The sequence below is a fragment of the Sebastes fasciatus genome, chromosome 14 (genome assembly GCF_043250625.1).
Source record: "Sebastes fasciatus isolate fSebFas1 chromosome 14, fSebFas1.pri, whole genome shotgun sequence".
Taxonomy (NCBI): domain Eukaryota; kingdom Metazoa; phylum Chordata; class Actinopteri; order Perciformes; family Sebastidae; genus Sebastes; species Sebastes fasciatus.
In genome coordinates, this window is record NC_133808.1 from 873803 (window position 1) to 945891 (window position 72089).

General features: G+C 42.6%; 2 protein-coding genes across 4 annotated transcripts; both read right to left on the reverse strand.

The window, feature by feature from the left end:
* Positions 1-4019: 4019 nt before the first annotated feature.
* On the reverse strand, positions 4020-12587 carry LOC141782067 (uncharacterized). Of its 2 annotated transcripts, none has more exons than XM_074658109.1 (6): positions 11830-12587; positions 9435-9471; positions 8334-8450; positions 8106-8243; positions 7980-8011; positions 4020-6621 (listed from the first exon to the last, which is right to left on the reverse strand). In XM_074658109.1, the coding sequence occupies exons 2-6, from the start codon at positions 9466-9468 to the stop codon at positions 6334-6336; spliced, it is 609 nt and encodes a 202-aa protein (XP_074514210.1). In that variant the 5' UTR covers positions 9469-9471; positions 11830-12587; the 3' UTR covers positions 4020-6333. The 2 variants fall into 2 exon arrangements, with proteins under 2 accessions (XP_074514210.1, XP_074514209.1); XM_074658108.1 differs by having other exon boundaries at positions 9420-9471.
* A 526-nt stretch (positions 12588-13113) lies between these two features.
* Positions 13114-32737, reverse strand: LOC141782082 (protein FAM171B-like). 2 transcript variants are annotated; one of them, XM_074658123.1, is made up of 8 exons: positions 32352-32735; positions 23139-23372; positions 22004-22096; positions 21667-21825; positions 20639-20809; positions 18932-19048; positions 17612-17735; positions 13114-16163 (listed from the first exon to the last, which is right to left on the reverse strand). In XM_074658123.1, the coding sequence occupies exons 1-8, from the start codon at positions 32536-32538 to the stop codon at positions 15218-15220; spliced, it is 2031 nt and encodes a 676-aa protein (XP_074514224.1). In that variant the 5' UTR covers positions 32539-32735; the 3' UTR covers positions 13114-15217. The 2 variants fall into 2 exon arrangements, with proteins under 2 accessions (XP_074514224.1, XP_074514225.1); XM_074658124.1 differs by lacking the exon at positions 21667-21825 and having other exon boundaries at positions 32352-32737.
* Between the last annotated feature and the right edge of the window lie 39352 nt (positions 32738-72089).

Genomic DNA, 72089 nt, shown 5'->3' on the forward strand with positions numbered 1-72089 from the left:
GTGTGGTCCTAATGATCTCTCCCTCAACCAGCCACACAACATTTAGCATGGTGCATTTACTGTATACTTGTGGATATTACAATTTTCATCAGTATATTTCTTGTTGTAATGGTCTTTAAGCAGATCACAAATGGGAGTTTGTACATTTACATGAAAACACCTTTAGTGCAACTAAAGCAGTGTGATATCCAGCCTTAGTCTTGATACTGTAAGCTATGTAAAACCCAACCCTTTATCTTTACTGCTGAGGAGGATTTTTGACATGATTGGAAACCCTTTTAAATACAGAAGACAAGCATGCCTGCTAATAGTCTGCTGTTAAAACAAATACTGTTGAGCTGGCCTCTTGCCTGTGTAACAGATACCCCTTTTTCACCGCCGGGTTGCATTCACTGTCTGGCCTGGCGGGGGTTCACGTTTCGAAAAGCTTGGCAGTGCAGTGGCATGTGAAAAATGTTCCCCGGCAGGAGAAAAGTAGAACAATAGGGCATGCTAATGTATTCCGTTTGGTGCCTCCAGCCTTGGTCAACAACAAATTGCAGTGTGTGACAGAATGCTTTATTAATGGGTAGAATAATGGGTTACTATAACTTTTATTTTAACTGATGTTATTTGACAGGGATTTGCTTATCAAGGAAAACCACATGCAGTAACTATCATCTGAAATCTATAATTCAGAATTCCAGCTAATCAAGAGTGATATCTTGAAAAACATGTGGTAATGTTCACCGTACGGGGCCTGGGAAATCTCTTTCTACAACGGCAAACTTCTACGGCTAAATATAACTCGGAAAAAGAAAGATTACAACTTTATCAGAAGCAATTAGTCTCCAAGACAACAGTGGGAAATATAAGCTTTGCACTGATATGCAATGCCCATAAATGGAATGTTGAGTTGCACAAGCCTTGGATTGGTTCTCCCCTTTACAGACATGCCCACTTTATGATAATCACATGCAGTTTGGGGCAAGTCATAGTCAAGTCAGCACACTGACACACTGACAGCTGTTGTTGCCTGTTGGGCTGCAGTTTGCCATGTTATGATTTGAGCATATGTTTTATGCTAAATGCAGTACCTGTGAGGGTTTCTGGACAATATCTGTCATTGTTTTGTGTTGTTAATTGATTTACAATAATAAATATATACATACATTTGGATAAAGCAGCATATTTGCCCACTCCCATGTTGATAAGAGATTACATACTTGACAAATCTCCCTTTAAGGTATATCTTGAACAGATAAAAAATGTGTAATTAATTTGCAATTAATCACGATTAACTATTGACAGTTGTGTGATTAATCGCAATTATATATTTGAATGGATTGACAGCCCTAGTTGTGGGTTATGTTTGTAAAGATGAATGAATGAAAAAAAACCCTGATATCTCTGGTTCTATGGCATCTCTGGTTCTGTTAGTCTGGTGCAAACTTACACTTTCTTTTAATCTGTCCAGCATGAGTCTGCCGATGTCATAGGAGTGCAATGCTAAATACATTGAATACATTGGTGGTGTACTCTTTTATCACTGTACGTAAGTTCACAGTAAATCATTTGGGTGCGGACAACATACCAACAAACTCAAAAAGTTTTTTGTCATGTGGGTGGGTTGGATGAATATATGGCAGTGAGGCAAGTTCACAGTTCACATGAGGTGTAAGAGTGTTTGTCATTCACTGTCCCCAATAGGCTAGCGCTAATCCTGCTGCCGTTTTATGATCTACCAAGTGCGTCAAACTGTTTCCATTCCAAACGGATCCTCCAGCTACTTTTCCTCTGCAACTCTTATTCCACACATCCAGAGCTCCTTGGTCCAAAGCCAGATACCCAAGGCCTCTGTCCAAGACGGAGAGGCAGGGATTTTACTGTAAGTCAGAATATTAATATTCCCCTGTCAGTATGTGTAGAGCAGAGGCAGCGAACGTCCTTTCATTGTGAATAAAATGAACTCTGCTGGGTCTCTATGCTCTGATTGGGTAAACCCTATACATGCCGATCTGGGTTCACTTGGTTAAGCCAACATCCTAATGAAATCAAATATACCCGTTCTGCTGACAGTTGATGCTTTACACTGGAGAAAGACACAAATAGGTGCAATGCTGCGTAGCTTTAAGAGCTGATGGCAGGATCATATCAAACTAATCGGCTCATTTGTGTACATAAACTCTCTGATGAATGTGTATGGTTGGGGTGAAACGGTTTCTCAGATGCTTAGTTAAAACCTATTAGTATTGTGTTATTCACATGTTTCTGTCCCCATAGCTAGACTTCAAAAGCCTGTTATGTATACTGTATTAAATACATTTCAAAATTCATAAACATGACAAACCCAATAATTTAAAAACAAAACCTTTACAATTGTGACCTCTAGTGGCTCAATAGATGACATGCAGCAGCCTGCTTTACATCACATACACCCAATCCCAACGTCCACACTCACCCTCACAGACTTTGAGTCCGTGAGGGTTTAGGACTGTCCCACTGTCAAATCTGATGATTTGACAGTGGGACGGAAAGTGTTCATAAAGGGCTTGATGCCCTTTATGAACACTTTCCGTAAGTCCGCCTTTCTGTAGACTTTGCCTGAGGGAATTACCCACAATTCATATCGTGTGACGTTAAACACAGGGTTACCAGGTTGCAAAGGGAAGCCCCGTAGCGTAAAAAAAAGGTAAACAAAAGAGGACTGATTCAAATGTGCACAGAAATGTTAACACTAAAGATTTAAGATGGTACATAAAAAACAATGAAATTTGTCCAAAAAAAGTAAATAGATTTTTTGACAGTTACCTCTCAACTCATAAGGCAAGAGCCTGGAAGAGTAAAAATGTCAAATAAAAACCCACCGTTGGCATCGTCAAGGTCCATCCATCCATCTTCAACCGCTTATCCGGGATCGGGTCGCGGGGGCAACAGCTCCAGCAGGGGACCCCAAACTTCCCTTTCCCGGGCCACATTAACCAGCTCTGACTGGGGGATCCCGAGGCGTTCCCAGGCCAGAGTAAAGATATAATCTCTCCACCTAGTCCTGGGTCTTCCCCGTGGTCTCCTCCCAGCTGGTCGTGCCTGGAACACCTCCCAAGGGAGGCGCCCAGGAGGCATCCGTGCTAGATGCCCGAACCACCTCAACTGGCTCCTTTCGACGCAAAGGAGCAAGGACTCTACTCCGAGTCCCTCACGGATGACTGAGCTTCTTACCCTATCTCTAAGGGAGACGCCAGCCACCCTCCTGAGGAAACCCATTTCGGCCGCTTGCACCCGCGACCTCGTTCTTTCGGTCATGACCCAACCCTCATGACCATAGGTGAGAGTAGGAACGAAGATTGAACGGTAGATCGAGAGCTTTGCCTTCCGGCTCAGCTCTCTTTTCGTCACAACGGTGCGGTAAAGCGAATGCAATACCGCCCCTGCTGCTCCGATTCTCCGACCAATCTCACGTTCCATCGTCCCCTCACTCGCGAACAAGACCCCGAGATACTTAAACTCCTTCACTTGGGGTAAGGACTCATTCCCTACCCGGAGTAGGCAAACCACCGGTTTCCTGCTGAGAACCATGGCCTCAGATTTAGAGGTGCTGATTCTCATCCCGACTGCGTCACACTCGGCTGCGAACCGATCCAGTGAGTGCTGGAGGTCGCAGACCGATGATGCCAACAGGACCACATCATCTGCAAAAAGCAGCGATGAGATCCTCAGCACACCGATCTGCAAACCCTCCTCCACCCGACTACGCCTCGATATCCTGTCCATGAATATCACGAACAGGATTGGTGACAAAGCGCAGCCCTGGCGGAGGCCAACCCCCACCGGAAACGAGTCCAACTTATTGCCGAGGATCCGAACACAGCTCTCGCTTTGGGCGTACAGGGATTGGATGGCCCTGAGAAGTGCCCCCCTCACCCCATACTCCCGCAGCACCCCCCACAGTATCTCCCGGGGGACCCGGTCATATGCCTTCTCCAAGTCCACAAAACACATGTAGACTGGATGGGCATACTCCCAGGCCCCCTCCAGGATCCTTGCGAGAGTGAAAAGCTGGTCCGTTGTTCCACGGCCAGGACGGAATCCGCATTGTTCCTCTTCGATCTGAGGTTCGACTATCGGCCGAACCCTCCTTTCCAGCACCTTGGAGTAGACTTTACCAGACTTTACCATCGTCAAGGTACGACGGAGTATTAGGGCCACATTGAGGAAAACAAAATAAATCTGATATTTCGAGAATAAAGTCATAATATTACGAGAATAAAATCATAAGTTTATGAGAAAAAAAAGTCATAATATTATGAGAATAAAGTCATAAGTTTACGAGAAAAAAAATTATGATATTATGAGAATAAAATCATAAGTTTACGAGAAAAAAAGTCATAATATTATGAGAATAAAGTCATAAGTTTACGAGAAAAAAAAGTCATAATATTATGAGAATAAAGTCAGAAATTTAAGTAAAAAATAAGTCCTAATATTATGAGAAAAAAGTCATGAGTTTACAAAAACAAAGTCGTAATATGAGAATAAAGTCAGAATATTATAAAGTATTAATTTTACGTGTTATTTTTTAGGGGAAATAGAGCAGCATGCTCTGTGTGAAAATGAGGAACATGGAGCATCTGGTGAAGTTATACTTTAGTATAAGTTTCACAAATAGCGAAATACTTAAAGGGACTGTTTGTAACTTCTTACATGTATAAATCACCCGGGTCGGTGTCCCATGCACGCTCGCATATGCACGCTCGCGCGTGGCTACGCTGTTCAGACTCGGACTCCCGTCTGTTAAACAGTGTTGGCCGCGGTTGTAGTACTGCTTAACTTCACTCAGTTCGCTCCACCTCACGTGCATGCGCGCACACTCCACACTGTAGAAGACTTTGTAGCTCTGAAAATATCTAGTGAATGTACAGTGGATGTTTGTGCAGAAATAACTGCTGCAGCTCCTCCAGACCAACAGAGGTCTCCCGTGTCTTGTGAAGTGACGGGGCTCCGCAGAGAGAAACGTTATCGTCTCCGACCAAAACTCCGGTGTCTCCCCTGTTCACTCCGGCCGCGGTCGGGAGGCTGAGGCAGGAAAAGCCAACACTAGGATCGGCATTGATTCATGGAGAGACCTTCGTCTGGTCAGCTAACATTACTGCCAAGCAGCTGAAATATAGAGTGATATTGTGCTTTTAGCTGACGTGTGTCGCCTCACTGTTTGGAGCGATGCTCGTTCATGTCTATGTAGAGCGAGCACAAGCGCGAGCAACAGGACGCTGACTTTCGTTGACTTAACGGTCACAGGTGTCGCTGTTAACAAGACATTTCTGATTCTTACAAACAGTCCCTTTAAAAAATAAATTAAATACTAATCTTTTGGCACATCAGCACCACATTATCATCAGTATCATGACCTTGAAAAGATTGAGCAAGAAACTGCGTTTATTACGAAGAAAGAACCACACGGACTTGAAGAGGAAATAACTTTTTTCTCGTAAAGTTATGACTTTATTCTCGGAATATTGCGACTTTTTTTCTCGTAAAGGTATGACTTTATTCTCGGAATATTGCGACTTTTTTTCTCGTAAAGGTATGACTTTATTCTCGGAATATTACGACTTTTTTTCTTGTAAAGGTATGACTTTATTCTCGTAATATTATGAGTTTTTTTTCTTGAAATAGTATGACTTTATTCTCATTAAATTACAACATTTAAATGGTATTATTATGACTTTAATCTCGAAATCTCCAATTTTCTGTCCCTCAGGTCGGCCCTAATACTCCATCGTATGAAGGTAACGTGATATGTCACCACAAAGTGCCGTCCCATTCATATTTATACCATTTCAAGCCCTTGCAGCCTCTCACACTCAACCATTTACCAGGTGACGTCAGTCAAATCCCTGAGGGTTCAGGGCTTAAGGCTTTACTCAGCTGATCAATCAGATTTATTTTCATATAGGATAAGATAAGATAAGATAAGATAAGATAAAATAAGATATTCCTTTATAAGTCCCACAGTGGGGAAATTTGCAGTGTACAGCAGCAAAGGGGATAGTGCAAAAAACAAGAAGCATCAGCTAACACAGTAAAAAAAGAGCTAAACAAAGTGAAACAAAATATGAACAATTAACTATAAGGAAATATAAAAATAGGAGCAGTACATACAGTATTGGCAATAAACAGACTAATAAGATAAGATAACATCACCAATGTAGCCTACAAAATAAAGTACACAGACAAAATAAAACCATCACCATTATTCACTATATCTTCACAACCAATTTTTCCAAATTTAGCCTACAATTTTTTTTTTTTCCAATAACATACCATTTATAGCTTATACATTGCTTCCACTACTGCTTAGCACCACTTTTTAGTGATGTCTTTGAGCTGCGGATAGGTCCTGAGAACATCAGGGTCTTTGAGAACGTCAAGAAAACGCAAGCAGGATTCTTGACCGTTACGAATCACCTGATCGATCAGGTTAGTAACAGTTTCTTCTGGCTGTGAGAGATGCTTCAGATTCTGATATTGTCTGTCTGTGACGATATTTCTGGCATGCACATGCTGCATAATGAAGGAGAGATCCGCCCTCAGGCAGGCAATGAGTTCCACCTTGTGCTCAATGATCATTTTCACAGCAGAACCCTGTAGAAGACGGCAGGTTTTGTTTATCAATCATAAAAGAATGAGGTTTTTATGAAATGGGTCATTTGCTTTGGGGAATTGCGTTAATGCAAAAAAAAAATTAACGCTGCTAATTTCTTTAATTCATTAATGCAATCGATCTTTCGGAGGTTGTAGTGTAGTGTAGTTTTAAAGGTACAAAACGAAAAAACATCCATTGGTACCAATCATGTCCTACTAGGTTGTCGGGAAGGAGGCTAAATATGCAGCTTTATCCAAATATATGTATATATTTATTATTGGAAATCAGTTAACAACACAAAACAATGACAAATATTGTCCAGAAACCCTCACAGGTACTGCATTTAGCATAAAACAATATACTCCAATCATAACATGGCAAACTGCAGCCCAACAGGCAACAACAGCTGTCAGTGTGTCAGTGTGCTGACTTGACTATGACTTGACCCAAACTGCATGTGGTTATCATAAAGTGGGCATGTCTGTAAAGGGGAGGTCAGAGGTCAAGGAACTCCATTTTTCCTTGCCAAAATTTGGAGCGTTATTTAGCCTCCTTGATGTCAAGTATGACATGGTTGGTACCAATGGAGTCATCGGGTTTTCTAGATTCATATGATACCAGTATCTTCACTGTAGCTTTAAAACTGAGCCGCTACAACCTAAAAATCACAAGTTTCGTTAATGCGTTAACGAAATTAGTGGCCTTAAGACAAATCTGTTTTACGTAACGTTGTTGTACGTAACGTTGTTGTACGTAACGTTGTTGTACGTAACGTTGTTGTACGTAACGTTGTTGTACGTAACGTTGTAACGTAACGTTGTTGTACGTAACGTTGTTGTACGTAACGTTGTTGTACGTAACGTTGTTGTACGTAACGTTGTTGTACGTAACGTTGTTGTACGTAACGTTGTTTTACGAAACATTGTTTTACGAAACATTGTTTTACGAAACGTTGTTTTACGAAACGTTGTTTTACGTTGTTACGCTTGTTACATAAAGTTACGTGAGAAAGTTATTACGGTTGTTACATACATTGGTTATGTTATTACTTTAACACAAACCATGATGTTTTCTCTATTCTTAACCAAGTAGTTTAGTTGCCTAAACCGTTTGGTTAACACAACGTTAACCATGTGGCATTGTGCGTTTCTGCGAAACATATTTATGAAACTTTTTTGGGGTTCAGATACGTTGACATTCCACATATCCCCTGGTTTACAGAAAGGTACAATGCCCACAAATTTTTTCCAGTGACTGGATTGGTTTATAATTAGAAAAACTCTCCACCTACCTAACCTCTCATGTGTATTTGACTGTGTAAGGGTTTCTGCCTCTACTTTGTATGTATCCACTGTACCTGAGAGGATGGCAGCTTCTCATCGACTGTTCCTGAGAGGAAAGCAGTGTTAGGATTTGCTGAAATGTCCAGACAGAATATATTTAAACAGAATAAATATGTAACAGAATTTGGTAAAGGGTTCACCTGCACACACTTGTGATGTTTTCACAGACACTGATAGATCTATATCACCGAGAGTGCCACCGGATATTTTATCAGCGCAGATCACACTGCCTCTATGTGCAATGTAATCTGCTTGGAGAACTGGTCCAACAGCATTCCCTGAAAGAGGAAAAAGTGAGTATCTATTTGGCAGCTTAAATTTTTTTTAATTCATACTGCACAAATTACTTGAGAAATATGATTACTTACCAGTCAGACTACTTCCTGTTTCAATCTTGGTGGAGAGGGAATTTGCAGTTACATTTGTGATTTCTCTGGCGATAACAACACTGTTACTATCAGCGAGCAGTGTGGGTGTGGGTGACCCTGGAAATATTAATAACAATCACCCTTCAGAAACTTAATAACAATGTATAGAAAAGAGAAACCAGAACCTCTGACTTGATTTAAGCCGGATGCATGTCGAGGCTCACTTACAGTACAGAATACAGGTATTTTACAGGCTGATCTTTACCTTCAGTGCTAGGGTTGAAAAGCTGTTGCAGTTGCAATGCGCTTGATGCTGCCTAAGAATGTCCAAGAAGCACCGAGGGGTATCGCCTCCTTTGTGAATTATTATTTTTAAAAGCATTCTCATCTTGTTTTATGCACTGCTTTGCTGTAGCACCTCGAGAAACTCATTCATAGATAAAGTATCCCCACACTGCTTAAAGTGGCAGTAGGCAGAATATTTTTGGCATCATTGGGCAAACATCCCATAATAACCTTTCAGCATATTGTAGTTGAAGTGTTCTGAGAGAAAACTAGACTTCTGCTCCTCCTCATGGCTCTGTTTTCAGGCTTTAGAACATCTAAATTCCTATTGGCTGTGCTCCGGTCATGTGACTGGAACTTGGCGTTCCTTCACCAGATTTTACAATGGCGGGGCACAAACGTTCTCATGTTACAGCTAATCAGTACACTACAAGATGTTTCTGAGAACATCTGAGGAGAGAAATAGGCATTACAGTAACAGAATATTGATTCATATTTGATCAGCGCTGCCGAGTTTGACCGTTAAGTTGGAGTTTGTGAGTGATTGACAGCCGGCTCTCATAGATGGCAGCTGGACAGCAGACCTCAGATCAGCTCTGATTGCTTGTTTTCCCCCGGTCTGTGAAATCTTGCAGATGGCGTTAGGAGCACCGGAGGACACCGAGGAACATGATTTTTTTCAGGTTACCTGTTTCATGTACTATTGTCACGATATAACGACCGTTTTATGAAAATAACTTTTTTTAATAATATTTGCTACGATCTCGCCTACTTCAGCTTTAATGATGTAATCAGGGTCACCTGAAAACCACGTACCGAGTCGGTCCTGCTCTGATTTCAGCTGGTCCATGATCTGCAATCAGACAGAACATATAGAACAAAGCACTCCACAGAAGGTTTGACAGAGATGTGGCGTGCATAATGTGGATTTGTTGGTTCCGTCCAGTAAAATAATAAACTTCAAAATAATTCACACAGAATCAAAAGTGAATATGTTTTATAGAATTACACAGTACAATGCAAAAGTCTTGGCCACTTGGGGAAATTCTGTAAAGTTTTTACAGTAAACGACCACAATCAGCTAAACCCATCTTTTTACTTGTTAGAAATATTCTGTAAATCATCTGCACCCAAAGCTAAGAACTGACCAAATCAAATCAAATCAAATCAAATCAATTTATTTTTGTATAGCGTCAAATCACAACAGAAGTTATCTCAAGACGCTTTATATGTAGAGCAGGTCTATGACCGTACACCACAGAGCAGTCTGAAAATATTTCATAATAACTAACATCATATATGAAAGTACTGCTTGTACAAAAACTTGTTCTTATGTTTTTACCTTTTAACCCTCTGAGACCCGCGATCCCGACCGACTTTACTGTCGTTCAGAGGTTGTAGAAGGTTCAGTTTTAGAGCTGTTGTAGCTACAAATATCATGTGAAACTATAAATCTTAAGGAATCCATCGGTACCAACCATGTCATGCTAGCTTGTCGGGAAAGAGGCTAAATAATATAATATAATATAATATAATACATTTAGGCCAAATTTTGGTGAGGACAAACTGGCATGGGGATTTTCAGAGAGGTCCCTTGACCTCTGATCTCCAGATATGTGAATGAAAATAGTTTCTATGTGTACCCAAGAGTCTCCTCTTTACAGACATGGATGGCCACTTTATGAGAATCACATGCAGTTATTTGAATGCGGTATAAATGTCTTATTTTCACTTATTCTAAAATGGTGTATCTGAATATTTTTGCATACTGGGGTCCCTAAACAGTCTTGAAATTCTATAAATCCACTGTAATTGGGTATCACTGTAAAGCTGAGACTCTTATGGATCCAATGAGCCCAACTGTGTTCATGTGTGATGATGTTAGTCCCCATAGGAGACATTTCACTGTAGTGAGACCTATTTTTTTAAACTTGACCTCACTGTATAAAATGACCTGTGGTGACCTCTAGGATAATCACAGCCTCATGAAACTTTACAGCCACACACTAGAGACCTAGAGCATTCAGAGGATGGATGGATCAAACTAGAGACCTAGAGCATTCAGAGGATGGATGGATCAAACTAGAGACCTAGAGCATTCAGAGGATGGATGGATCAGACTAGAGACCTAGAGAATTCAGAGGATGGATGGATCAAACTAGAGACCTAGACCATTCAGAGGATGGATGGATCAAACTAGAGACCTAGACCATTCAGAGGATGGATGGATCAAACTAGAGACCTAGAGCATTCAGAGGATGGATGGATCAGACTAGAGATCTAGAGTATTCAGAGGATGGATGGATCAGACTAGAGACCTAGAGCATTCAGAGGATGGATGGCTTTCCTAGCTAGATTGACAATAAGGGGGTTTCTGAGCAGTTTCTAGAACAGAAGTGCTCGCTATCAAATCACCGAAAAATGCAATTTTTGCAAAAAAATCTCCAAATGTAAAAATATTTTGATCCAAAATCACAGTAAGGCTTTTGCTATGGTGTTCCTCAAGGTCTTGGTGTCTTAATGTGGTATTTTGGAGGGATTATTGATCATTTTTTATCATTTCTCCAGTGATAAAAAATGGTTAAATTTAGCAGCAAATCTGTGTAACAAATGGTATCAACCCAAAAATTGCTGCAACAACTTATGAGACATAATAGAGCATGGAGATGACCATCATATACTTAAATCATAATGTTATAAACCCTTATAACATTCACAATTTATTTTAATAAATTAATTCATGTTTATTTCTGATTCATGACTAGAAGAACTTGACACACAGTGCTGAGCTGCATCTCAAATTAATCTTCAGGTTCTCAGCTTTCAGATGATGTACACCACTTCTATGAGATATCTACTGTTGACTGTTTATCTCCCCCTAAGGAACCCCAGAACCCCTCTAAAGAAGACAAAAACGGCGCAATTGTGAGTCTAGGAGGGTTCATTTGATCGTGTTGCGTCCTTTCTCCACATAGCCTAATGGTGTAAATAAGAAAATAATCACGTTTACGTGATTGTCTGCTTAATAACTTAACTTGAAATGATCTGTAGGTGGCTAAAACGTTGACACAGTGCTGTAGATAGAGTCGAATAAGAAATGTCTTCATGGATATGCAAGTAGAAATGTTAAATCAAAGGCCGACACAACAACTCCGTACTAGAACCACATCTGGAGAATGTTTATGATACAACAAATAGTGCCAAAGCCTACCTTTTTTTGGTTCGACTTGTCGTTCTGTAGTCAAACAAAAACTGCGATAATAAAAATGATTCTACAAGGTAAATATGAAACAGTTTCTTATAAGCGACAGAAACCAAAGCTCACTGCTGCATCTCTTCACTGTGCCAATACAGAATGTACTTCCTTATTCTCTTACGCAATCCGTGTGCCATGTGCAGTACAGGAAGAGAATACACAGGCAGCACGGGTTGCAGCATGCAGTCTCACTACTTGCGTGCCACGTGACGTCAGCTACAGTGACGCTACAGTAGCCTCTCAATAATGGTCCTCACTGTATCTGTATGATCTTTGTTTTTAGTTCATAACGCTGTTAAATTCCTCATCTTTTAATCTGAACACTGAGTGAGCTCCGTGATTCCCCACGACTGCTTCAAGATGATGATGATACGAAAGAATAATAATAATAAAAAAGTTCTGCTGTACAAATATGTTTTAATATTTTCTTTTGTCTTTGCTTTTTGAGAATTATTGGATAAAACAATAACAACTTTCCCTCTTTACAGAAGGTAAGAGGGGAGATGTCTCTTTGATCTGTTAACTAACTAGTAACTACATCTGTCAAATAAATATAGTCCAGTACAAAGTACAATATTTCCCTCTGAAATGTAGTAGAGCATGAGTACTTCCAAACAAATATATCCTTTCATTTCTAAATAATTTCCCTCCTTTTCAGGCCTTCATGTTAACTAAATCATGTGTAGACATTATCTACTGTATTGTTATTCATATTATTTTTATTTTTATTATTATTATTATTATTATTATTATTATTATTATTATTATTATTATCATTAATAATAATAAGAATTATTATTATTATAATAATATTATAGTGATGATCACTATTAGTGATAATGTATTATATAGTGAATATAATAATAAACATAATTCGATTTCAATTATTTTACTGTATTTAGAAAAAGAAAGTAAAATAAAAATAATAATAATAACAATAATTAATATAATAATAATAATAAACATAATTTTATTTAAATTATTTACTGTATTTATAAAAATTATGTACAAAATAATAATAATTGCAATAATCACAATGAATATTTTAATACATATAATTATGATTAAATTTCTTTTTCACTGTAAGAAAAACGCAGTAAAATAATGTGGGTTTAAAATATGATATAACCCATAACTGTGGTTACACACATTGTGACTGTAATAAGTAGGAATACTATTTATACAAGATAGTTTCATACTGTATATTGTATGTAGTTAGCTACTACAAATGCTCATCACCAAGGTCAGTTGTTTTTATTTATTAAAATATAATGAAATGATTCACTTCATGACAATATACACAAAACATGCACAAACAATTATGCACAAAGGGAAATCAAATGACGGTGTTAAAATAACAAACATTCAGTCATGTTCAGTGAGCTATGGTAGTCTAAGTAATTAATCTGGAGGTGTTCATCATGGCAGGGTTTGACCTCATTAATCTCAATCACATGCTGTCTTTGTCACGTTGGAGGCAGACAAATAGGGCAACTAGACAACTTTTATTTTAAAAAAAAAAAAGAAAGCAACTGCTAAATCCACATGCTCTGCTTCGGACTGTTTACACTTTGTACATGCAACAGTTACAACACAGACTGTGTGGGATCTGATGGGAGAAACTGGCCCCTACCCCCAACTTGGATTGGTGCATTAAAGGTATAACATGCAAGAATTTCCTAAATAACAATGTATAGACTGATACAAAAATAATCCCTCTCAATCATCACTTTTGCCCCACCAGAAGTGTGTGGTGGTGTCTGTTTCTGCAGACACCCTGCAGCCCTCTGCCTGGATTTTCTCTTTTTCTGATTTTGCTGTACTCGGGATGCTTCTGGGCGTCTGCAAACAGCCTTTGGGCCCCACATGTGGGTGTAACCCCCAGCCAATAACATCACCACAGGGTGTGCAGCCCGTTCAGGTGGTCAAATATCACTGCTTTGTCACGCCTCTTGGCTTCTGATATCAAGGCACAAGTCCATTTGCATTGTCAGATACAAAACGTCCGTTTTTCCTGGATGATAATGGGTTGTGTTAGGTGCATGTGTTCCAGTGATCCCCGGCTCCTCTGCCTCTCATCTGCTGTGTGTAAGTGCTGCTATGATCTGTGTGTGTCAGTAGTTTGTGTTTGCTGCTATGATCTGTGTGTGTCAGTAGTTTGTGTTTGCTGCTATGATCTGTGTGTGTCAGTAGTTTGTGTGTGCTGCTATGATCTGTGTGTCAGTAGTTTGTGTTTGCGCTGCTATGATCTGTGTGTCAGTAGTTTGTGTGTGCTGCTATGATCTGTGTGTGTCAGCAGTTTGTGTGTGCTGCTATGATCTGTGTGTTTCAGTAGTTTGTGTTTGCTGCTATGATCTGTGTGTTTCAGTAGTTTGTGTTTGCTGCTATGATCTGTGTGTCAGTAGTTTGTGTTTGCTGCTATGATCTGTGTGTTTCAGTAGTTTGTGTTTGCTGCTATGATCTGTGTGTCAGTAGTTTGTGTTTGCTGCTATGATCTGTGTGTGTCAGTAGTTTGTGTGTGCTGCTATGATCTGTGTGTTTCAGTAGTTTGTGTTTGCTGCTATGATCTGTGTGTTTCAGTAGTTTGTGTTTGCTGCTATGATCTGTGTGTCAGTAGTTTGTGTTTGCTGCTATGATCTGTGTGTTTCAGTAGTTTGTGTTTGCTGCTATGATCTGTGTGTGTCAGTAGTTTGTGTTTGCTGCTATGATCTGTGTGTGTCAGTAGTTTGTGTGTGCTGCTATGATCTGTGTGTTTCAGTAGTTTGTGTTTGCTGCTATGATCTGTGTGTTTCAGTAGTTTGTGTGTGCTGCTATGATCTGTGTGTCAGTAGTTTGTGTTTGCTGCTATGATCTGTGTGTCAGTAGTTTGTGTTTGCTGCTATGATCTGTGTGTCAGTAGTTTGTGTTTGCTGCTATGATCTGTGTGTGTCAGTAGTTTGACCGGGAGCAGCGCTGAGCCACACACTTGGTTCTTTCCCGCAGTATTGTGCGGAGTTAGTAGTGTGTTTATTTGTGTTTTAGAACGTAAGCGCCGGTAAACAATCAGAAAATAACATTTTATTTCTCTGATTCACTGCTTTGTTCTCACTAACGCCGCTCTCTCTCTTCAGTCACTCTATAGCTCGCTCTCTCTCTTGGCTAGTTGAGCTGTGGAGGTGTGGCCAACTTTGAATTCTGTGTGTTTACAAACAGAAACCGACAACTTTTACATATCATACCTTTAACATTAATGTAAAAAATGTAAAAAATTAAGCTATATGGTAAATAAGTTACGTGTCATAGATGGAACCGATGCTGTTTAAACAAACTTAGAGGGCTGTAGGCATGGAGGCATTAAGAGTTTTTACTGTGGAGGGGCATGTTTATTGCTGGATGGGCTTTTGACAAAAGTAGCATTGCGCTCCAGCGTTACAGCCCTCCTTCCAGGCGTCTGGTTCAGTTCGCTCATATCCACTCCTGAGTCTAAGCTGGTTTCTCGACTCTCGACCGGCCTTCTTCGCCTCTGCTGCTCTGACACTGCGTAATGGATCTCAGCTGCAGGTTTGCCCTCCAGTGATACAAACCAGGCCCGGGGAGGCTGATTCGAGGGGATTTTAGAAAGTTCTGCCAAGGCATGCACCGAGTGTCTGCCGCCGCCCCTGATTTTATTCAGGGTTCCTGGGACCGACGCTGACTCTGGGAGGCTGAAGTGACCCCTGGATGTGTTGGTGGACGCTGCTGCCTGAGAGCCCTCTAGAACCCCAAGCTGGTCCTCACCTTCCACTGCCTGGTTCTGGGTGGCAGAGGGACCTTTTGGCAGAGTCTGTGTGAAGCCGTCTTTACTCAGCGGATCAGCGGCAGCCCCCGCACGGGGAAGAGTGGCCGATTTGCTCCACTGGGGCAGCTCTTGCTGCTCCTCCAAGTGGAAGAATGCTGGAGCGTGAAAAATGGCAACAGGCTGGTTGTAGAAAAACAAATTCTCTGTCAGAGAGGCCGGAACTCCGATCCGATCTGTAGTTTCATGCAAACACATCAGATCATTAAGGTCACTGTTAAGTTCCAGTTCATTACACTCCACCCTAATGGCCACAGCATTGGGGTTGGCTATTAAATTGCCATTGTGCATAGAAATAACAGAGGCATTGTGCCGATCAGCCCCTCTTTCTGTGATTGATTGGTTCAGTCCATCCTGAAGATGAGAGGAGTCCACTGAAGATAGTTCCAAAACTTCATCGTCACATGTGGAGGTGGTTTGGTCTTTTCTCATCGCTGGTCGGATCTTCTTTGTTTTAGTTTCACTGAGTGGACATCTGTAGACAAGACAGAATATTTGCCTCAATCAGTGCCAGGCTAATGAAAGTCATGCTGCATACACGACATGATCACACAGTCCAAATACACACATTACAAACATCCACTTTGACAAATAATGTATTTTACTGATATCAAAGTGCTTTTAAAGGAATACGCCATTGAATACGCCGTGGCTCTCAACCCTCACAGGTACTGCATTTAGCATCAAACAATATAAGTTTGGAACGTTATTTAACCTTGTAGCTGAGCCCGCTACAAAATAAAAATTGCAAGATGCTTTAAAGGGACTGTTTGTAACTTTCAGAAATGTCTTGTTAACAGCGACACCTGTGGCCGTTAAGTCAACGAAAGTCAGCGTCAGGTTCGCGCTTGTGCTCGCTCTACATAGACATGAAGGAGCATCGCTCAAAACAGTGAGGAGACACACGTCAGCTAAAAGCACAATATCACTCTATATTTCAGCTGCTTGGCAGTAATGTTAGCTGACCAGACGAAGGTCTCTCCATGAATCAATGCTGATCCTAGTGTTGGCTTTTCCTGCCTCAGCGCAGGCTGAGGCAGCGGGGCTCTGAGGCAGAGGGGCTCTGAGGCAGTAGGGCTCCGCAGCGAGTAACGTTGTGGTCTCCGCCCGCAGCCGGAGTGAACAGGGAGATACCGGCATGCGGTCGGTAATGAGACGATAACGTTTCTCGCTGCGGAGCCCCGTCACGTTTACGTCACGGGAAACCTCTGTTGGTCTGGAGGAGCTGCAGCAGTTATTTTTGCACAAACGTCCACTCATTCACTAGATATTCTCAGAGCTACTAACTCATCTGCAGTGTGGAGTGAGCGCGCGTTCACGAATAGAGGTGGAGCGAGTACGCGAGAATGCGCACGGCTTCTGTGAGTGAAGGCAGGCAGGCAGCGGAGCAGAGACAGCGGCCACACGCGAGCGCGCATGTGTCCCGACCCGGTACATTTATACGCTTAAAAAGTTACAAACAGTCCCTTTAATGCGTTAAAGAAATTAGTGGCCTCAAAACAAATTTGCGTTAACGCGTTATTATCGCCTTAACTTTTGACTCGTGGGTACCCATAGAACGCATTTACGTTCACATAGCTGGAGGTCAGAGGTCAAGGGACCCCTTTGAAAATGGATATGACAGTTTTTCCTTGCCAAATTAAACGCACGTTCGTTATTTAGCCTCCTTCTCAACAAGCTATGACATGGTTGGCACCGATGGATTCTTTAGGTTTCTTAGTTTCATGATACCAGTATCTTCACTCCAGCTTTAAAACTGAGCCACTACAACCTAAAAAAACGCAGGTTGCGTTAATGCGTTATAGACATTAGTAGCTTTAAATTAATTTGACAGCCCTACTTTAAATGTTATTCTGAGTTATCAAACTAACTTCATCACAACATATAGTGTTTGAACAAGTATGAGATGAAAGCCTCTATTACCTGCAATAAAACAATAACCCAACCAGGAGACAGATGACAATAACAAGCATTCCTCCGAGGATAACCATCAGGAGAGGTGAATGGTGTAAGATGAAGTCAATGGGGATGGCAAGTCCAAAGAAACCTAAAACATATTGATGGTCAGAAGAAGAAGTTTGGATGAAATATAAAACAGACATGCAATAAAAATTAAAATGAACATTTTGTATCCAAAAACTTTACAAACGCCATTTAATATATCTTTTGCCTTTTTTCCACTGGCCTAGGCCAGTTCCAGGCCAATTTCAATGGATCATAACAAATATTTAAAAATACAATGCAATATATTCATTGTTTTCTTTTTTTCCCCATCAGCTTCCAAGGTTATAAAAAATAAATGGCCACAATCAGAGCAATCCCATTATACAGTAGGCTTACGACAACCATCAGAAAACCAATGCTTGACATTCATTAATTTCCATCTGATGCACTTTTATTGATTACCTTGACACTGCCATGTTAGTGCTGAACACTGTATTACATTACATTTAGGGCTGTCTATTGATTCAAATATTGAATCATGATTAATCGCATGATAGTCCGTGATTGATTGCGATTAATTGCAAATGGATTAACTAATTCATTAACACATTTTTTATCTGTTCAAAATAAAGGGAGATTTGTCAAGTATTTAATATTTTATCAACATGGGAGTGGACAAATATGTTGCTTTATGCAAATGTATGTTTATATGTATAATTGGAAATCAATTAACAACACAAAACAATGACAGATATTGATCCAGAAACCCTCACAGGTACTGCATTTAGCATAACAAATATGCTCCAATCATAACATGTCAAACTGCAGCCCAACAGGCAACAACAGCTGTCAGTGTGTCAGTGTGCTGACTTGACTAGGACTTGCCCCAAACTGCATGTGATTATCATAAAGTGGGCATGTCTGTAAAGGGGAGACTCGTGGGTACCCATAGAACCCATTTACATTCACACATCTGGAGGTCAGAGGTCAAGGGACCCCTTTGAAAATGGACATGACAGTTTTTCCTCGCCAAAATTTAGCATAAGTTTGGAACGTTATTTAACCTTCTTTGCGAGAAGTTAGGTTATGGTGCCAATGGATTCCTTATGTTTTCTAGATTCATATGATACCAGTATTCCATTTAGCTCTAGCTGAGCCCGCTACAAAATAAAAATTGCAAGATGCGTTAAAGAAATTAGTGGCCTTAAAACAAATTTGCGTGAACGCATTGTTATGGCCTTAACTTTGACAGCCCTGATTACATTACATTAGTTTAACATGTTTAGGGGGAGCACTCGCCTCTGGTGGATGACAAAGGTGCTGCAATCCAGTAGCCAAGGTGAGGAGCTGTGAATGTCCACATGAGTTTCCCTCCTACTGACACCACCGTCCCTAGCCCCTTTCTCATCCATCCACCTAGGTCAAAGAAACAACAATAACAACAGAAATACATCAACACTGTTTAGATCAAATTGTCTGGAATTTCCCACAACTAATACAATCCTGTCAGATCTAAAAATAAATGTGCATCCCCCGCAACCCTGAATAGGATAAACGGTTACAGACAATGGATGGATGCACCAGGTCCTACACATAAGGCCCCAATCTTACGTTTATGAAGCTTATCATTGTTGGGAGTGTGTTACACAACAGTTAATTTGCCTCATGCCACTACATGGACAAATCATTAGAAAAACAACATGGCATGAGATTAACTCATGTCAAAGACCCCCCCAAAAGATTGCATATATATATATATATATATATATATATATATATAATTCACATGGCATTCATATTTTTAAGCAAAAGAACTGAATGAGTTAATTCAACATTTATAGCCCAAGTGGAGCAACCTGCTGAGTGAGTGAGTGATGGCAGCCCAATCGCAGTTCATGAAATAGTCACCATATTTAATGTATTGATTTGTGTACATAGACACAAATTAAATTTGTTTGTGTTGGTCAGCACAGAATCAATGTCTGTAATCCACCTAATTGTGAATCAGGAACTACAAAGAGCAGCGAACGCCGTGTAAGATGAGGTCAGGTTGATGGGTAAGTCAAAAAGCACAGGAGGAGACCAGTGTTCGTGTGAAACCGCAAGTCAGAGTTGAATTATTTGTCACGTAACTTCCGTACTTAACTTACGGAACTTTCAGAGTTATTTTGACCCAAACCACGATCTTTACCTGAAGCTAACTAAATAGTTTTTGTCAGGTAACTTCTGTACTTAAGTTACGGCATTTCCGGTGTTACTTAAACCCAAACCGTGATCTTTTCCTAAACCTAACTGAGTAGTTTTGTTGCCTAAGCCTAACCAAGTCGATCTTTTCCTAAGCCTAACTAAGGTGTCTGTTGCCTAAGCCTAACCAAGTCAATCTATTCCTAGTCCTAACTAAGTAGTTTTATTTTGAAAAGACTGGAGTGGAAATAAAAATAAGTTGTTTGAAGTCGAGTGTCACAAAAAAAATATGTGTCCAATCTTATACGTGACTATTTCACGAACTGCCGTGAGACTTGCCTGCTGCTTTAATGCTGCCAATAATGTGTCTGCTTCAGCATTTCTGTAAGAATACTGTCTCTGTCTAGTCTAGAAAGTGGGACACAGGAACCAAAGTTAGGGGCCTACTCAGTGGGTGTCCAAGTCCTGACTTATGAGGGGGCTTGGCATCGCCATTGTGCTGTAGGGGTATATATGTCAGGCTTTTCCCACCTTATGTAAGAATTGTAGAAACCATTCAAATGACTGCAAACCACCTTCAACCACTGACTAAGCAGGCCAAAAAGTGAGTTTTCCATGACATGTTTCCGCGACTTCACTTTTCATAGCTGGTCATCTGGGCGATTAATAAATTAAGAAAACAATTCTAAGTAGATCTTTAGTCTTAAGTCCCCCTTTATTAAGCCACAATTCCAAGTAGATGCCATTAAATCATCCTCACTTTCTCTCCTGATTCTTCAAAGATCAACATGGGGTAGATTTTAGTGTGTGACTTCTACTCACCAGTGGTCCGGTTGAAGAACCATGCCGGGACAACATTGGAGGCCTGAAGTCCACAGCTGTCAGGGATGCTGAGGCTGATCTGTATGGGCCCACTCACATGTAACTGTGTGTGTCCTGAGAAGAGCTGCACACTGACAGCCGCCAACGGACTCAACGCCACACTGACGTATCCTTGAAGAACAGAGGAGATAATGTGGACTAGACATGGATAAACACCTTAGCCAAACGGTTCCAGACTGGAACAATGTCACACTGAAACATTCTGTATTTCACTTTCTGTGTATGTACAATGAGAGCAAAATAACCAGAGACTAGTTCCTGGTATGTTTAGTGTCTCATACCTGGCCAATAAAACTGATTGTGATCTGTATCAGCCTGCATTTCTGTTTTCCACAGTCTATTTTTTTTATACTACCACCAGGTGGCACCATGGACAAAATTGAAATCTTGCACATAATAGGTTTTCACTTTCATCTGCACATTTATTTTTGTCATCTAGAATCTGCAATGTATGGGCGGGATTTTTTTTCTTTTTTTTCGGTGATCCATTTTCTAAGTCTGATCTAAATAATTTTCTCTCCTGTATTTATGACTTAATAACAGGCATGTCAGACTTATTTGTCATGTACTTCCATACTTAAGTAATGCCATTTCCATAGTTATTTTAACTCAAACATTGACTTATTTGTCACATAACTTCCATACTTAAGTAAGTCCACTTCCGTAGTTATTTCAACCCAGACATTGATTTATTTGTCACGTGACTGTTTCACAGAAAAAAAGGAACTAAGATGTTCTTAAGGCAATGGATCACCAGAAAAAAAAGAAAAACTTGCTTGCCCTTCAGGGCTTCCGTATAAATGCAATGTAACTTTCACATTTCAGATAGACTGTGCAAATACTATCTAAAGTGCTTTTGACTTTTTTTCCCAAGAAAATTGACATAATCACTTACAAATAAAAAAAAAATCATATAAACTATGACCTAAAATGAATTGTTACCAGAATACCGCAGCACACGCATCTACCTGATTTGCTGCTCATGATGCCCAAAGTGTTAAGAAAGCTGTCCTCCCCTGACGGCAGTTTGGGCATGGTCAGGTAGGCTCTAACAGAGGTGGCATTACTGCTGTCTGTCAGATTCAGCAGGCTCTTGGGAAACTGGACACTAGGAAGTGACGCAGCATCTGCAAATAAAGGAAAACGAAAAATAATAGCTGGTAATATGTGTTTATAAAATATATGTTTTTTCCCTTTAGTGCAGTTATTTTTGGCTAATGTGTTTCTTAGATTAGTACTTGTACTGACAATCAAAGAGAGCCAGAGCATTAAGGAAAGAAAAATTAAGAGTGTGACAATATATACCAGATGTTTTGCCAGTGATCAGGACGGAGTCATCAAAGAGCCAGATGTTCCCCTGATTCAAACCAAGTAGGGACACGGTCACAGACGAAAATACTACAGCAATGACATAAGAGGAAGAGGGAAGGTGCTAATTTAGTATTGAGTATTTTGTCTTTCCACTAGATGGCAGTGTGACAGTGTGTTATATGAAACCTCACACAGAGGCAAGACATTGGCGACATTCTGGCTGACATACTACAACAACACTAGCTCAAGATTCAAGAATCCGTTCTTTTTAGAAATGCAAAGCACTGGAGATGGCAGATGAGACAGAAGAAGACACACACTCCAGATATGGGTTATTAATTGTTCCCAAAGAGTTTTGCTTGGGCGCTGCGCCTAATTGGGTGTCAAATGCAGTGGGGTGAAGCAAAACTTCACCCTGCAATGACAACCAGAAAGTTTAGAAAGTCGCTGAAGTATTTCAAGTTCTTATTTCCTGTGACTGCATTTTTTTAAACTTTTTTATTTTTTGACACTTTTATATGACACTTTAAACAGTGTCATATAAAAGTATCAAAAAATAAAAAAGTTAAAAAAAACCTGCTATCTATCCTTTATGAATGTGCAGATCCAATTTTGTACTTTAGTAACGCCCCTTCCATAGTTATTTTAACCTAAACGTTGACTTATTTTGTCACATAACTTCCGTATAAGTAAGTCCACTTCCATAGTAATTTTAACCTAAACGTTACTTATTTATCACTTATTTTCCATACTTACGTAACGCCACTTCCGTAATTATTTTAACCCAAACGTTGACTTATTTGTCATTGAACTGCCGTGTAAGTAAGTCCACTTCCATAGTAATTTTAACCTAAATGTTGACTTATTTGTCGCTCACAAACTTAAGTATGTCCACTTCCGTAGTTATTTTTGACTTATTTGTCACGTAACTTCCGTAGTTAAGTAACTGCACTTCTGTAGTTATTTTAACTCAAATGTAGACTTGTTTGTCATGTAACTTCCGTACTTAAGTAACGCCACTTCCACAAATACATGATGTGACTTTGTGTGTCAAACAAACACACACAACTGATAGATATTGTACATGTATATTGACACATTAAGCACATACACACATTAAATATCTCACTTGGCATTCGGTTGGTTTTACAAGGCAGCAGTGTGCAAATGTAGCCATCCTTGCTGGCCACAATTGCGATTGGCTTCCCAGTTTGGTAAGGTACATGAAGCAAAACACCGCCATCCTTTCCAGTAAGAGCTGTGTTGGTCCTGGTGTAGTTGATGTAGACCTCCACCACCGCCTGGCTCAGGTACTGACGACTCAGCACATCGTTTACCTGGACCTTTAGGTTAAAAGCAGAATCTGGGGAAAAAAAAGATTGGGTTGAGAGAAAGATAGGTGGTCGGGGCAATAGTAGTGCGTTCAGGTTCACACATAATCTACAAGGTATGTTCAAAATAACAAGAATACCTTACAACGGACTCTGAAATTAGCAACCGCCCAATGTGGGTAAATTGTTGGCAGTGGCGGGTAATTTCATCAGGCCATCTATCACTTTTGGAGGAGAGGGAAAAGGCACAACAGAAAGCCATGTTTAGTAAGGTTAGCTTATGAGTGGATAGAGCTATACATTTGAAAGTTGCTTGCAACTGCTATACAGCAAAGCTATTGGCCGTAGAACCTTATTCATTTTGATTGACAGTTGAAGTTCACATAATTCTAACCAATAACCGTGTAGGTTTCAGCTGGTCCAAAAATAAATGCTCAAGACCCCGGTAAAGTTCCTGTGGCTTGCTTCAAAACATAACAAGTACAACGGTGAATATTTGTTCTGTTCTTTGTTGACCCAGGCTAAATATTCTCTGTATGAATTGAAATGTATTGATAGTATATTTTTGCACATAGGTGGGCACATTCGTGTATGCGTGTGCAAGTGTAAAGTACTCTCCCACCACCCACCCCCGAGCAAACCTATAATGACATCATTCATGTATAAATGATCAAAATTGTATTCCCTCATTCAGCGAATAGATGTCGCAGACAAAAAAGTTAATTTCAGACCATGCCTTACAATATGATGCAATCCACTAAAACATCACAAATTATAGCCTCAGAAATGACACCTCTGACAAACTTTAGAAGCTCCACGAAGGTAGTACTTGCAGACTGGACCTGTTATTTTGTCCACCCCCTTTATGCAGTCCAACCGTAGCCTATGCTTTAACAGAATGGAGTTGGCTGCATTTCCAATTAACTTAGACGGGACCATATTGACAAAACAACAGGGAAGGTAATTTGCAGAATCCCTTGAGGATATCAATCAATTAATCCCAGTAGATTTTACAGAGGTGGACGCAAATACAAATGGCAAAGTTGGCCAATTAGCTCAGCAAGGCATGCATTCAAGACAACATTATGCTACATCAGCATGCAGACAGCTAAGTAGCCTACAGTGCATATTTCCAATAACGTGATTCTCATGACAGAACTCTAGTCATTCTATGTTTTCTGTTAGCTCCTGGAGAATCCCATTTAGGGCCTAATGATAATGTGTCACCTTATCCACAAACCCAATTGGCCACTTTCACACTGAGTCAACTGGACAACAAGACTTTATATTTTCAGATGTATAGTGTTGTGTTGCATAACAAGGCCGGAAGGCTCAGTAGTACATCACTAGTTGCCCATATGAATAAATGGTGGCCATGCAAATACGATACATGACAATACAAATATCCAACCAAGGATCAATGCATTCAGACTGATTGCATCCACTGTTGGTAGCTATACCTACAAAAAACAAATGCACTATAATTTGCATACAATCAAGTTAATCAATACTGATATAGTCCATGTAATCATGTGCCAGGACAGGTGACGTAGTATAAAAAGCGATAAAGTCTGTGTCGGGAGGAGGTTGACTGGTCGGTCAAAAAACACCAGAGTATCACCCAGGAAGCCGCTCTTCATGTCCCGTTTGAAAATCAGAAGTCAATATTGATTTATTTGTTACGTAAATTCTCTACTTAAGTAAGTCCACACATTTTAAAAGGGACTGTTTGTAGCTTCTTACACTTACACTCTTATAAATCATTGCGGGTCGGTGTGTCCCATGCACTCGCGTGTGGCTACGCTGTTCCAACACAAACTACACAGAAGCACATAAAACCGCTAAGCTTTATCTCCTCTGCCTGCCTTCACTGACACACCATGCTCGTTCTCACTCACTCCACCTCTCACGTGAATGCGCGCACACTACACTGCAGAAGAGTTACGTTATCATCTCTGACCGAAACTCCGGTGTCTCCCCTGTTCCCTCCGGCCGCGGTCGGGAGGCTGAGGCAGGAAAAGCCAGCACTAGGATCAGCATTGATTCATGGAGAGACCTTCGTCTGGTCAGCTAACATTACTGCCAAGCAGCTGAAATATAGAGTGATATTGTGCTTTTAGCTGACGTGTGTCTCCTCACTGTTTTGATCAATGGTCGTTCATGTTAATGTAGAGCGAGCGCAAGCGCGAGCGCGAGCAACGGGACGCTGACTTTCATTGAGTTCTATTCTTACAAATAGTCCCTTTAACCCAAACATTGACTAATTTGTCACATAACTTCCGTACATAAGTAACGCCCATTCCGTAGTTATTTTATTCAAAACGTTAACTTATTAGTATGTTGTTGTTTTTTTGCCTAAACTTAACCATTCTATGGAGCGTTTTAGCCTCTTTAGTTCATTGTTTTTGTTATATGGCACGCAATTTTACTGTTTGGTCCAGTCTAACACTCTGCTCTCATCAAGCCTGATTTTAGCCACACCAGGTGGCTGATTTTAACAAAAAAAAGCTATGATAAACAAACTGTATGTTACCTGCCGAGCACCAAACAGCAGAAAAAGTTAGCTACTAGCTGGTGACCAGAGGGGAGCCTTTTGTGGCTAAAAAGGCAAATATTTCCCCCAGGAGTTGGTAAGCTTAAAGGAGAGTCAATATTGGATTTACATTTGTTAGATTGACACAACTCCAAATTAATGCTAATGTTGAACTGTAAATAGGCAACTGAGTCAAACTTGTGTTTATATCGTATTCTGCTTTCAACTGGCCCAAAAAAAACAAAATAAAACAGAAAAACAAATGCAGCTTTTATCGTGAATTGTTCAAAGTCAAGTTAAGCATTCAAAACACCCTGTAGAATAAATGTGTGAACGTCTTGCTGTGGACAACTATGAGTGTGGCATAGCATTAGGTTAAAAAAGCATATTTATGACCAAAAAACGAAACAAAATTAAAGCTGCAAGCAGCGATGAACGGGCCCTCGCACCCTCCCACATGTCGGGGGTACTGGGGGACGCCAGTCGACACACCTGTACATATCAGTGACCATCGGACACTGCACGCACAAGTTAGACGTTATTTCCTGCGTTGATTGAGTGGCACAGGAAATGACGTATTGCAGTTTTTTTTAACACTTCCTTTGTCCACTATGTGGCGCTAAAGAACACACACTAAACATGCATTATGTTGCTCATTATCAAGTGTAGACCACACAATGTAAATTGCATGTGAATCGGATGATTTTTGTCACATGATGCTGACTTCCTGTTGCCAGTAGGTGGAGCTATGAGTACTGGACTACTATGAAGTAGGTCAAGTTTAGGGGCAGATTCGACCAAGTACAGTCGAGTTACAACAGTTTGTCTTTTAAGGGTGAATCATGTAAATTCTCCGCCACGCCACTTCAACGCTGTTTCATAAAACCTAAAGATTACAACAACTTTTCATCACAATCTGTAAACTTTTCACAAAGCCTGTAGGAGGAGTTCGTTAGAGTACAGAGCCTGGAAATAGCCAAAAATACACCAAAAAAATCACACAAAATTAAAAATTGCCAACTTCCAGTTGGGTTTAGAGCATGGCCCCAAGAGACTTCATTTTAAGTGTACATGTGATACATATGCCTACCAAATTTGGTACATCTAAGTGTAACATACTTAGGGGGCTTCGTTGAAATTTGTAGGGGGAGCTATCAAGCTCCCTTGCCACACCCAAGCACAACAACTATATCCATTAACACATTTTAGTACTTTCAATGAGTGTGCCAAGTTTCGTTCGTTTGCAAGCATATCTAGCCCTTTCAAAAACAACTTCCTGTTTCATGGCGAAAGACACGTTGCCAAAGAAAGTACGTTCATCAAAAGCTAAAAAGCTTCACGGTTTGCCATCAGGAACTTCTTTACACCACGCTGACAAAATTTGAGGTGGATCTGGTTAACCTGCTAAAAGTAATACGCCGAAATATTGCGACTCTAACTTCCTGTTGCCACTAGGTGGCGCTATGAGTATGATTCAAAATGGGCCTGTAGATGTCTTCAGGCCTGGACGCTAATCAAAATTTAATTTGGAAAAGACCTGACCATCTGGAGTTGAGTTACAATGGTTTGTTTGTTCATGGCGAGTAATTGAAATTCGCCATGCACCACGGCACCACCATTCAACAAAAATTGACAATCAAAAAGGAAGCATTATTCAGGTCTTCAGGCTTTTCTGACACATTTTGAGATGGATCTGAATAATCTGTGAGGAGTATGTTGTAAAAGTACACAACCTGTAACTTCCTGTTACCAGTAGGTGGCGCAATGACTGGGAGCCCAAATTTGCATGTGGATGGGCAGGCCAGAACACTTATCTCACATGCGAAATTTAAAGCAGATTGGAAAATATATGCCATAATTACAAAAATCTCTTGGAGGAGTTCATTAAAGTACAACACCTGGAAATGGTAAAAAAAATGACTTAAAATTCAATATGGCCGACTTCCTGTTGGGTTTACGGTATACCTCCAAGTGACTTTTTTTTACTTCTCAACATGTTATATATATTATATGCCTACCAAATTTCATACATCTAAGCGAAACCCCACATCGGGGCTACTCAAAAGGGGGCGCTATCGAGCCATTTTGCCACACCCATACACGAAACTCATAAAATATATACATTTAACCAGTTCTGCTACATGTGCAAAGTGTTGTTCGTTTTTGAGCATGTTTAGTCCCTCAAAAATTAAATTCATTTTGGAGAAAAAGAATAATAAACGGACCAATTTCAATAGGGCCTCGCCGACCTTCGGTCAGAGCTCGGGCCCTAAAAATGTATGATTGAACAGACAAGATGGTGCAGCATCTGAGCACAAGTGCCTGACAACAACTAATACTGAAGCCACTGCACCGTGCTCCAAAGAAACTACTCAGTACCAAGACCTATGGTGTAGATCTGCAAAACTCTGCTGGCACTGGCAAGCGCCAAGGTATCTTCCTTCACCTACTGCCCTGCTATAAATATTCTCTACTGTTCCTATGCAGGCTGGGCCGGAAAGTGAGTTTTGGGAGCCATATATCTCAGCACCCGGCTCATCATCAACCCTCCACAGCCACAGTATATCATTGTTATTTTGTTCGAGGAAGCCATAAAAAAGGTTCTTCTAGCTTTTTTTTATTAGTACCTAAATGCTGCAACATCGCTATAGCAGCAGTCTCACAGGTCATAACGTCGTAAGCATCTCTCTCTAATGGTTACAATTGGACACTGACGGTAGCAGCGATTAAATTCACTGCTGGTCTGATTGCTCATAATCCTGCTGCTAAAAGATCTGCCAGAGCTTTACTGAAAACTCACAAAGCCATGCCTTATGCTACCAGCTTTCACAATATGTCAGCAAGTGCCAAAACCAGATAACCAGATCGCCCCATATCATTGCTCCTAACAATTCCCTTTGATCGGGAGCAGACAAATGCCTGGAGCTGCCAGGACTGCCTGTATTTTCAGCCACAATATGAAACACTTCATTTGGCAGTGTTAGTGCCAACCCACTGGGATACATACACCAGTGCAGATGGACAAGAGGATGCTGGTTTTGGGAGAGGCAGCCTCCAATTTATGTGTGTTCTGCCGCCGTGGCCAAACATAACAGAAGGGGGTCACAAAATCTGAAGTGGAGGTGTTTCGTGCCAGATTACTATAATCTTCCCATTTGGCGAACTGAACGACGCCACAAAGAGGTTTATGAAGTGGATTGAAATGGGCCGTCTGAGGCCGCTGAGGCAGATGAGAAATAGACCCCATGTTGTGTGTGTGATATGGCTTGAATACTGTTATTATCAGGCATGGTGTCTAATAAAAATAATGTATTGTTTGTACATTAGTGTTTTCAAACCCTTTCTTTATCCATTTCTTTATCAACGTGTGAGCCTTTTAAAAGACATTTTAATTTTCGGAGCTACCCGTCCCAGAAATGAAGGCGGTGAATATTAGACTGGCAAGCTATAACTAGTGGAAACACCACGTTCGCTTTGGCTGACACATCAAGCAATTTCAGCGTTACATTATTATGTTTTCACCGCCGACTAGGATCAAAATCAAGAGGCGCACAAACATGTTGACTGTGAGACCACCAGGCAGCACAAACAGATGGTCCAACAGGGACTTATCGCTGCTGACCCCCCCACACACATGCTTGTTTGTGTGCGTGTGTTGGATTTAGGCCATACATTCCACTGATGGAGGAAAATACAAGTGCACCCTTTGATATGAGGGCCAAATCGCCCTCAAGGACGAGTCAGCAATATCCAATTGAACAGAGACAAATTGAAGTGAAAAGATGCTTAGGGTGGAGCCGGGCGAGGGGGCGGCACCAACACTAAACGTCCCAACAACCACCACAATCTTCTCCTGGGGGAAATGATTCAATCTTTAAGTATGTTGCTTTGCCCTTTATGAACAATGAAGATGTTAATCTCAGCAGGGGAGAATTGACCATATGGTGCCAGAAAGGAGGTGTTTTTTGTATTTCCACATTTTCTCTTTTTATTTAGTAGAAGTGGACGGTGGGCAGCCATTCCCCTGAGAGCTGTACAGAAGGGAGGCTAAGAGGGGAAGGTTTGGCAGGACACAAAGCATGCCGGCAGGGGGGGGGGTGGAGAGGGTGCGAGTGACAACAGCATGCTTGGGTGCATTTCCAAGTGTTTCAGTCGACAACACAGACCGAAGGATCATGTGATGACGGATGGCAATGTACTCCTACAGCAGCATGAATTAGTCATGAATCAGTTGATGAAAAGGGTCACAAATCCCTCTTTCAGCTCCTCTCCACTGCTCGGCTGTGTACAAGAACATTGTCATGACAAGTGCACGCATCTGAGAGTGAGAAAGAGAGGCGCACTTTAAGGGGGGGGGAGGGAGGGCACACTGAGTTGAAAAGAAGAATGAGTCTGCTGTTGTGTAAAACATGATTTGAATGAAATGATAATGTAGAGTGAGTGAGCTGGAGGAGGCAGATTGGAGCTAATATGATTGAAAAAAAGTTGTTTCTTTATAAAACGGTCATTATATGAGACAGGTAATCTGAAAAAAAGCATGTTCCTCTGGTGTCCTCCGGTAGAACACTTGAACTACAATATGCTGAAAGGTTATTATGGCATTTTTGCCCATTGATACCAACAATATTCTGCCTACTGCCACTTTAAGGGCCCCTGAGTTGCTTTTTGAGCATCCACACACCCGTTTAAAACATCTTTTCTTAATAGACAAGTAATGCTGACATCTTTTTTTTTTACTTTCATGAACATGTTGGCCATCTCCCAAGTCACTTAAAAATGTTAATATTGTTAAAACATATAAATAATGCTCATCTGAACTGATTAATTGCTGCCTTGTTGGTGGTGATGATGCAGTAAAAAGGGACAGATGGAGAAACCGTTACTCACGAGGTGACAGCAGCCAGCTCCCACATCACATGGGCTCATGAGCAAATCCTGATACAGATGGTCTGGGCCGACTAAATAAGGACTCTGTTAGAACAAGACCTGTAATATGATGGTTGATTGAGCAGGGGTGTAAGAAAATATTGAGTATTGCGATATTATGTTTTGTGATACTGTATTGATTCTCAAAAACACTGTATTGATTTTTAATTAATAGTTTACATGCCAAGATAAAGTCACTCAAAAGTTTATTTTATTAGCATTTATTTGTGTCCTATCAGTGTATGTGTCCTCTCAGTGTATGCGTCCTCTCAGTGTATGTGTCCTATCAGTGAATGCGTCCTCTCAGTGTGTGTGTTTCCTCTCAGTGTATGGTAAATGGACTTGGACTTATATAGCGCTTTTCTAGTCTTCCAACCACTCAAAGCGCTTTACACTACATGTCAGTATTCACCCATTCACACACACATTCACACACTGATGGTAGAGGCTGCTAAATTGCCAACTTTGCCCATCAGGATCTAATCTAAATACTCATTCACACACCGATGGCTATGCCTTCGGGAGCAATTTTGGGGTTAAGTGTCTTGCTCAAGGACAAAGCGACATGTGACCCGGAGCAGCCGGGGATGGAACCACCGCCCCAATGCGTATGTGTATGCGTCCTCTCAGTATGTGTGTGTCCTCTAAAAGTATTGCTAAGATGTTGGATGTTACAGGGACTGTGATGAATGCAAACATAGAGTCCACTGTTCCGATGCATTAAAACGTAAACCTTTTTACTCAGATAATATGCATATGGGGATGTGTTCTTTGTACTATGACCGTTTCCCTAAAATGATATTTCACGATATATCGCTTTGCTTACAGTATTGCAATATATTGAATCGTAACCCCTGTATCCTGGTACATATTGCATCGCCAGATCCTTGCCAATACACAGCCCTATTATCGATTAGAAGTTAAATTTTTTTTTTAAAAAAATACAAATGTTAATTAGGGATGCACAGATGCCGGATAGGATATTGGGCAGTGACAATGGGGCCGATCTATTCAATTCTATTCTATGTTTATATTCTATACTAGAAGTTTAATTCCTGTTCAACTTTTGACCAATTTGTTGCTGCATCTAAAAGGTTTACACTTGAATTGTAATTCCTGTTAATTTTGAAGATATTTTACCAAGTTTCTGGTGTACAATTTATTATTTTAATAATAAATAAAAGTATATTTGTTTCTATGTATGTATTTGTCACATTTAGTATTTTAAAGTTAGGAAAGCAATGTTTAAATTAAGCCTGATGATCCCGTCTCTTCCATACAGTGAGGCATACAGCTGATTAATAAAACCCTGGTATGGGATCGGTACTCCGTATCGGCCGAGTCCCAAAGCCCAGGTATCGGTGCATCCCTAAAAGAATCCTTATTCTCCATTATTCCTTAGTCTCCATTAATCCTTATTCTCCATTAATCCTTATTCTCTATTAATCCTTATTCTCCAGCTACAATGTCGTTATTTTCTCGTCGAGCACAGTACTGACAACTGTGATGAGTTGTATTAAAGTAGCGGTGATCCAGTGAAAGTCTCACTAACCTGCGGAGGAACCGGGCTGATGCTGTCGGAGCTGGACAGGCTCTCCTGGTCTCATGTGGTCCCGGTCTGAGTCTGAGAGGAGTCCCTGGTTGCTATGCAGAGGCTGTCCTCTCGGAGTGGACTCTCCGCTCGCTTTGCCATCGTCGCATGAAATGAAAGCAGATAACACCCAGATCAACAGGAGCATGACTCTGGAATAAAACGTTGTTGATGTGAGTCACTTTTCACTGGTCACAGGTCCACTTCTCGTCTAGTTTACAACTTGTACACGAACAGAGCTGCCCGGTCCCGGTCCCGATACACCAACATCCTGCATCCGAACCACCACTCTCTGCTGTCAGACACTCTGCACACACTGAGCAGCACAACTCCGCCTCCTCTTTAAGCTGCTTTCATCAGGCCCTCCCTATCTATCTATTTATCCATATATCCATCCATCTATCTATCTATCTATCTATCTATCTATCTATCTATCTATGTATCTATGTATCTATCTATCTAATACAGCTAAACAGTACAATAGACATTAACGTAACAGAATATTGATTCATATTTGATCAGCGCTGTCTAGTTTGACCGTTTGGTCGGAGTTCAGAGTGATTGACAGCCGGCTCTCATAGACGGCAGCTGGACGGCAGACCTCAGATCAGCTCTGACTGTAGTGAAATCTTTCAGATGCTGTTAGGAGCACCGGAGGACACCGGAGGACACCAGAGGACACATGATTTTTTTCAGGTTACCTGTTTCATGTATTAGTGTAGTGTACCAAACATAAAAGTACACATTATGCAGGATAATGTTTATTATTGGATTATACTTATTGATGCATTAATGTGTTCATCACTTTAATGTTGCAGCTGGTAAACGTGGAGCTCATTTTAATGACTTTATATACTGCTGGGTAGTTTAATCTATAATAATACATCATTTATTATTATATACTGCTGGTAGTTTAATCTATAATAATACATAATTTATTATTATATACTGCTGGTAGTTTAATCTATAATAATACATAATTTATTATTATATACTGATGGTAGTTTAATCTATAATAATACATTATTTATTATTATATACTGATGGTAGTTTAATCTATAATAATACATCATTTATTATTACATACTGATGGTAGTTTAATCTATAATAATACATCATTTATTATTATATACTGCTGGTAGTTTAATCTATAATAATACATCATTTATTATTATATACTGTTGGTAGTTTAATCTATAATAATACATCATTTATTATTATATACTGCTGGTAGTTTAATATATAATAATACATAATTTATTATTATATACTGCTGGTAGTTTAATCTATAATAATACATCATTTATTATTATATACTGATGGTAGTTTAATCTATAATAATACATCATTTATTATTATATACTGATGGTAGTTTAATCTATAATAATACATCATTTATTATTATATACTGATGGTAATTTAATCTATAATAATACATCATTTATTATTATATACTGTTGGTAGTTTAATCCATAATAATACATCATTTATTATTATATACTGATGGTAGTTTAATATATAATAATACATAATTTATTATTATATACTGATGGTAGTTTAATCTATAATAATACATCATTTATTATTATATACTGCTGGTAGTTTAATCTATAATAATACATCATTTATTATCATATACTGCTGGTAGTTTAATCTATAATAAAACATAATTTATTTGTTGATTATATTTTGTATTAATAATCTGAATCTGTAAAGTAACTGAAGTTATTAAATCAATGTAGTGGAGTAAAAACTACTATTTCCCTCTGAGATGTAGTGGAGAAGAAGAACATGGAAATACTCAAGTAAAGTACAAGTACCTCAAAATTGTACTTAAGTACAGTACTTGAGTAAATGTACTTAGTTACTTTCCACCACTGAGTACGTGTTATACTGTTGTGTCATTCATTACTGCTCCTGTTGGAATAAAATAATTGTTGATTATTTAACTGAAAAGTAGTAATGTGTTTTTGACACCTTCACTTTTTTGCATTAAATCATACTGGGATGTTTGCTGAAATTGATTGGATGTGGCACAGCCCTACCTAGAAAGATTTCCACCAGACGCCACTGCTATCTATCTATCTATCTATCTATCTATCTATCTATCTATCTATCCATCCATCTATCCATCCATCTATCTATCCATCCATCTATCTATCCATCTATCTATCTATTTATCTATCTATCTATCCATCTACAGCGGGTAAAATAAGTATTGAACACGTCACCATTTTTCTCAGTAAATATATTTCCAAAGGTGCTATTGACATGAAATTGTCACCAGATGTTGGTAACAACCCAAGTAATCCATACATACAAAGAAACCACAACAAATAAGTTCAGAAATTAAGTTATGTGTAATAATGTGAAATGACACAGGGAAAAAGTATTGAACACGCTTACTGATATTTATTTAATACTTTGTACAAAAGCCTTTGTTGGTAATGACAGCTTCAAGACGCCTCCTGTATGGAGAAACTAGTCGTATGCATTGCTCAGGTGTAATTTTGGCCTATTCTTCCACACAAACAGTCTTCAAATCTTGAAGGTTCCGTGGGCCTCTTCTATGAACTCTGATCTTCAGTTCTTTCCATAGATTTTCAATTGGATTCAAGTAAGGTGATTGGCTGGGCCATTCTAGCAGCTTTATTTTCCTTCTCTGAAACCAATTGAGAGTTTCCTTGGCTGTGTGTTTGGGATCATTGTCTTGCTGAAATGTCCACCCTCGTTTCATCTTCATCATCCTGGTAGATGGCAGCAGATTTTTATCAAGAATGTCTCGGTACATTTTTCCATTCATCCTTCCTTCAATTATGTGAAGTTTGCCAGTACCGTATGCTGAAAAGCAGCCCCACACCATGATGTTCCCACCTCCAAACTTCACTGTTGGTATGGTGTATTTAGGGTGATGTGCAGTGCCATTTGTCCTCCAAACATGGTGTGTATTATGGCATCCAAAGAGTTAAACTTTGCTCTCATCTGACCAGACTATATTCTCCTAGTATTTCACAGGCTTGTCCAAATGTTGTGCAGCAAACTTTAAACGAGCTTCAACATGCTTTTTCTTCAGCAATGGAGTCTTGCGTGGTGAGCGTGCATACAGGCCATGGCGGTTGAGTGCATTACTTATTGATTTCTTTGAAACAATTGTACCTGCTAATTCCAGGTAGCAGTTCTGAAGCTCTCCACAAGTGGTCCTTGGCTCTTGGACAACTCTTCTGATAATTCTTTTCACTCCTCTGTCAGAAATCTTGCGAGGAGCACCTGGTCGTGGCCAGTTTTGGTGAAATGATGTTCTTTCCACTTCCAGATATGGCCCCAACAGTGCTCACTGGAACATTCAGAAGTTTAGAAATGTATCTGTAACCAATGTCATCAGGATGTTTTACAACAATAAGGTTGCGAAGGTCTTGAGAGAGCTCTTTGCTTTTACCCATCATGAGATGTTTCTTGTGTGACACCTTGGTAATAAGACACCTTTTTATAGGCCATCAGTTGGGACTGAACCAGCTGATATTAATTTGCACAGACAAGGGGCTGGATTGCTTTCTAATTACTGATAGATTTAAGCTGTTGTCTTGGCTTTCCATACCTTTTTGCACCTCCCTTTCTTCATGTGTTCAATACTTTTTCCCTGTGTCTTTTCACATTATTACACATAACTTAATTTCTGAACTTATTTGTTTTGGTTTCTTTGTATGTATGGATTACTTGGGTTGTTACCAACATCTGGTAAAAATGTCATGTCAATAGCACCTTTGGAAATATATTTACTGAGAAAAATGGTGACGTGTTCAATACTTATTTTACCCGCTGTATCTATCTATTTATCTATCTATCTATCCATCTATCTATCTATCTATCTATCTATCTATCTATCTATCTATCCATCTATCTATCTATCTATCTATCTACAGTATCTCTATATATCTATATCTATCTATCTATCTATCTATCTATCTATCTATCTATCTATCTATCTATCTATCTATCTATCTATCCATCTATCTATCCATCTATCTATCCATCTATCTATCTATCTATACTGGAAAAACAAAGTTCTGAAACTTGTGTTTGGTGGATTATTTCTCTGTTGTTACAATGCTAATGGTCATTGTATTTTACATCGTTGGAAAGCCTGTTTATTTACCTTCGCAATGATGTCCCACTTGTAAGGATCATGCATTTGTGGGATGAGCAGCATAGCTGATTATGTGGGTAGCGCCCAAGAAAAATTTGCCAAAATGCTCCGTCAATGGTAAACAGTGTATTCTCCTGTTGGTATTGACTCTTGTTTTGAGTTGTTTGGTGGATTGGATGATTGAACTCTCTATCAGTAACAAGGAACAAACATGACATATTGGCTATTTTACACTTTATTCATTTAATACACCGTCAGGAGCCTCAGTAGAGGTGGAAGATCCATACGCAGCCACAACAGCCTGGCACCTCCTCCTGGTGTGGACTCTTGGCAGGCCGTTCCATTCTCTCTACTCCCACATTGTGGAGGTAGACTGTGATAACCCTGGCTCTGTGGGGGCGAGCATTGTCACCTTGGAGGATGAAGTTAGGTGCCAGATTGTGGAGATATGGGATCGCCACTGGCTGCAGAATCTCATCCCGATATCTCACTGCATTGAGATGGCCTTCAATGATGACAAGCCTTGTTTTGCCAGTGAGGGAGATGCCGCCCCACACCATGACACAGCCTCCACCAAAAGCTGTTACTCCATCGGTGCAACAATCAGCACAGCATTCGCCACATCGTCTCCATACTTTGACCGTGCCATCCAACTTTGGCAGACAGAACCTGGACTCATCACTGAACATGACATTCCCCCACATGTTCAGGTTCCATTGTCTGTGTTGTCGACACCAGCGCAAACGGGCCTGACGGTGAAGGGCAGTCATTGCAAGCTTCCTGGTAGCCTTATGAGAATACACTGTTTAGAGCATTTTGGCAAATTTTTCTTGGGCGTTACCCACATAATCAGCTGTGCTGCTCATCCCACAAATGCATGATCCTTACAAGTTGGACATCATTGCGAAGGTAAATAAACAGGCTTTCCAACGATGTAAAATACAATGACCATTAGCATTGTAACAACAGAGAAATAATCCACCAAACACACGTTTCCGAACTTTGTTTTTCCAGTTTATATATCTCTCTCTCTATCTTTCTTTCTTTTTTCTTTTTTTCTTTCGATCTATCTATCTATCTATCTATTTATCTATCTATCTATCTATCTATCTATCTATCTATCTATCTATCTATCTATCTATCTATCTATCTAGAGTATCTATCTATCTATCTATCTATCTATCTACAGTATCTATATCTATCTATCTATCTATATCTACAGTATCTATATCTATCCATCTATCTACCTATCTATCCATCTATCTATCTACCTATCTACTGTATCTATCCATCTATTTATCTATCTTTCTATCTTTCTTTCTTTCTTTCTTTCTTTCTTTCTTTCTTTCTTTCTTTCTATCTATCGATCTATTCATCTTTATACAGTATCTATAATCATAATAAATCAAGATTTCTGAACAATAATAAAGTATTGTACAACTGTATGGTTTTGGAAGTTGATCCCTATTTACTAGAAATACAACAAGGTAAGTTAATGTAAAGTATAAAACAAGTTAAAGTACTTGTTATGATGAATATGGTATTTTTAGGATTGGTGTTGCTGATGCGTTTCAAAGACTCGAAAGACTTGAACTTGACTTGCAAGAAATGACACATGAGCATCTCTGTTTTTTACCTCAACCAAAGCCGAAGGCCTAGGAAGGAGGTTATGTTTTCACCGGCGTTGGTTTTTTGGTTTGTTTGTTGGGTTGTTAGTTTGTCTGTTAGCAGGATTACTCCAAAAGTCCGCTATGGATTTAAATGACATTGTTTGGAAGGGTGGAGTGTGGCACAATGAACAGTCCATTCGATTTTGGTGGCGATCTGGCTTCGGACATTTTTTTAATAACTCTGTTTAGCCTGTGCATTAACACCACAGGCTTTAAGTCATGCGCAGTGTAACTGATGACGCGTTCATGAAACCTGCCTTGGCGGAGGTCTGCGCTCTTCAAGTGCACTTCTAGTTTCTGTATACTTTAACTTCTAGTACTTAGCCAATGATTCATTGAGTACATTTTTTATATGGAAATCTGGGTTTTGTTCTACTTTTTGTTGACACTGACTGCTTACTGTACTACACCAGAATATCAGTTTTTTTCTATAGAAAAATGAATTGCTGTAAATCTACGGTGTATTTACTACAGTATCTTACAATATTTCATAATAATTGTAAGATACTGTTAAATATTCATCATTTGCATGTCAGTTAAAAGTTAATGCCGTCAGTTAACAATAGCAGCAGTTAACTGTAATTTATCAGCATGATACTGTATTTTCTGTCGAACGGTAGAAATGCTCGCTATCATTCCTTCACAACCCCGCATGCTGGTGAGTCACTATCGATCAACATCGTACTGATGATTATTGCTTGTGTTTCTGTTTTGTTAATAACACATTTTATTAATCAAAGTGCTCATAGCCTACTGCTTCTTTTTGACTGACTGTTCTTGGACGTGACATTTGGACAGCACGGGCTTCGGCAATCTCCGTCAACACGAGAGCAGCCGCCATGCGGCGCAGAGGACCGAGGAGCATAGGACCAATGAGCAGCGGACCAAAGAGCAGAGGACCAAGAGCAGAGGACCAAGAGCAGAGGACCAAGGACAAACGAGCAGAGGACCAAGGACAAAGGAGCAGAGGACCAAGGAGCAGAGGAAGGAGCAGAGGACCAAGGAGCAGAAAACGAATGAGCAGAGGACCAAGGACCAAGGAAAGGAGGACCAAGGGGCAGAGGAAGGAGCAGAGGACCAAGGAGCAGAGGTCCAAGGACAAAGGAGCAGAGGACCAAGGAGCAGAGGAAGGAACAGAGGACCGAGGAGCAGAGGACCAAGGAGCAGAGGACCAAGGACCAAAGAGCACATGACCAAGGAGCAGAGGACCGAGGAGCAGAGGACGAAGGAGCAAAGAACCAAGGATCAGAGGAAGGAGCAGAGGACAAAGGAGCAGAGGACCAAGGAGAAGAGGACCAAGGAGCAGAGCAGAGGACCAAGGAGCAGAGGAAGAAGCAGAGGACCGAGGAGCAGAGGACCAAGGAGAACAGGATCAAGGAGCAGAGCAGAGGACCAAGGAGCAAAGGACCAAGGAGCAGAAGACCAAGGAGCAGAGGACGAAGGAGTAGAGGAAGGAGCAGAGTACCGAGGAGCAGAGGACCGAGGAGCAGAGGACCAAGGAGAAGAGGACCAAGGAGAAGAGGACCAAGGAGCAGAGCAGAGGACCAAGGAGCAGAGGACCAAGGAGAAGAGGACCAAGAACAGAGGACCGAGGAGCAGAGGACCGAGGAGCAGAGGACCAAGGAGAAGAGGACCAAGGAGCAGAGCAGAGGACCAAGGAGCAGAGGACCAAGAACAGAGGACCGAGGAGCAGAGGACCGAGGAGCAGAGGACTGAGGAGCAGAGGACCGAGTAGCAGAGGACCAAGGAGCAGAGGAAGGAGCAGAGGACCAAGGAGCAGAGGACCAAGGACCAAGGAGCAGAGGACCAAGGAGCAGAGGACCGAGGAGCAGAGCACCAAGGAGCAGAGCACCAAGGAGAAGAGGACCAAGAAGCAGAGCAGAGGACCAAGGAGCAGAGGAAGAAGCAGAGGACCGAGGAGGAGAGGACTGAGGAGCAGAGGACCAAGGAGCAAGGAGCAGAGGACCAAGGAGAAGAGGACCAAGGAGCAGAGCAGAGGTCCAAGGAGCAGAGGACCAAGGAGCAGAGGACCAAGAGCAGAGGACCGAGGAGCAGAGGACCAAGGAGAAGAGGACCAAGGAGCAGAGCAGAGGTCCAAGGAGCAGAGGCCCAAGGAGCAGAGGAAGAAGCAGAGGACCAAGGAGCAGAGCACAAAGGAGCAGAGGAACAAGAGCAGAGGACTGAGGAGCAGAGGACCAAGGAGCAAGGAGCAGAGGACCAAGGAGCAGAGGACCAAGGAGCAGAGGAAGGACCAAGGACCAAGGAGCAGAGGACCAAGGAGCAGAGAAATTTGCAGAGGACCAAGGAGCAGAGGAATAAGCAGAGGACCGAGGAGGAGAGGACTGAGGAGCAGAGGACCAAGGAGCAAGGAGCAGAGGACCAAGGAGCAGAGGACCAAGGAGCAGAGGAAGGACCAAGGACCAAGGAGCAGAGGACTAAGGAGCAAGGAGCAGAGGACCAAGGAGAAGAGGACCAAGGAGCAGAGCAGAGGTCCAAGGAGCAGAGGACCAAGGAGCAGAGGACCAAGGAGAAGAGGACCAAGGAGCAGAGCAGAGGACCAAGGAGCAGAGGACCAAGAGTAGAGGAAGAAGCAGAGGACCAAGGAGCAGAGGACCAAGGAGCAGAGGACCAAGGAGCAGAGGAAGAAGCAGAGGACCGAGGAGGAGAGGACTGAGGAGCAGAGGACCAAGGAGCAAGGAGCAGAGGACCAAGGAGAAGAGGACCAAGGAGCAGAGCAGAGGTCCTAGGAGCAGAGGACCAAGGAGCAGAGGACCAAGGAGCAGAGCAGAGGACCAAGGAGCAGAGGACCAAGAGTAGAGGAAGAAGCAGAGGACCAAGGAGCAGAGGACCAAGGAGCAGCAGACCGAGAGCAGAGGACCAAGGATTACAGGACCAAGGACCAAGGAACAGAGGACCAAGGAGCAGAGGAAGGACCAAGGACCAAGGAGCAGATGACCAAGGAGAAGAGGACCAAGGAGCAGAGGACCAAGGAGCAGAGGACCAAGAGCAGAGGACCGAGGAGCAGAGCACCAAGGAGGAGAGGACCAAGGAGCAGAGGACCAAGGAGCAGAGGAAGGAGCAGAGGACCAAGGAGAAGAGGTCCAAGGAGCAGAGGACCATGGAGCTGAGGAAGGAGCAGAGGACCAAGGAACAGAGGACCAAGTAGCAGAGGACCAAGGAGCAGAGGAAGGAGCAGAAGACCAAGGAGCAGAGGACCAAGAACCAAGGAGCAGAGGACCGAGGAGCAGAGGACCAAGGAGAACAGGATCAAGGAGCAGAGCAGAGGACCAAGGAGCAAAGGACCAAGGAGCAGAAGACCAAGGAGCAGAGGAGAGGACCAAGGAGCAGAGGACCAAGGAGAAGAGGACCAAGAACAGAGGACCAAGGAGCAGAGCAGAGGACCAAGGAGCAGAGGACCAAGGAGAAGAGGACCAAGAACAGAGGACCGAGGAGCAGAGGACCGAGGAGCAGAGGACCAAGGAGAAGAGGACCAAGGAGCAGAGCAGAGGACCAAGGAGCAGAGGACCAAGAACAGAGGACCGAGGAGCAGAGGACCGAGGAGCAGAGGACTGAGGAGCAGAGGACCGAGTAGCAGAGGACCAAGGAGCAGAGGAAGGAGCAGAAGACCAAGGAGCAGAGGACCAAGAACCAAGGAGCAGAGGACTGAGGAGGAGAGGACTGAGGAGCAGAGGACTGATGAGCAGAGGACTGAGGAGCAGAGGACCAAGGAGCAGAGGACCAAGGACCAAGGAGCAGAGGTCCAAGGAGAAGAGGACCAAGGACCAGAGCAGAGGACCAAGGAGCAGAGGACCAAGAGCAGAGGACCGAGGAGCAGAGGACCGAGGAGCAGAGGACTAAGGAGAAGAGGACCAAGGATGCAGAGCAGAGGACCAAGAAGCAGAGGAAGAAGCAGAGGACCAAGGAGCAGAGGACCAAGGAGCAGCGGACCGAGAGCAGAGGACCAAGGATTACAGGACCAAGGACCAAGGAACAGAGGACCAAGGAGCAGAGGAAGGTCCAAGGACCAAGGAGCAGAGGACCAAGGAGCAGAGGACCAAGAGTAGAGGACCGAGAAGCAGAGGACCAAGGAGCAGAGCACCAAGGAGGAGAGGACCAAGGAGCAGAGAAGAGGACCAAGGAGCAGAGGACCAAGGAGCAGAGGAAGAAGCAGAGGACCAAGTGCAGAGGACCGAGGAGGAGAGGACTGAGGAGCAGAGGAAGGAGCAGAGGACCAAGGAGCAGAGGTCCAAGGAGCAGAGGACCAAGGAGCTGAGGAAGGAGCAGAGGACCAAGGAGCAGAGGACCAAGGAGCAGAGGATCAAGGAGCAGAGGACCAAGGACCAAGGAGCAGAGGTCCGAGGAGCAGAGGACCAAGGAGCAGAGGACCAAGGAGCAGAGGACCAAGGAGCAGAGGAAGGAGCAGAGGACCAAGGAGCAGAGGACCAAGGAGCAGAGGACCAAGGAGCAGAGGACCAAGGACCAAGGAGCAGAGGACCGAGGAGCAGAGGACCAAGGAGCAGAGGACCAAGGAGCAGAGGACCAAGGAGCAGAGGAAGGAGCAGAGGACCAAGGAGCAGAGGAAGGAGCAGAGGACCAAGGAGCAGAGGGCCAAGGAGAAGAGGACCAAGGAGCAGATTAAGAAGCAGAGGACCGAGATGGAGAGGACCAGGGAGCAGAGCAGAGGTCCAAGGAGCAGAGGACCGAGGAGCAGAGGACCCAGGAGCAGTGGACCAAGAAGCAGAGGACCAGGGAGCAGAGGACCAAGGAGCAGAGGACCAAGTAGCAGAGGACCAAGGAGCAGAGGAAGGAGCAGAAGACCAAGGAGCAGAGGACCAAGGAGCAGAGGAAGGACCAAGGACCAAGGAGCAGAGGACCAAGGAGCAAGGAGCAGAGGACCAAGGAGAAGAGGACCAAGGAGCAGAGCAGAGGTCCAAGGAGCAGAGGACCAAGGAGCAGAGGACCAAGGAGAAGAGGACCAAGGAGCAGAGCAGAGGACCAAGGAGCAGAGGACCAAGAGTAGAGGAAGAAGCAGAGGACCAAGGAGCAGAGGACCAAGGAGCAGAGGACCAAGGAGCAGAGGAAGAAGCAGAGGACCGAGGAGGAGAGGACTGAGGAGCAGAGGACCAAGGAGCAAGGAGCAGAGGACCAAGGAGAAGAGGACCAAGGAGCAGAGCAGAGGTCCTAGGAGCAGAGGACCAAGGAGCAGAGGACCAAGGAGCAGAGCAGAGGACCAAGGAGCAGAGGACCAAGAGTAGAGGAAGAAGCAGAGGACCAAGGAGCAGAGGACCAAGGAGCAGCAGACCGAGAGCAGAGGACCAAGGATTACAGGACCAAGGACCAAGGAACAGAGGACCAAGGAGCAGAGGAAGGACCAAGGACCAAGGAGCAGATGACCAAGGAGAAGAGGACCAAGGAGCAGAGGACCAAGGAGCAGAGGACCAAGAGCAGAGGACCGAGGAGCAGAGCACCAAGGAGGAGAGGACCAAGGAGCAGAGGACCAAGGAGCAGAGGAAGGAGCAGAGGACCAAGGAGAAGAGGTCCAAGGAGCAGAGGACCATGGAGCTGAGGAAGGAGCAGAGGACCAAGGAACAGAGGACCAAGTAGCAGAGGACCAAGGAGCAGAGGAAGGAGCAGAAGACCAAGGAGCAGAGGACCAAGAACCAAGGAGCAGAGGACTGAGGAGGAGAGGACTGAGGAGCAGAGGACTGATGAGCAGAGGACTGAGGAGCAGAGGACCAAGGAGCAGAGGACCAAGGACCAAGGAGCAGAGGTCCAAGGAGAAGAGGACCAAGGACCAGAGCAGAGGACCAAGGAGCAGAGGACCAAGAGCAGAGGACCGAGGAGCAGAGGACCGAGGAGCAGAGGACTAAGGAGAAGAGGACCAAGGATGCAGAGCAGAGGACCAAGAAGCAGAGGAAGAAGCAGAGGACCAAGGAGCAGAGGACCAAGGAGCAGCGGACCGAGAGCAGAGGACCAAGGATTACAGGACCAAGGACCAAGGAACAGAGGACCAAGGAGCAGAGGAAGGTCCAAGGACCAAGGAGCAGAGGACCAAGGAGCAGAGGACCAAGAGTAGAGGACCGAGAAGCAGAGGACCAAGGAGCAGAGCACCAAGGAGGAGAGGACCAAGGAGCAGAGAAGAGGACCAAGGAGCAGAGGACCAAGGAGCAGAGGAAGAAGCAGAGGACCAAGTGCAGAGGACCGAGGAGGAGAGGACTGAGGAGCAGAGGAAGGAGCAGAGGACCAAGGAGCAGAGGTCCAAGGAGCAGAGGACCAAGGAGCTGAGGAAGGAGCAGAGGACCAAGGAGCAGAGGACCAAGGAGCAGAGGATCAAGGAGCAGAGGACCAAGGACCAAGGAGCAGAGGACCGAGGAGCAGAGAACCAAGGAGCAGAGGACCAAGGAGCAGAGGACCAAGGAGCAGAGGAAGGAGCAGAGGACCAAGGAGCAGAGGACCAAGGAGCAGAGGACCAAGGAGCAGAGGACCAAGGACCAAGGAGCAGAGGACCGAGGAGCAGAGGACCAAGGAGCAGAGGACCAAGGAGCAGAGGACCAAGGAGCAGAGGAAGGAGCAGAGGACCAAGGAGCAGAGGAAGGAGCAGAGGACCAAGGAGCAGAGGGCCAAGGAGAAGAGGACCAAGGAGCAGATTAAGAAGCAGAGGACCGAGATGGAGAGGACCAGGGAGCAGAGCAGAGGTCCAAGGAGCAGAGGACCGAGGAGCAGAGGACCCAGGAGCAGTGGACCAAGAAGCAGAGGACCAGGGAGCAGAGGACCAAGGAGCAGAGGACCAAGTAGCAGAGGACCAAGGAGCAGAGGAAGGAGCAGAAGACCAAGGAGCAGAGGACCAAGGACCAAGGAGCAGAGGACCAATGAGGAGAGGACCAATGAGCAGAGCAGAGGACCAAGGAGCAGATTAAGAAGCAGAGGAGCAAATGCAGAGGACCGAGGAGGAGAGGACTGAGGAGCAGAGGACTGATGAGCAGAGGACTGAGGAGCAGAGGAAGGAACAGAGGACCAAGAAGCAGAGGAGTAAGGACCAAGGAGCAGAGGACCAAGGAGCAGAGCAGTGGCCCAAGGAGCAGAGGTCCGAGAGCAGAGGACCAAGGAGCAGAGGACCGAGGAGAAGAGGACCAAGGAGCAGAGGAACGAGGAGCAGAGGACCAAGGAGCAGAGGAAGGAACAGAGGACCAAGAAGCAGAGGACTAAGGACCAAGGAGCAGAGGACCAAGGAGCAGAGGAAAAAGGACCAAGGAGCAGAGGACCGAGGAGAAGAGAACCAAAGAGCAGAGCAGAGGACCAAGGAGCAGAGGGCCAAGGAGCAGAGGAAGGAGCAGAGGACCAAGAAGCAAAGGACCAAGGAGCAGAGGACCAAGGAGCAGAGGACCAAGGAGTAGAGGAAGAAGCAGAGGACCAAGAGCAGAGGACCAAGGAGCAGAGGACCAAGGATCAGAGGAAGGAGCAGAGGACCAAGGAGCAGAGGACCAAGGAGAAGTGGACCAAGGAGAAGTGGACCAAGGAGCAGAGCAGAGGAACAAGGAGCCGAGGAAGAAGCAGAGGACCCCGTGCAGAGGACCAAGGAGGAGATGACTGAGGAGCAGAGGACTGAGGAGCAGAGGACCAAGGAGCAGAGGACCAAGGACCAAGGAGCAGAGGACCAAGGAGCAGAGGACCAAGGAGCAGAGGAAGGAGCAGAGGACCAAGGAGCAGAGGACCAAAGAGCAGAGGAAGGAGCAGAGGACCAAGGAGAACAGGAACAAGGAGCACAGCAGAGGAACAAGGAGCAGAGGAAGAAGCAGAGGACCCCGCGCAGAGGACCAAGGAGGAGATGACTGAGGAGCAGAGGACTGAGGAGCAGAGGACCAAGGAGCAGAGGACCAAGAAGCAGAGGACCAAGGACCAAGGACCAAGGAGCAGAGGACCGAGGAGCAGAGGACCGAGGAGCAGAGGACAAAAGAGCAGAGGAAGGAGCAGAGGACCAATGAGCAGAGGACCAAGGAGAACAGGAAGAAGTAGCACAGAAGAGGACCAAGAAGCAAAGGACCAAGGAGCAGAGGACCAAGGAGCAGAGGACCAAGGAGTAGAGGAAGGAGCAGAGGACCAAGAGCAGAGGACCAAGGAGTAGAGGACCAAGGATCAGAGGAAGGAGCAGAGGACCAAGGAGCAGAGGACCAAGGAGCAGAGAAAGAAGCAGAGGACCAAGTGCAGAGGACCGAGGAGGAGAGGACTGAGGAGCAGAATACTGAGGAGCAGAGGACCAAGGAGCATGGGACCAAGGAGCAGAGGACCAAGGAGCAGAGGACCAAGGAGCAGAGGAAGGAGCAGAGGACCAAGGAGCAGAGGACCAAGGAGAAGAGAACCAAAGAGCAGAGCAGAGGACCAAGGAGCAGAGGGCCAAGGAGCAGAGGAAGGAGCAGAGGACCAAGGAGAAGAGGACCAAGGAGCAGAGGACCGAGGAGCAGAGGAAGGAGCAGAGGACCAAGGAGCAGAGGACCGAGAGCGGAGGACCAAGGAGCAGAGGACCAAGGAGAAGAGGACCAATGAGCAGAGGACCAAGGAGCAGAGAACCAAGGAGCAGAGGAAGGAGCAGAGGACCAAGGAGCAGAGGACCAAGGAGCAGTTGACCGAGAGCAGAGGACCAGGAGCAGAGGACCGAGAGCAGAGGACCGACGAGCAGAGGAAGGAACAGAGGACCAAGAAGCAGAGGACTAAGGACCAAGGAGCAGAGGACCAAGGAGCAGAGGAAAAAGGACCAAGGAGCAGAGGACCGAGGAGAAGAGAACCAAAGAGCAGAGCAGAGGACCAAGGAGCAGAGGGCCAAGGAGCAGAGGAAGGAGCAGAGGACCAAGAAGCAAAGGACCAAGGAGCAGAGGACCAAGGAGCAGAGGACCAAGGAGTAGAGGAAGAAGCAGAGGACCAAGAGCAGAGGACCAAGGAGCAGAGGACCAAGGATCAGAGGAAGGAGCAGAGGACCAAGGAGCAGAGGACCAAGGAGAAGTGGACCAAGGAGAAGTGGACCAAGGAGCAGAGCAGAGGAACAAGGAGCCGAGGAAGAAGCAGAGGACCCCGTGCAGAGGACCAAGGAGGAGATGACTGAGGAGCAGAGGACTGAGGAGCAGAGGACCAAGGAGCAGAGGACCAAGGACCAAGGAGCAGAGGACCAAGGAGCAGAGGACCAAGGAGCAGAGGAAGGAGCAGAGGACCAAGGAGCAGAGGACCAAAGAGCAGAGGAAGGAGCAGAGGACCAAGGAGAACAGGAACAAGGAGCACAGCAGAGGAACAAGGAGCAGAGGAACAAGCAGAGGACCCCGCGCAGAGGACCAAGGAGGAGATGACTGAGGAGCAGAGGACTGAGGAGCAGAGGACCAAGGAGCAGAGGACCAAGAAGCAGAGGACCAAGGACCAAGGACCAAGGAGCAGAGGACCGAGGAGCAGATGACCGAGGAGCAGAGGACAAAAGAGCAGAGGAAGGAGCAGAGGACCAATGAGCAGAGGACCAAGGAGAACAGGAAGAAGTAGCACAGAAGAGGACCAAGAAGCAAAGGACCAAGGAGCAGAGGACCAAGGAGCAGAGGACCAAGGAGTAGAGGAAGGAGCAGAGGACCAAGAGCAGAGGACCAAGGAGTAGAGGACCAAGGATCAGAGGAAGGAGCAGAGGACCAAGGAGCAGAGGACCAAGGAGCAGAGAAAGAAGCAGAGGACCAAGTGCAGAGGACCGAGGAGGAGAGGACTGAGGAGCAGAATACTGAGGAGCAGAGGACCAAGGAGCATGGGACCAAGGAGCAGAGGACCAAGGAGCAGAGGACCAAGGAGCAGAGGAAGGAGCAGAGGACCAAGGAGCAGAGGACCAAGGAGAAGAGAACCAAAGAGCAGAGCAGAGGACCAAGGAGCAGAGGGCCAAGGAGCAGAGGAAGGAGCAGAGGACCAAGGAGAAGAGGACCAAGGAGCAGAGGACCGAGGAGCAGAGGAAGGAGCAGAGGACCAAGGAGCAGAGGACCGAGAGCGGAGGACCAAGGAGCAGAGGACCAAGGAGAAGAGGACCAATGAGCAGAGGACCAAGGAGCAGAGAACCAAGGAGCAGAGGAAGGAGCAGAGGACCAAGGAGCAGTTGACCGAGAGCAGAGGACCAGGAGCAGAGGACCGAGAGCAGAGGACCGACGAGCAGAGGACCAAGGAGCAAAGGGAACGTTGCACTGATCTCCTGAAGTTTTCAGTGTCCAGTATTGTTTTATCTGCAGGGTTATAGAACTATTGACATTTTTTTAATAGGTCTGTTTCATTAGGTTGGTTAAAGCTGGCGAAACAAGCTCCGTAATGTTAGCTAGCTCAAGTTCAGTTAGCCGTAGTAACATTAGCGTTAGCTAACTAACAGCACAGCCAGTAAAGTTAACGTTAAAGTTAATAAAGTTAAAGCCAATTACAAGGCCAAGTTGTAACATTATCTTGTGTTTACGTTTGCCATTACAGAGCCGGCTGCTGAACGGGGAGGTAGTCTAAAGGGAGTGGAGTCTGTCTCATACAGGACATTCTCTAACTGTCTCCACCCTAGCAGGATTTGCCATCACCCCCCTCAACAGAGATGACATGCCTGAGGTTCTGGACTAGCGTAGAAAAACAAGTTACACTTGGACAGTTTAACTTTAAGACTGGCATCCCCATACATCCACTGTTCTTGACTGTGATGCGTTTCTATTACACTGTGCAGATTTTATTACCTTTTGTAAATAAACAGTAACATGCTGGCATATACTGTACAATTACAGTAAAACCCAGTTATCCAACTGTTGTGTACTGTATCCAATATACAGTAATATACTGTCAAAATAGATGACAGTACCTGCTCTGTAAGATAGCAGTAAAATGCTGGCGTCCCTGCTGCCAGCATTTTACTGCTATTTTACGGTGAACTTTGTTACAGTGTAGCTGAATGTGTATCACACTGAGCTTTTTAGATTCCAATTTCAAGGTCAAAGTTTACTGAAAGTCAATAGGCCTACTGTAGTACACAGAAACAGGATATGCACATTTGTACGTTTACAGTACATTTATTTGTTTAGCAACAATGTGTCACATGTACTGTAAACAGAAAATCCACCGTTGATCTTTCATGTGTCATTTACAGTGAACAGAGAATTTGCCTCAAAATGCCATCCATGCCAAAAATAAGTAAAGTAAAAGAAAAAATGTGTACCTCCTCAGAGTAGCCTACGTAACACCTTGTCATGGATATTTGTGGAATATACATGCATTTCATGTTCATGACAATCAACTCATCGGTTTTGATCAGCATGACTCTTTTGCACACGTGCCAAAATACGTGCAATTTGCTTGAATGAATGAGAAATTCTAATTTGTCGAATGAGAAAAACTGTAAATAGACTATTTTTATTTATTTTCCTTTCTTTTAAATTTCTATTCACTTTTAGTCTATTTTTTGGACTACATTTTATTTTATTTTGTAATTGCACTGTGTATTTTATGGTTTTATGTTTGTGAAGCACATTGTAAACTTATTTTTGTTTTTGAAAAATGCTATATACATATAGCATTTTTGGTTAGCACAGGCGCCTCACAGCAAGAGGGTCACAGGTTTGAATCCAGCTTGGGGCTCTTCTGTGTGGAGTTAGCATGTTCTCCCCCGAGTTAGCGTGGGTTTTCTCCGGGTTCTCAGGTTTCCTCCCACAGTCCAAACACATGCAGATTAGGTTCATTGTTGACTCTAAATGTCCCATAGGTTTGAATGTGAGCGTGAATGGTTGTCTGTCTCTATTTGTCAGCCCTGTGATAGTCTGAAACAAGAGGGAATAAGGCAAGTCACTGCAGTAGAATTAAAAAAAAATTAAACTTGATTTAAAAAATGGTTGAAACAAGTTGATTTGCACTGGAAAAAAAGATATTTGAATATTATCACTGCACTGTTTTTTTTCTTAAAAACAAAACAAAGACTATTACAGACCAAAATTAAATGTAAAATAAAAGTACATTATCTTCTTTCACCTACTGGTACATAATAGCTAACATTTTGTGTCTACCCTTTTTCAGCTTTGTTTTTTATCTGTATTTCTATTTCTGTATGTACAATGAGAGCAACTTTTGCTGCTGAGTCATATCAACTCATACCTGGCCAATAAAGTTGATTCTGTTGAAAACACTTGCATCAACTACTTTCTACCACTAGATGGAGATAATGCAACGTCACTTCACCAAAAGAACCACTAAACTTTCAGTTGGCCATTAATAGTCCCATTAATATATTCAAATAACTGATTAACATATTGATAAAAACTGACATTTAACCTCAAAGTCTACTCCAGCAGCTGTAGTCATAGTCATACTGCTACTGGTATCAATGTCAATGTTCTTAGTTGTAGTTAAAGGTGTCTTTATTTAGTACAATTTGTGGGACTTCCCACATCTAATGAATGAATCCATTAAACAATAATTCTGCATGTCTTTTTGATCCTCTCTTTTTACATGACACTACTTTTACTCCCTGACTCTAAATGTGTCCACACTACAGTCTGCCCGCCTGCATGCAAGCAGAGCTCCTAGCTTTGGAGCAAAATGTATGTTTGCTGTCAGGCCTTTTTTGTCTTTTTTTCTCTTTAAATATAAAAACAGTGGAATTCTGAATGAAGAATGGACATATTTAGAGTGTTGTGATCTCTTTTTTGTATTATTAGGTGAACTCCATTAAAATATGTTTCTGAAGACATCTGAGACGAGAAATAAGCATTAGTGAATCTTTCCTCGGCTGGCTCCCTCACCATCATAGCTCTTCTATGACAGGGGCCTCGGAGAGCCAGTGAGCTGACACATTTGTCCTCCCAGCTCCAGTCCCCTATGACACAGTATAAATCAGAGACTAAACACACAAGCAGGAGGATGGATGACAGCCTTAAGTCTCCAGGATCAATTTGCCACAAATTAGATACAGTAATGGCTCATTTCTCCACATAAATAGCGGCATCTACAGGGACTATTTTGGAAATCTGCTCGCTTTCACCCTGGAAATCTGTGCCTGCTCTCTGCTCCATCCCTGGCTGCTTTGCTCTATTAATCTTATCAGAGCACAGATAGACTGTCTCTTTGTTTTTCTACACACAACACTGCCTAGTTCATTAGATTCGGCTAATAAAGCGAAGAGATTATGCTGTTCCACCGTTATCATTTTTACTCTTTCTGGACATCTTTGCCATTTATATCGATCTGTGGTTAGTGGTAATCAAAGTCAAATAAACTGCCAATTACCTATGAAATAACTTTCTTTAGGTCTATTATTATTCATTTTTTAGCTTTTTTTCATTCTGTAGCTCCCCAGTGGCGCTCCTTATGTATTCAAATCCAAACATTAAAATATTGGTCAAAGTATGTTTTAGCATCAAAATGCCATTTTTCCAAGCCCTTGCCACCTGACGTAGGTTTCTGCATGATGACGTTGCTACATGTAGCCTACAGTATACATTATGGATGGAACGGTTCAGGTAAAAAATCGGAACTGTTAGGTTCGCTAGTCACCTGTTCGGGTCGTGTATGAATTGTTCGGTTCATTTGAAATAGGTTCTGAGGCCCATTGTGTGCCTGATTTCATGTACAGTTTGGCTCCCGTTTATTGTCAGACTAAATGGGGCACACTAAACAGCCTCACAGTTTTCAGTCTAAAGGGCATGTGCAGAAAAAAAAACTTCAAATATAGTTATCGGGGGAAAAAAACTTCTCAGTTGGCATGGATGAAGTGGCGAGTGCGGCTGTTAGTCAGTTAAGGATGGCAAGTAGACACGATAAAGTCCAGTTAGAGGATCCACCAGCATCGTTTGGCTCTGCTGTATGGGAGCATTATGGATTTAATGTTACCATGAAAATGACGGAAAGAAAGTGGTGGATAAAACGGAGACTGTGTGAGCACTGTGCAACACGTGTGGTTGATGCTAGCAGCAATACTTCCAATATGATGAACCATTTGCAAAGACATCACCCCGGTGTGTCTGTTGATAGTGCAAGGAGGAGAGAGTCTGGTAGGAAAGAGCAGCTCCTTCTCCCTGCAGCATTTAAACAGCCTCTACATGCAGACTCAGACAGGGTAAAGACACAACCACAGCATCGGGGAGGCTTATAGTGAAAGATATGCAGCCTTATGCAGTCGTGGAGGACGCTGGATTTTAGCATATGATTAACGTAACGTTACTTGAGCCGCGCTATACACTTAGGCAACACAGTAATTCCCGAACAGACACAGTGGTACAGAAATCCAATCGTCTTCCTCCAAATACTGCACTGTTTGAGTGGAAAACTAATCTTTCAGTTAAGAGCTGATCATCAGGGAATTGAGACATATCTTATGTTATACTGTTGTTTTACTTGTAATAGTTCTGGTTGAGCTTATGCTTCAATTTATGTTGATGGCTTTAGTCTATAATTACGTCATATTTATATGAAAATAACAAAGCAGCATTTTTTCTTTGCACTAACTACTGTAGAAGACCTATTCTTTCAGTTAAGAGTGGACAATGAAGAAGAGTTTATGTTCCTTATGGAAGCCATACTTTTGTTAAGGCAAACATTTGTTAACTTATTTTTGCCAAATAAATGAAAAGCATGTTGAAATCAGAACATGACCTCCTCGCTGTGACATAAATGTACCAAACCGAACCGAAAACCGTGACCCCCAAAACCGTGATATGAACCCAACCGTGGATTTTTTGTACCATTCCACCCCTAGTATACATACATCATTATAGTCAGTGTATTAACGTTACGTACAGTAACTTAGATGGCGGTTGGCATGCTTCCTGTTTGGAGAAGCAGACAGGAGTACCAGCACGGAAGCTATGCAACGTACTGCCGTGACGGGGGACTTTGACCAATCAAAGGTAATTTCAGAGAGAGAGTGTTCATATTGGCTGTGCTCCGGTCATGTGACCCGAACTTGGCGTTCCTTCAACAGATTTTACAATGGCGTCACAAACTTTCTCATTTTACAGCTGAACCGTGCACTACAAGATGATTCTGAAAACATGTGAGGAGAGAAATAGACATTACAGTTACAGAATATTGATTCATATTTGATCAGCGCTGCCTAATTTGACCGTTTGGTCGGAGTTCAGAGTGATTGACAGCTGGCTCTTATAGACAGCAGATGGACAGCAGACCTCAGATCAGCTCTGACTGCTTGTTTTCCTCCAGTCTGTGAAATCTTGCAGATGCCGTTAGGAGCACCAGAGGACACCGGAGGACACAGAGGAACAGGATTTTCAGGTTACCTGTTTCATGTACTACTGTCATGATATAGTGACCGTTTTATAAAAATAACTTTTTTGAATCATATTTGCTCTAATCTCGCCTACTTCAGCTTTAAACTAATATTAGATTTCTCTTTTAGGTGGCTAAAATAAGTTTTTCTGCTGCTTCCATCTACAATTGCTTTACCTCGACGTCAGACAGCCCTTTACGACGGGGAACTGAAGCCATTATATTGCTCTCTTCAAAGCCACCAGACTACATTCTCAAAAACAGTAATTTTACCTGGCAGAACACTGGAGTATACATACAACCTTACTTCAAAAAATCCTAACTAACCCTTTCAGTTATTTCCAAACTTAGCACAGCTAACTTTGACTCAGCTAGTGCTAGCGTTTACATTATTCATAACATTATTGATGAGCTTTGATTAGCTCCATAGTTTTGATTAGAAAATAATTAAATTTAATGATCATTAACATCAACGTTGATATACTGCCTTTTGGTGTCATCAAACTTAGATAAAAAACTCAACAGAGACCTCTGCCACGTTTGGCCTGATGGCGTCTTCTAATGGGAAAGATCATAAAAAGCCATAGTTTCTTCCTTTGACATAGATATCTTCTTCTTCTTTCTTCTTGTTCTTCAGTTCAACCATTAAGGACCAAGGTCTGTGGGTCAAAGCTTAACAGATAGATGAAAAGAAAGATGCAGGAGGAAATAGAATACATTTGTAGACATTGCATCAGTGTCAGCTACAGTGCTATTAAATTCATTGATATAATAAACGCTTTTCCTGATACCTTGTTGTATCTCAAAACACCTTTTAAAATTAATTTCTCAACTTTTAACAATATCCAAAGTATATCTTTTCTGGTAATTGGTCTAAGCCATTTTGGACAGCCTGCCAAATGACGTCGGCAGCGGGTGGACCGGATTAAATGTAAGGCTTTGCAGCTGTGCTCTCTTTCAAAATAGCAGAGATGGACCAGAGGCAACAAACTGACGTGAGGGTGTAAGACAGGAAACACGACAAAGTGATAGACAATGTCACACGGTGAGTAAGCCCTTGCCCGGAGAGACAGGTGCATGACTTGCCATTAATAATGATAACATCAGCAAGGATTTTTGAGGTGTACTGACATGCCGAGGAATAATATTAGAAGATAAAAAAGACTTGAGGAAAAGTTTAGAAAGTCGGAAAGAATACTAGTCATTGTATTACTCTATGTAGGGGAGACACTACAGGGCATCATATCAGGACTGCACCAACATTAATGCAGAATTCAGAGGCTTTTTTCAGAGCTTTTAGATTTTTTTATATAGTTTTTATTGAAAATAACAGTGACTGGATAGATAATGGATTTTATTTTCATCTAAAAGAAAAGGCCTTTGTACACCAATTCCATATTTTTCGTATGTGTTTTTTCAATCTGTCATCTGAAAAAAACCTCATCATCTGCACAGAAACATTGCACACTGACTACAATGCATTTTATTATTCTATTAATTGTGAAAATGTGTTAATAAATGACATTAGCATGAAGCTATCGTTTAGCTGTATATCCTTTGTTTTGCGATCAGTATCTCCCATCCCTGATTTCAAGCCGTTCCACAAACCCCTGACACAATCTATCTTTAAATTCCACATTTCTGCTTTCTTTACTTTGTTTAGCGTAAAGTGCTTTGTGCTGGGAGACGAATGAATGAAGCCAATCAGCTCATTAGATGCCATTTTGGATGATAACATTTTCATGTGCGGTGGCCCTAGTGGTCAAACAACTCTCTAAAGGCTTTTGATGGATTCGAAAAAAAAGAAGAAAATCTAATCTGTTCCGAAAACTTTAATGACGAAAGTTTCGGAGTCAGTGTGTGGTATTTATTTAAAAAAAAATGTGACCATTTTTGATAAAAAAAATATTTTGTGTAAAGGCCTTAAGACATCTAGTACTAAAGCTTAGGGCTTCTTGTGAATTCAGAATATCAATCAGGAAATTAGAAGTGTTGCGACCCCGAGGTCGTATGAACATATTTCTGTATTCTGTGTATGTGCTGTAATGTGCTCTGTGCTGGATCCTTTTGTTCTCTCTTTCTCTCTGTGATGTGTGTGTGTGTGTAATGAGATGCAGGTGAGCTTGGCAAGGTGGCTGATTGGGTGTAGGTGTGTAGATTGATCCAGGGAGCTGATTGGTTACAGCCTCAAGACACCAATTCAAGACACCAATTCAAAAGGCTGGTTTCCCTCAGTCCCAGCGGACTCTCCTTTCTCAACTGCCGCCAGCAAGAAAACCAGCGAATTGTAATTACATTTGCAAACAAATAATACAGCCCAGGTTCGGTAGGGGTAGGCAGCCTTTTGTTTAACCCTTTTTTCTCCTGTTTTTTCAGTAGGAGTTAGGTTAGTATTTGTCTTTTGTTTCCTTTCTTTTAAGTAGGTAAGTTTAGGTTGTTGAGCTGTGTTTTGTTTATTAATTTGCTATAGCCTACCCTGAAGATGAGTTAAATCAACTTTTAAAGGGCTGCAGATTCCTCCTGCTGGTTGTCTTTGGGGAGCTTGGGAGAGGGAACCTCATTATTCACGTTGCGCCAAGGTTTCCCCTAGGCCGGGTCGGAACAGAAGGCATATTGACTTGACATTTTTTTAATATACCAAGCCTCTTCGGACGTGAGGATAAATACAAATAACATGGTTGGGTTTAGGCAACAAAACTACTTAGGTTTAGGAAAAGATTGGGGTTTGGCTTAAAACAACCCTGGAAGTGGCGTTACTTAATTACGTGACGTGACAAATAACTCAATGTTGACTTCTGGTTTCCCACGGGACACAAACGCCAGTCTCCTGGGCAAAAGTCAGTTTTTTTTTACCCACCCGTCCACCGACCGCCTCCCTACGCAGTGTTCGCCATGCACTCTTTATACTTCCTGGTTCACAATTATGTTAATTACATACAGGTTGATTTTGTGGGATATACATGAATTACAGTGCTTTACTTTTCGTTGGTATAGCTACGAACAGCGCATGAGATCAGCTTGAAATTCTGCATGGTGGGTGTATAACATTGAACTCCAGGTTAATTTACTTTATGTTGAATGAGTGGAATTTAAACCGCACAGCAGAAAATGATTGGATGTCTCTGCCCTGCAGAACATCGAGAATTCAGTGCACAAACATCATTACAGATACTCAGCATCCCTTCTTACATTAGATAATACTTTCACTGCAGTCTCCAAAAGTGGGCAAATTTGCGCTGGGCTTCAGTAGAGCTTTATGTATTAAGATTTATCCAGCCTGAGACATGAAACCCATCCCCATAAGGCCTCTGCTGATCAAAATACTTGTTGTTTGTTAAACAACTTTTTTTATCCCAGAAGAGGTGAATGCTAAAACTTTTACACATTGAATTTGTTCTCTGAAATGAACTGGATTCGGGGATTAGGGGAGAAGATGAGGACAAGCATAATAGGACGTTAATTGATGTTGTTTATTCTTGCATTGTCAATGCCGCTGCTCCACCAGTCCAATTACATCAGTGCTAATACTGACCCCTGCTTAGCAACCGAAACAACAGGGTTTGGAGCTGACATGCTTTCTGAATGATTGATAGAGTTGGTGGTGTGGAGAGCATCAGCTGTGGTGCTCCAGATTGGTGATGGAGGAGCAAACTATCAGAGCTGACTTCCCATGAGCAGCATGCAGGATCTCATCCAATTGCATTATCAAGAACAGCTGCCTCATTTCCATAAAGAGATGTCAGGGCCTGTTTCCCCACAAGCTTGTTTAAATCTGTAACTGACCAAGACCTGATCCTGTCTTCAAAAACGTATTACCTCTACCAGAGGCAGTCTATCCGGCCTATCTTCTATCTGTCCATCTGTTTACAACTATCATAAATGAAAATAAATTGAATGTATTTTCATGGAATTTATCCACATCTACTATCTGAAAGTGCTTTGTAGTAAGTACACTGTCTATGTATTAACCCGTTAACACCCACCGGGCCCACCACTATTTTATTACTGTCTTTCAGAGGTTGTTGTGGGCTGAGTTTTTAAGCTGGAGTGAAGATACTGGTATCATATGAAAGCCTAAGGAATCCATTGGTACCAACCAAGTCATGCTATCTTGTCGGGAATGATGTTATGATGTTACACAACCTCAAGACCATAACCTCCAGAGTGTGACTGAAAATGGGTTCTATGGGTACCTGCGAGTCTCCCCTTTACAGACATGCCCACTTTATGATAATCACATGCAGTTTGGGGAAAAGAACATGCAGTTGTTTGAATGCAATATAAATGTATTGTGTTATAAATGGTGTGTTTGAATATTTCTGCATACTGGGGTCCCTAAACAGTCTTGGGATTGCATAAATTGGGTATCACTGTAAAGCTGAACCCAATTGTAATTATGTGTGATGATGTTAGTCCCCATAGTAGGCATTTCATTTTAGTGTGTAGTGTAAATCTTTTTTTACCTCCCTGAATAGAATGACCTGTGGTGACCTCTAGGATAATCACAGCCTCATGAAACTTTACAGCCACAAACTAGAGACCTAGAGCATTCAGAGGATGGATGGATCAAACTAGAGAACTAGAGCATTCAGAGGATGGATGGATCAAACTAGAGACCTAGAGCATTCAGAGGATGGATGGATCAAACTAGAGACCTAGAGCATTCAGAGGATGGATGGATCAAACTAGAGACCTAGAGCATTCAGAGGATGGATGGATCAAACTAGAGACCTAGCGCATTCAGAGGATGGATGGCTTTCCTAGCAAGATTGACAATAAGGGGGTTTCTGAACGGTTTCCAGAACAGAGCTGCTCGCTATTCAATCACCAAAAAATGAAATTCTTGCAGAAATCTCCAAATGTCAGAAGTGTCCCATCTTTAGAAAAAATGCAGACCCCCATATTTGCACCCTAAGGTACACATAGTATTGTATTGGTACCATTGTTAACATGACACCTTTACTTGTAAGATGTAACCTAGCAAAGCGTTATCCATCTAATTTGATTTGACCTCCATTTCTTGATTTTCCCCTTTTTCTTCTGCATAAATCACATAAAAGACAAAGCAAATGACTTGATTTGTCTGAGTTAACCACTGTATATAATTCCATTTGGAGGAGACTGGACTGTTTATAGCATCAACTCCACAATTTAGTAACCAGCACAAGAGTCTGTGTATATTTTTCCAGGGCAGATACAAAAGGGACAATAAGCTTCCCAGATTTTGTTAATAGAAGTTTTTATGCTTTTCCCAGGAGTCACTTTGCTTTCACAGTTCACAGTATTTACTGTAATGTGTTCACCTTATTTGGAAACAGATTTGTCAGCCGTGTCTATAATTGGACGGTGTAAAGAGGCTTACCCATGGCAACAATATAGACTTATTAAGGTGAAACGTCCCGAAAAGTTCCCCATACTCTCATTATTTTTTCAGTCAGTAAGAAAATTAAACTAACAAAATGACTTACTGCAGATTCTTCTCTTTTTGGGCTCTCCAGCTCTATAATAAAAGCAAAGTCAGATACTGACTATTTATTATTTATAAAATATATACTGATTAATTCCACTCAGCGCTGAACAATCTCCAAAAACACAGCAGGGGTCAGTGGCTGGCATATGCAGGTATCACAAGCTCCTCATTTTCTCCCAGAGGGAAAAATAGGGCAGCACAGACATATCTCCTCTCTCCTGCTTTTCTTTATTGGTTACAACTTGGCACTCTGTATGTGCTCGTCCTTCTTTTTATCACTTCAAGGCTGAGGGGTTCGCTCAATAAATTCTCCCGTGTGTACGGTAAGATTGATCTTCCTTTTGCTAGGAAACACTGAGGCAGTTTTGTTGTGACACAAATCTCTTGGTTTCACTCTTTTGAGACGATAGGCGACATGCCAAATGGGGCAGAGAAACGGGTCAGCTGCAGGTGCTGCACAGGATGGAATCGCTCCAAACTGAGCCCCTTGCTATGCATCACATGCTTTAATGCGATTGCATATAGATTATCTATACTGTCATAAAAATGTGTTTTCATGCCTCTTGTGACTAACATGGGGTCATATTAGATCAACATTTAATCGTTGCTCATGTCCCATGTCAAAACTAAAAGTAAACGTTGACTTGTTACGTGATGTTGTTACGTAAGAAAGCCTGCTAAGGGCAGTTATTTATTTACGCTAGTTATGTTGTTACGGTTATTGCAGTTCTTACATTACGTTGTTACCAGGGCTGTCGGTTGATTAAAGTATTTAATCACGATTAATCGCATGATTGTCCATATCACGGTTAATCGCAAATTATTCACACAGTTTTTATCTGTTCAAAAGGAACCCTAAAGGGAGATTTGTCATGTATTTAATACTCTTATCAACATGAGAGTGTTTGTTTTTATGCAAAGGTGTATAAATATATATCACTGGAAATCAATTAACAACACAAAACAATGACAGATATTGTCCAGAAACCCTCACAGGTACTGCATTTAGCATAAAACAATATGCTCCAATCATAACATGTCAAACTGCAGCCCAACAGGCAACAACAGCTGTCAGTGTGTCAGTGTGCTGACTAGACTATGACTTGCCCCCAAACTGCATGTGATTATCATAAAGTGGGCATGTCTGTAAAGGGGAGACTCGTGGGTACCCATAGAACCCATTTACATTCACTGATCTGGAGGTCAGAGGTCATGGGACCCCTTTGAAAATCGCCATGACAGTTTTTCCTCACCTAAATTTAGCGCAAGTTTGGAGCGTTATTTAACCCCCTTCCCAACAAGCTATGACATGTGGTACCGATGTAGTCCTTTCGTTTTTTAGTTTCATATGATGTCAGTATCTTCACTCTAGCTTTAAAATTGAGCCCGCCACAACATAAAAATCACAAGTTACGTTAATGCATTAAATAAATTTGTGGCGATATCGTGTTAACTTTGACAGCCCTAGTTGTTACGCTAGGTTGTTACGATAGGTTGTTATGCGAGGTTGTTACGTTACGTTGTTACGTTACGTTGTTACGTTACGTCGTTACTGTCACGTCTCTGGCCTTGACTCCAGTAGTTTTCCAGTGTTCTGCTTCCCCTGGGTCTCCCCCTCCCCTGCCTGTCTGTGTGGGTGTGGCAGGGGCGCGGCTTCCTCATCAGGCACCTGGTCTCACTCTCCACTCTGCACTCTGCACCTGTCAACAATCACCTAATCAACCCACAGTACAAGAACATCAGCTTTCCTGCCAGTCCTTGCCAGATTGTTCTGCCTACCAGTTGGTATTCCCTCGGCCGCTCTGTATTATATTACCAGAGTTATTCTTGTGTTTCCTTGTGCTTCTGATATTTAACATTGTGTTCTCCTGTCTTCTGGATTCCAGTGCCAGCCTCCCATCGAGCCATCCTCACGCCGCCGCAGCTCATTCCTCCAGCTACTCCACCCTGCTCAACAGCCTGCCTGTCCCCTGCCTTCTCCAGCGCCCTCACCACCTTTATTATAATAAATCCACCTGACTTTCAACCACCATCCAGCTGTGTCTGTGTCTGCTTCTGGGTCCTAAACCAAAGCCCTCACAGTTACGTTACGTTACGTTACGTTACGTTACGTTCGGGCCAGGGGCTTCCTACCTCTCTACTTCCAGCACCCTTGCTCGGACCGCACCCATCTTCGAACTACACACCTGTTAAGTTTTGTGATGGCAAATTGGCCCAGGGATGTAAAGTGGTGGTGTAAAGTGTATGTGTGTGTGTGGGAGAGTGCAATAGCCCATTCACCACCCTTGTTTGGACCACGGCCATCTTCAAATTCTACCTTCATTTTAATCTCAACTACACATCTTTAAAGCTTAGTGAGACATGTAAAAAAATCTGTCCAGACATATAAACACCTGGCAAAGTACTCAGAACCATGTCTGTGGTAGTTCCCGCTACAGTAAGTGTCTCCAGGACCACATGATGACACACTCCGTACCAGCGTTGCTGTCACGGGTAAATATCTGGCTCTCTAGCTCCTACATTCTCCACTATGCTACCAGCTAGTCACTAAGTTAGTCTGTCTGCCATTTGGTGCTGTACATGTAGTAGTTATACATGTACTGTCAGTTTTTATGAGATCTTTTGCTAAACACAGCGGCCTGCTGTACTGTAGTCGGCAACAAGGTAGCTGAGCATGGTTGAAGTGAACCTAAACACTAAAGTTGAGGGCCATGAAACCATACAATGAACTGAAAGACATTAAAATGCTCCATAGAGCTGTGTGGAACGCGACTGTTGATAATGAGCTTTGTGTTCATCACAACGAGCGACCCATGTCGATATATTGTTATTAAATATTGGTAAGTGCAGCTTTAAAGGATACAGCATGTCTGGCATATCCATATGATGTCAAGAAATGGCATGAAATGACTAAAACCAATGTGTTAATGGAAATATTTATATTGGAGGTACTAATATAGTGAAAGAGAAGTGCTCTAACAAACCTATTAGGAACACACTCAGTTATGATTCTGTCCCTTTATCTACATGTTTTTGGTCTTCCTTATTTGAGGATATACAGTGGGAGAAAGCTTGGAAAATAATACTGTAAATAAATACTGTATCAATAACAAACTTAAGGAAGTGTCTTTCAAGATATTACATACATTACCCAGTAAAACTTGTGTTAGAAAGAATTAAGCTGAATATTGATTACTTGTGTGATTTCTATGGACTTGAAAAAGAGAGTATTTCTCATCTATTCTTTCACTATAAGAATATTCTGGATGGATGGAGACAACTTTCTACAAAAGAAACTTAAGATGAATGTTGAAATAAATATGTTTGATGTAATGATATATTTTAGTCAAGATAAAATTGGACATAACATGCTGTATATAATGCAATTATTAATTATTTTTGAAAATTTCATGACATTTAAAGACAAAATGGTCAGGAACCAAGCCAACTTTCTTGCATGTTATTAATAAATTTAAACAGTATAGCACCATCATAACCTATATTAAAAACAAAAAGCCATTAAGACTTATAAATTATTAAATTATTATAATATGATGTATATAACATAAGCACAAATCCTGGCATTGTGAAATATATGTAATTATTTAGTTTTGTCTTCTTTGACTCTGTTTTTTTATTTTTTTTGTTCAACTGGCTATTTATCTGTACCTTTGTTAATGAGCATGAGTTCAATAATGAAAGCATAAAAAAAAAATATGTCAGTCTGTCTCTCAATACTTTGTCTTCCCTACCCTGTCTGTGGCTTTCCGGGTCCCAAGCCCACTGGTTCCTACTGAAGACAGACACGCAAAAGCTTATAACCGCTGGGACTTCCGCAGGGCAGTGTATGTAAATGAACTAAAGTGTGAGTGTTTGTGTGTGTGTGTTCATGGTAATAAAGGAACAAGTCACCTAGTGCAATGGTGTGGATCACTGATGTGTCTTTGGACACCAAATGGCATAGTGGAATGATATATCAGGCTTTGGCTACAGATGCAATACTTGTTACAGGATCATTTCATTGTTGGTTTTGGTCTTTGTATGGGGTGTAAGTCTCCATCACCAGCCTTTACATCAAATATTCATTTACAAAGGCATTAAAGACCATTAAAGCATCAGTAGGCCAGATTGGAGCAAATATTATTAAAAAAAGTTATTATTATAAAACGGTCGCTATGTCCTGACAGTAGTACATGAAACAGGTAACCTGATAAAAATCATGTGCCTCTGTGTCCTCCGGTGTCCTCCGGTGCTTTTAACGGCATCTGCAAGATTTCACAGACCGGAGGAAAACAAGCAGTAAGAGCTGATCTGAGGTCTGCTGTCTATCTGCTGTCTATGAGAGCCGGCTGTCAATCACTCACAAACTCAAATCAAACAGTCAAACTAGGCAGCGCTGATCAAATATGAATCAATATTCTGTTACGTTAATGTCTATTTCTCTCCTCACATGTTTTCGTAATCATCTTGTAGTGCACTGTTTAGCTGTAAAATGAGAAAGTTAGTGACCCGGCAGCCATGTTGAGATCAGGTTGAGATGAACACTTGAATTACAATATGCTGAAAGGTTATTATGGAATTGTTGCCCAATGATGCCAAAAATATACTGCCTACTGTCACTTTAAGGTGTCCCAAGAAGCCAATGTTTCGTGGGGGGAAAACAGCAGTGTCAAATCTAATACAGCGGTACACTTTTTGGAAGATGAAAGAGAGGAATGTTAATCTGTCCTCCTGCTGATGTCCCTACTGATGTGCTCTCATCATTTTTTTTGCATGAGCCATGGCTCAATCTTTTTGCCCTTTATTACAGGGGTTCTCAAACTTTTTAGGGCCAGGGACCCCTTAAAGGAGAGAACATTTTCCAAGGACCCCCTCATAATCGTAGCTCTGATTAAGCATAATGCTTTCTACCATTTGTACTCTTAGATGACCTTTGGAACTACTTTTTTTAACGTACCTTCTAACCCAGTTATAACAATTTTCACCTTTTTCCCTTTTTGTTAGCTCAACCTGTTTCTGGCACTGTACAGCATGTAAAAGCCTACCGTTTCCCCCTGGACGACAATACAGCTACACCAAATGTCGTCTCCTGGGGGAAGAGATGCTCGCGACACAACATGGTTTGAGCTGCGCTCGCCAGCATGTAGCGTCCGAAGTTTGGCTTTGCTTGACGCAGCGGAAAGCCATCGTGGTGCGTCGCAAGCCGTTAAAAAAATGGCCTTTAGAGCACAGTGGTGCCGCTGTCGCTTTGCATCTCAAAGGGCCATCGGTGAGTGAGTCAAATATTTCTCGATGCTGGCCAGATAGCTATATGGCCGATAAGCTAAGCTAAGGCAAATGGTCCCCATCTGTAGATACAGTATGTACTTTTTAATGTTACATCACAATTTTATAATTTATAGCAAAATAATTTTGCAGACCCCCTGAAAGAGTGCCACAGACCCCACTTTGAGAATCACTGCTTTATAAGATTATAGCAGCAATCTATATCCAATAAACTACTGAAGAGCTCCTACCAGACATGATGCCAAAGCAGATATTACAGATTACAGATCAGTGTTTCAAGAGTACTCCTTCCAAGTATTAAGAAGCATTAAAAAGCATGTGGTGAGCATCATCTTCTCCAGCGGCAGGGAAGTGTCTGACAAGTTGAAGTACTGAAGGTTTGAAGTATTGCAAATTCACAACCACTTTGTGGCTTATTATCTGGGTGGTTACTCCTCTGCTTAGGTTGAGTGCAGCCGCCGCACATGATGTGTCAAACATTACAGTTAGTCACCTTGAAGCCTGTGCTTTGTTGCACTACATTTTGCTTTCAATTTTCTGCTATCTATGGCCTTGCTACCGTGGAAACATTTCTTAGGAGAGTGACAATTAGAAGGACTGTGTGGCAATAAATGGATTATATGAAGATGTAGTCTTTTTTGCACTACTTCCTGATATTGCATTCATTTCTCTTCTGGCCATGGTCTCACTGCTGTGGAAACATCTATGAGGTGAGAGATCAATGGAAGAATTCTGTCTGAATATGTGGACTTTTATGACCATATTTTATGAAAGAAAGATCTAGAGTGAGTTTTAAATAGAAAATGAATAGACAAAATAATGTCTTAAAGGGGACATATCATGAAAAATTCACTTTTTCAGTTCGTGTGCACATAGATTTGGGTATCTGGAGTGCCTACCAACCCACAAACTGACATAAGACAACCCAAGTCAGTTTTTATACGCTGTCTAGATCAGAAAACATGTGACTCAACAAGCCTTTGAGATCTGGCTCCCCGTCCTATTACACAAGCAGGCTCATTGGAATATATCTTTGCAAAGGTGCACAGTATTTTTCTTGAAAGCCAATCAGAGCAGACTGGGCTTTTTTCTTAAAGAGACAGGCACTAAAACGGAGCATTTCAGACAGAGGGGTGAATACAGCTATATTCAGACAGACTGTGAGAGAAAAATACTGTGTTTTATGAACATTAAAGCATGTAAAGACACACAAAATACAAGTATGAACCTGGAAATGAGCATAGTATGTCCCCTTTAAATTTGTGCTGTATGTCCTTTTAGATGCCCTTTAGCTGTGCAAGCAGGACATCTAAAAATAGCTCCTCTCCCTGCTTTGTTAACGTCCTTTAAGCAGTTGAGCTTTTCCAGCTCGCAGGAAGCACAGAGGTGATTGGATGATGAATATCAGGGTGAATCAATACCACTGTCACAGCAACACTTAGGAGTAATCACCACAGTCACTGAGAAGCGGGAAGACCAAATCATTATCATTTTTCCCTGGGGATTGTCATCCTCTTCTCCAACCAGCTGGTTCAATAAAGTGAATATCTGCCACTCAGGGTTGGGATTTTTTTAACTGATAATAAGAAACAAAGGAATAGCATTACAATGGACAGTTTAGTCTCCTGACAGAGGGAGAAAAGGGAGAAGGCTAGTCCATGGTGTGTTTCAGTGCACTATGCTTTATTTTGTTATATTAGGGCTTTCAAAGTTAACGGGATAATGATGCGTTCACGCAAATTTGTTTTAACGCAACTAATTTCTTTAACGCATTAACACAACTTTTTTAGGCTGTAGCGGGCTCAGTTTTTAAGCTAGTGAAGATACTGGTATCATATGAAACTAGAAAAACCTGATGAATCCATCGGTACCAATCACGTCATACCAGCTTGTCATGAAGGAGGTTAAATAACGCTCCAAACTTACACTACATGTTGGCGAGGAAAATTGTCATGGCCATTTTCAAAGAGGTCCCTTGACCTCTGACCTCCAGACATGTGAATGTAAATGGGTTCTATGGGTACCCACGAGTCTCCCCTTTACAGACATGCCCACTTTATGATAATCACATGCAGTTTGGGGCAAGTCATAGTCAAGTCGGCACACTCACACACTGACGGTCAAACTAGGCAGCGCTGATCAAATATGAATCAATATTCTGTTACTGTGATGACTATTTCTCTCCTCAAATGCTTTCAGAATCATCTTGTAGTGTACTGTTTAGCTGGAAAATGAGAAAGTTTGTGACCCGGCAGCCATGTTGAGATCTGCTGAGGAAATACCAAGCACCGCCCACCAGCCGGAGCACAGCCAATAGGAACGCTCTCTCTCTGAAATGACCTGTGATTGGACAAAGTCTCCCGTCACAGGCTAGATGTTCTAAAGCCTGAAAACAGAGCCATGAGGAGGAGTAGAAGTCTAGTTTTCTCTCAGAACACTTGAATTACAATATGCTGAAAGGTTATTATGGGATTTTTGCCCAATGATGCCAAAAACATTCTGTCTACTGAAGCTAAAGCTTAAAACGCAACGTGCGATTTTTAGGTTGTAGCGGCCTCAATTTTAAAGCTTGAGTGAAGATACAAAATGCTCCAAACTTGCGCTAAATTTTGGCGAGGGAAAACTGGCATGACCATTTTCAAAGGGGTCCCTTGACCTCTGACCTCCAGATCAGTGAATGTAAATGGGTTCTATGGGTACCCACGAGTCTCCCCTTTACAGACATGCCCACTTTATGATAATCACATGCAGTTTGGGGCAAGTCAGCACACTAACACACTGACAGCTGTTGTTGCCTGTTGGGCAGTTTGCCATCTTATTATTTGAGCATATTGTTTAATGCTAAATGCAGTACCTGTGAGGGTTTCTGGACAATATCTGTCATTGTTTTTTGTTGTTAACTGATTTCCAATAATACATATATACATTGCATAAAGCAGCAGATTTGTCCACTCCTCTGTTGAGCATTAAATATTTGACAAATATCCCTATAAGATACATTTTGACCAGATACAATGTATGACTAATTTGCAATTAATCACAATTGACTTTGGACAAGCCTGCAATTAATCGCGATTAAAAAAAAATTTAAATCATGGTGGCACAAAGTCAGCAGGATTCATCATCAATCCATCCATTGTTAGAAAGATGAATTCAGAGTTAGGAAGACATTATCTTATTTAGTGCTTAAAGAACCCCCCCCCCCCCCCCCCCCCCCCCATGTTCTGATGAACAGAGCGGTCTCAACAAATCTAAGGTCGTTCCCTTCAACTGTTTTCCATTTGCCAATTTGCATACAGACACAGGATAATGTAATGCTGCAATCGCATCTTCACAATCACAAGCTGTATTTAAGAGCATTGAAGCGAAAGCTCTAATCAATTCTCTCTCATAAAGAGTGTCTCTGGCTGGCCATAGTATAATCAAATATGCTTGACTGAGAATGAACTACACAGATAGCAGATGACCTGCCTTCCCCTCAAATGTAATTTCCAGACGCTGCTTTGACTATGATCTCCCACTAACAGAGGGTGTCAACAGCCCAGGAGAGTGGGATGCCAGTTTGCGGTCTTAATTGTATGAACATTGGCGTGATGCGAAGCGGGCTTGGTGCCTTCCAATCCTCAAGGCCACCTCTAAGAGGCCAACAGCAGCTGTTTGGGTAGATTGCAATCTGATTGTAACTTGATAAAACCGAATATTGTCTGGCCCAGGTTAGACACTCACCTAGTTTAACGTCACTGTGTGTAGGGACCACGTGTACAGATCACTCCATACTGTAGGCAAAGCCTATATAAAGGAGGCTGGGCCACGCATCATATCTTTGGGGGTATAACACATGTGCAGTAAAATCTCGCCCGCACTCGCCGAAATTGAGCCAATCGCAACGCACGACCACAGCTTCTGTTACACTGCGCATGTGTTATACCCCGTACCCCAAGACCTATGTCCGCCCGTAACCCAGCCTCCTTTCCATAGGGCTTGACTGTAGGCAGCTGTAGCTCAGTGGGTAGAGCGGGTTGTGACCCCTTACCATTCTGCCCTCTTTTGTAGAGGGGTGGGGGGACGGGGGGTACACGGGATGTTCAAGGGGAGATAAACAGTCAACAGTAGATGTCACATAGAAGTGGTGTACATCATCTGAAAGCTGAGAACCTGAAGATTAATTTGAGATGCAGCTCAGCACTGAGGGTCAAGTTGTTCTAGTCATTAATAAGAAATAGAAATGAATTAATAAATGAATGAATCAATTAAAATATTATATATATTATATATTGTGAAAGTGTATAAGAGCGTAGAACATGATGATATGAATTTGATTTGAAAATGATCAATAGTCCATCCAAAATACCACAAGACACTATACGACACCAAGACCTTTAGGAACACGATAGAAAAAGCCATGCTGTGATTTGGTATCAAAAACCTTTGATTTCTGCAAGAATTGCAGTTTTTCTGGGGATTGAATAGCGATTATCCCAGAGGTCACCACAGGTCATTTTATACAATAAATGATCACTAACATCACTAACACAGTTGGGCTCATTGGATTCACAAGAGTTTCAGCTTTACGGTGATTTCCAATTTATGCAATTCCAAGACTGTTTAGGGACCCCAGTATCCAGAAATATTCAAACGCACCATTTTAGTGTAGGCCAAAATAACACATTTATACTTCATGCAAAAAACGGCATGGTTTTTGCCCCAAACTGCATGTGATTATCATAAAGTGGGCATATCTGTAAAGGGGAAACTCGTGGGTACACATAGAACCCATTTACATTCACATATCTTGAAGTGTCTTTGAGCGAGACACTGAACCCCAAGTTGCTCCCCGGGCACTTTACAGCAGCCCACTGCTCCTAAGGTTGGGTTAAATGCAGAGGTAACATTTCATGTAGGTACCTGTGTATATATATGACAAATCTAATAAAGTTTAAGTTAAGTTCAAGAGTGCTTGCAATAAAAACAGTCATAAATTGTGTGTAAATGTCATGATAGCACTGCCTGTAGGCTAGTGTTTCCTTTTGTTTCCTCTGTTTCCCTGCCCTTTTGTATCTTGTGTGTTTTCCCTGGTTTGTCTAGTTTGTCAGTGTGTCGGGAGGTGTGGCCTTCCTCCTCCCCCTCCTCCTGGGCAGGCAAGGCAGGAGCAGCTGCAATCATTCATCCCAATCACCAGCAGTATATCTACCCCGGTCTTCCTGCAACTCATCGCCAGATCGTACCGTCACCCACAGTGGTATAGTATTCTAAATCAGGCTCCCTTAGATTTTGGCTCTCGTCTTTGCTGTTGCTCTCGTGTTTTGATTCTTGGACTTATCTCGTGTTTTGTTGTTTGCTCTGTGCTCAGGTCTGTTACCTGCCAGCTGTGGCTGCTACCTACCTGCCTGCTCACGCCTGCACTCTGCTCCTGGATCAACCTGGAACCTTTGCTTGTTGCAAAATAAATATTATTTTGTTCACTTTAAAGACTCTCGTTTTGTGTGCTGCACTTGAGTCCACGTTTTGGGAACTAGAACACAACAGAACGATCTGGCCCTACAAGATGGACTCAGCAGACACAAGTTCGATGCAGAGTGCTGTTTCCAGCCATGATGATTTGTTGTCACACCATCACCAGTTGCTTCAGGGTTTATTGGAGACCCAACAAGCCTTGGGTAACCAGATGTCTCAAATGGGAAAATGTTTGGAGACAATTTCAGGCCAATTAGCACCATTCCCCGCTCTGCCTTCTCTTCCTCCGCCTCAGCCACTCAGAGAATCACCTGTTCCCCCACCTGAACCATATGCCGGTGATTTAGGGAGATGCAAGGGATTCCAGCTCCAATGTTCTCTGGTTTTTTCCCGACAACCAGTCACCTTCACCACAGACCAAGCCAAGGTAGCGTATGTTACGGGACTATTAAGAGGGAGAGCACTGGACTGGGCTGAAGCAATGTTGGGAGGAGGAGGGATAAATTCTGTGTCCTATGATCGTTTCATCAGTGAGATGAAGAAAGTGTTTGATCACCCTGTGTGTATTGGAGATGCTGCTAAACGTTTGCTGAACCTACGACAGAGTCCAAGAAGTGTGGCGGATTATTCTGTGGAGTTCCGGATTCTAGCTGCGGAGGCTGGATGGAATGACACGGCATTAAAAGGAGTTTTTCTACACGGTTTGTGTGAACAGTTAAAGGATGAACTTGCTGTCCGTGATGATACTAACTCCCTTGATGCTCTTATTGATCTGTCTATAAGACTGGACAACCGTATGCGGGAGAGACGCCGGGAGAAGAACTACAGATCCCACACTCCCGTGAACCCCTTTGCTGCGACTCCTACTCTCGCGAGAGTTGCCTCCGGCCCGTCAGAGACTCACGGCTCCGGTCCCAGCCCCTCTGCTCACTCTGATGAACCCATGCAGGTGGGTCGGGCTAATCTCACTCCCGCTGAACGTCAGAGACGGATCCGAGCGGGTGAGTGTATCTACTGTGGTCAAGTCGGACATTTCCTTGCTGCATGTCCTCTCCGCCCAAAAGAGCGGGCTCACCAGTAGCTGTGGGGATACTGGTGAGTAAGTCTGATGTCCCCATCAACACTAGACCTCGTACTCAAATACATGCTAAACTGTGTATGAGTAACATGTCCTTGCCCTTGTTAGCGTTGATTGATTCCGGTGCCGAGCAGAGTTTTTTAGATGCTGAGTTAGTCTCTCAGGCTGGCATCAGCATTGAACCCCTTGAGTCTCCTGTCAGAGTCTGTGCTTTAGACGGAAAGTCCTTAGCAGTAGTAACTCACCGCACTGAGCCTCTTTCTCTCATTCTGTCTGGAAACCACCGTGAGCTAATACAATTTTTTGTTTTTTCTGCCCCTATGACTCCTCTTGTTCTCGGACACCCGTGGTTAAAGCTACACAACCCCCAGATCGACTGGTCGACCAGTAGGATTATGGGATGGAGTAGTTTTTGTCATTCCTCGTGCCTGCAGTCTGCATTACCACCTGTAGATATCAGTGTTGCCCCTCCGCCCTGTGTTCCTCCTGACTTGTCTGCTGTGCCCCCTGAATATCATGAGGTCGGTGAGGTGTTCAGTAAGGAGAGAGCATTATCCTTACCACCTCATCGTCCGTATGATTGTGCTATTGAGCTGCTACCTGGTACCACTATGCCTTCGAGTCGCCTGTACAACTTGTCACGTCCTGAGAGAGGTGCTATGGAGACCTACATAAATGACTCTCTAGCTGCAGGTCTCATCAGACCTTCCTCTTCGCCTCTAGGGGCAGGATTCTTTTTTGTGAGCAAGAAAGACAAGACTCTCCGCCCGTGTATTGATTTTCGAGGGTTAAACAATATCACGGTGAAGAACAAATACCCGCTGCCATTAATCAGCTCTGCTTTTGTACCTCTACAGGGAGCTACTGTCTTCAGCAAGCTAGATTTGCGGAACGCGTACCACTTGGTACGGATTCGAGAGGGAGATGAATGGAAGACTGCATTCAACACACCACTGGGTCACTTTGAGTATTTAGTGATGCCTTTTGGACTGACTAATGCTCCTGCAGTGTTTCAAGCACTGGTTAATGATGTTTTGAGAGATTTTTTGGACCGGTTTGTGTTTGTCTACCTGGATGACATTTTGATTTTTTCCTCTGATCTCGCAGAACACCAGCTTCATGTACGCCAAGTGCTCCAGAGACTACTGGAGAACAAACTGTTTGTGAAAGCGGAGAAGTGCGAGTTTCACGTCAGCTCTGTTGGATTCCTCGGTTACATCATTGAGAGTGGGCAGGTGAGGCCGGATCCGGACAAGATCAAGGCGGTGGCAGAGTGGCCTGAACCTTCCTCCAGGAAGCTCTTGCAGCGCTTTCTTGGATTCGCCAACTTCTACCGTCGATTCATCCGAGA

Coding starts and splice junctions, on each gene's coding strand:
- LOC141782067 (XM_074658108.1), bottom strand. CDS start 9,468: ATGGACCAGCTGAAATCAGAGCAGGACCGACTCGGTACGTGGTTTTCA. Junction 8,451..9,419: donor ACTCGGTACGTGGTTTTCAG/GTGACCCTGATT, acceptor TAATATTTCCAG/GGTCACCCACACCCACACTG. Junction 8,244..8,333: donor AACAGGAAGTAGTCTGACTG/GTAAGTAATCAT, acceptor TTCCTCTTTCAG/GGAATGCTGTTGGACCAGTT.
- LOC141782082 (XM_074658123.1), bottom strand. CDS start 32,538: ATGCTCCTGTTGATCTGGGTGTTATCTGCTTTCATTTCATGCGACGAT. Junction 22,097..23,138: donor TAAAACCAACCGAATGCCAA/GTGAGATATTTA, acceptor TCATTGCTGTAG/TATTTTCGTCTGTGACCGTG. Junction 21,826..22,003: donor GATCACTGGCAAAACATCTG/GTATATATTGTC, acceptor CTTTATTTGCAG/ATGCTGCGTCACTTCCTAGT.